The following is a 60,948-nucleotide window of genomic DNA, read 5'->3' as shown; positions in this document are numbered from 1 at the left end:
TAATGAGTTCCTGTGACTTCGCGAGTGCTGGGACTTCAGTTGGACGTTCCAATTTGAAGGCCGCTCCTACGGAGTTTGGGAAAGTGCCTCGATCTATTCACTCACTGCCACTGTGATTGTTCATCTGGAAGGGCCATAAATTAGTGGCTATATCATTTTGTGTGCTGTCCCAAACAACTCCAGTTAAGACAGGGAAAGACTCCTGTCTGAAAACTTAATCGAGAGACACTGCCAGTCTGATTAGACCAAAGATGGGGTACCTTTTTTTTCAGCTCGAGGGCCACATTTCCTGCTGAGCAACCTTTGAGGGGCCATATAGCAGTGGTTGGCAGTGCCAGGGGCAAAAATGGGAAGAGCAATGAATGTAAATTTTACCTTAATATTTAAGATCTCTTTCCACATCCATCCCCCAGCTGGGAAAACCTTACACTGAAGACAGCATAACACCTTTTATATTGTTCAATTACAGACTTGCATTTTAATCATTGTTGTAAGCTGCTCTGAGCAATGCAAATGAAAGGGCAGGTTATAAATCTTTCAAACAAATTATAAGAATCCAGAAGTCAGATGATGCTTTCCTTTCAGAAGCCATTAGCAGAGCACGCAACGCTGCTTTCATGTGCCCAGGTGATTATAAAGCCCACGTATCTGGGAAGGAAGTAGAGTGTAGCGAACTTTGGAAACCAGTATTTCAGTGCACTTAGTGGGAACCCCTGCGAGCAGAAAATAATGGTAATGCTAACAGGGTTTGAAAAGCAGAGAAGAGGCAGTCTGCATTATCCCTTTGACTCTATTGGCCCATCACGCAATTTGTGCATGGAGGTGCCTTCTGCTCTTTTCTGAGCAATCAACCTAAACATGAATATCAGCAAAGCTGTTAGTTAAATGCAAGCCAAGCAATATCTCAATCTGTAGAATGTTTTCCAGTTGACAATAAAATGAAAGTTGCCACTACATTAAAATCTCCTCTATGCACTGCACTCAACACACACTCATCATTTGGCATCATCAGAGGACTTCAGATCATTACAGAAAGAGGGAGGGTGGGCCCAGCCAACTGCATGCCAGGCCAAGGTTTAGGGCGAAATGAATGCTGTTTCCTGAGAGCAGAAATTTTAAAAGCGGCAACCTCAGATAACAATGCATTCATATTCTGGGCTCTGTTCTGCCTTCTACCTTCCAAAGCAGTATACAGTATAGTTTTCAGAACCAGAAGAATTCCTCCATGCTACAACTAGGTGTTAAAGTTAGCTCTACAGTAGTAACAGATGTCATATTGGGTGTGTGGAATGTACAGCCCTTTGGCTGCTGTTAAGACTCCCATCAGCCCCAGTCAGAATAGCCACATCTGGACTACATACTCGGAATCACAAGTCATTACAAAAGCCATACTTATTTCATCAGTTTTATTTTCAAGGTGATGGGGAGCAGGGAGGAGCAAGGAAATGCAGGTGGTCAGCTAAACATTTTTTTCTCCCAACATAAAACCTCAAACCATTTCTGCTTAAAATGTAGAATGTGTTATAAATAAAGGTTAAGTTAATACAGGGTCCGTAGAAATAGAAAAGACAAACAAAATACATGTAAAATAATGACAAGGAAGATGCCACACCCCTTCTCCATCAAGAGGTAAATGTAGAGAGAAAAAGAAAAGAAAAAACCCTAAACTGACACATGTAAGCATTTTAAGACTCGTTTAAGCTACAATATTATATTACAAGCCTTTTCTGAATGGGCAAAAGTGGCTCAGTACTAAGTGTAACTGTTTGAAACTCACTTTATAAAGACTGTTTGCAAGACAAAGGATGTTAACAAACAGGAGTGCCTCCTATAAAAGACTTTCAGGCATGTTCATGAGCAATTCCTAATCATTTCAACACAGCTTTGATTTGAGCTGCGTCCCATCATATTTGTGTGTTAATTTTTTAAAAAAAACTTCTGCAATTCTTAAATACAACTGTACCATCACAAAATGGCTGCAGTCAGATGCGACGACAAATTTCAGACTCGCACATTCCCTTCCTCCATGGGAGGGGAGATTAAAACTTCTCTTGCAAGCTTACAGTAAACCACAGTTCACGGTTTCGTCTGATCCCTGGCAAACTATGATTTCTGCAAACCAGAATCCCCAGACAGGTCCAGACAAAATAGAAGCTATGGTTTTCTGCAAAACATGTAGGAGGAAGGAAGAAGGTGAAGAGGGAGTTAATGAGCCTGAGGCCAAAGGCTGTTGTGCTCATAACTATGTCTGAATGTAGTCAGTAAAATGAGAGGAACTGAAATTCATAGTTGTAATCTTGTTTATACCACATGGGTGTGCATTTGTACAGAAGAAGTTACAAGGTTCTTCTAACCACAAGGTTAAGAAAAGCACTCCTGAAACAAACAAACAACAAGAACAAAGAACAATCTTGCAACTCACTTTGCTTTTTTTTTTTTTAACCACTTCAAGACACAATAAGCCCTTGGAATGGGCAAACCACTCATGGTGAAAAACGACCAGGCTCATTACATTTGAGTCTGATAGGCAGAAAAATTGCAGCATTCTCAGAATGACAGAGAAACTTGGCAGCATCTGGTGGGTATATTGCTTGTCAAGCTATTGTTTTCTTCCTGTGCAGCATGTCGTAGCAACAAGTACGGTGGCACACAACACCCAGCAGTTAGCACTTAGAACAACAGCTCTCAAACTGGCCACGTATTTTCACTTATAGTTATAGATTTGATTCTTTAAAAAATAAAACTAGCAATTAACTCTCTGGAAGATATTTCATAAATCTTAAATCTTTTAAAAATTACTCTCTAAAGGTTATAAAAGGTTAGTCAAAACTTTTTAATATGAATAGCTTGGATAAGTGGATCTAGTTCCCGGCTGGAGAGTTACAGCAACGTATTATGCCGAGGAGGAGAAGAGTCCACAGAGGAATCTGTGAACTACGGTTGGATCCTCAAGGATTCTCATTAAAAAGATTTGACTGCATAGTGACACATCCTTTTTCTCTCTCTCCCAAGTGATGTGTCTCACCTCACTCATTGGCTTTCCACATCACTTGAAGGAACCGTTTTAGTACTTTATTTACATTCAAAAAGTATTCATCTCCCCCTTTTGTTTCTTCTTCAGCACAGTGGAAATGCCAACAAATCAAGTCAATGGGAGACTCCCTAGCAGAGGTGTAAGACAGCTTTATTAATCTCTGGATTTGTCCAATCATTCCGGATGTCATCCAAATGATTATCAAAATCTACTAGTGTTTCATAGGAACGGCTGTCCAGAAGTGAGGCAGAGATCCTCTGGGCTTCTGACCAGTCTTCACAGTAATCACTAGGAAGCAGGGAGAAAAAAGTAAAGAATTAATGGTTCTCAGGAGGAACCAACCTGCCTCCAAGTCTACTGGATTGAAAGCAAAGGAAAAATCTATCAGCAATGCATAATGACAAGCAGAGAACTAAAAAACAACAAAAAGCACTTCAGTCAAAATACTCACCCTGAGGAAACCTGGGAGTTACAAGAGAGGCACACCTGTTTGAAGTACTGTATCTGCTAGACAGCCCTCACAGAGCTACAATTCACACAGAGATCTTATTCAGATGCAGTGCTACATCTATGACTTAGACCTTCCCTTCCCTTCTTCCATCTCAGTCACAAGGAGATTCAAAGCTTATGCTGCTGTTTTTAACTAGGCACAGTACAGCATTATGTTCAAACCTGGACAAATGGTGGCCAGTCTTAGTAATGGTTTATTAAAAGAGGGCACCTTCAAACCGTGGTTTATGAATCTGGCTTGTTTCAGTGAAAGCTTCTGATCGCCTCCTCCCACTCCTCTTGGTGGCATCTTCTCCAGCCTGATGCCCCCCTGACATTTTGGCCTATGACTCCCAAGAGACTTCTGCCTGCATGGCTGTGTTGGCTGAGGGGAGTTGGTAGTAGATCTGGAGAGCACCAGGGGAGTAGAAAGGCACGAGCCTTAAACTGTTTCACACACCACTGACAGGCCCTGTACATTATTTGTTCATGTTAGAAAAGCTCTGGCGAGAGCGGAAAACCTTTCAAAAGCTGACTGTGATTAGTTCCCGATGGATGCTACTCTGGTTGTTTCACATCTGAACCCTCCTTCCTCTCTTCCCCATGCCCCACCTCCATGCCTAACAATTTCCTTTGGTAATACGTTTCATACACTATGTTGCTTTTCTGGGTTTGTTTGCTTTACAGTTTGAAATATTATTCAATTAGGCAGATCTGAAATTTTATTAGGTAAACACTGGATCTAGGTCATTGAAATGTATAATAGCAAAAGACTACTTAATTCAGCTGCCCAAACTGACTCCTCCAGATGTTTCAGAATAGAAGTCCCATCAGTCCCAGACAACCAGCAAAGGTTGAGGGAAGCTGAATTAATTCATTGTTTGGATTTGCTGTGTGTTTGTATTGATTGCACATTATATATTTTTGCACTGACTGTTTCATACTCATAGCCAGCTGCTTATTTTGGAAACACTCCAAACTTAGGCTTAGTTTCAAAGTAAAATATATTAAATATAAAAATGTAAATGCTGCTTAGGAGCAAAGGTCTGTTCTATGAATACTCACAAGTGCGGGTCTTTGCATCTCCATTTGTTTTCGTGATGTTCGTACACATGAACAGTCGGTTCTATGCACTCCATTGTAAATTTACTATTATCCACCTGATGCAGAACAGAGAAAGGGAACAGAAAGCTCAGTGGCAGAATGTCTGCTTTGCATGCAAAAGGTCCTAGCTTCAATCCCTGGCAGCTCCAAGTAGAACTGGGAAATGTTCCCCTGCCCGAATCCCTGAAGAACTACTGCCAGCCAGTGTAGGCCAGGTATAGGTAACACCTGTCCTCTCTACCTGGTGGTTAGGGCTCTCCCAAGTCCACACACCCTCCACCAATCCTGCTCTGCACCCGCCTTGAGAGTGTTTTTGCCTGACTGGAATGCTTCCTTGAATGCTGATCATACTTCTGGATGGAAGATAAAGAAGCTTACTGTACAAAGGTAAAATTCACAACTGTTGCTCCACCAACTTTTGCCTCTGGCTCTTGGAAGGTTACTTAAGAGGGAATGCAGACTTTGAGCCAAAAAAAGATTCCCCACCCTGGTGTAGACAACAGTGAGCTAGATTAACCAATGCTCTGAATCTGTAGACAGGAGCTTCCTATTCAGAAAAGCTTTCTCACCTAGACACACACACTGGAACAACCTTACAATTTATCCACTGGAAATGGACCCCTGAAATTAAGTTGGAAATTGGAAATGTGGAGAATGAACTAGAAATGAACTCCTGTTAAAGTAGTGGTTTTCAAACTTTCCACCTTCAGGGAACTCTTTCCAGCTTGTTTTGTCTGGTGAGGAATCCATGATGGCCAGCCACAGCCACCTAGCAGGTTGCAAAGGATACTTGAGCATGTTTTAAGGGCACACACTTGTTTAATGCAAGCCATAATTTTGGCCTGTTAACCATTCCTCCATGGTGACAGTGCAATCTAGAACACATCCAACAGTTTCCCTGCAGCTGTACACTGCAGGTATAAATCCCGTAGTGATGGGGAAATAAACTTTCAAGGAAATAAGGATTATTATTATTAATTCAGTTTATTATTCAATAAATATGATCAGGATGGCAGCCAATAAAACAGTATCAAAACAATCCACACTAAAACACCTAGTTCTCAAATAGCCGGGGCCTCAAAAAGGGTCTCTGACAGTGATTTCAATACAAAGACAGGTAGCTGTAGAGCAGGGGTGGGGGAACTTTTTCAGTCCTGGGGCCACATTGTCTTCCAAGCAATCTTCTGAGGGCCACCTGCCACAAGTAGGTGGGGCCAGAAGCCAAAGTGGGGCAATTAATGTGAATTTTTACTTTTGTAGAATAGGCTACTTACTTCACTCTCAGGACCCCTCTCTCTAGTCTCCATCCAGGCAAGCAAAGTTCAAGGACATTTTCCAGCTAGGCAAAAACACTTGAGGAGAGTGCAGAGCAGGGCTGGTGAGGGGCATGTCTTGGAAGAGTCCCAAAGGCCAGAGAAACAGACCATATCCCCTACATAGTGGTTCCCAATCTCTTATAGAGAAGGCAGTGATCAGGGTACCCAGGGCTGAAACTGTATAGGGCTTTGTCCACCATTACTTATCTTCTTGTTTTACTTTAAATAAATGGAAGAAACATGAGCAACTGAAGGATTTTCTGGAAAACAGTTTTGAAACACACTGCTTTAGGGTGATGGTGCGACTTCATGGTAGCAAGGGAGTGTTGTATTACAAGACTTGCAAATAACTGAAGCACTTACATTACATTAATGTCATTAGCTATGGCCATGAAGTGCGCACTAAATAAAGAAAAAAGGCAGTGGGAGTGGGGGCAGCAGGGGAAGGATCTTATGTACCATTATGAGGGCTGTGTCGTTGAAGCCTTCTGCAATCCTGGAGGCAACCTTTTCAGCGACCTGGTTTGGACTACAAAAAGAACACAAATTACTTACAATTCTGCTATTCTTCAAATCAATCATAATGAAATTGGAACCAAAGGTGTATTAGCTACGCTTGAATGAAGAGATGACGATACGATGTTCGATGATGTGCTCAAGAGGAAACATTTTATATGGCCTAAAGCAAGAATTGGGAACCTCTGGCCCTACAGATATTGTTGCACAACATCTCCCTTCATCCTGAAAAACACTCACTACACTGGCTGGGACTTACTGGACTAGCAGTCCAACGACACCTGGAGGGCCACAATTTCCTTAAACCTGATCTAAAGCTAAACCAGATTTGAAATAAACTGACGGGAGGCTGGGCATTGCCAGCCCTCTATTCTGTTCACTCATGCTGACCAATCTCCTGTTCTTGTAACAAACCTGTGGGTTTGAGTAAATGGGATATGGTCCTCATTGCATCAGGCATTAAGCAAAGCTTAATAAATTAAAATAAGGCTTCTGCAGCCAATCTGGTGCCTTATGGATAATCTAGACCAGTGGTTCCCAACAGGTGGTCCGGGGACCCCCAGGGGTCCGCGAGCTATGCCAGAGGGGTCCGCAAGATGCTATTAGAATAAAAAATATATTAAATTTATTTCGTATGATAACAGATTTTTTTGTTTTGCATGAGCAGAGTCTAGTGCAAAACTAGAATTAGATAGAGGCAGTAGTTCTGCTGTATGCCGTTAGGTGGCGCTTTACAAACACTACTGTTTTGCAAAGAGGCAGCGTGCGCATTCTAAACGCTCACCTCCCCAAGATGCTTTGCGCGTGTCGGCTTCATTTGTGCGCTACTGCGCAGGTACCCTGTCTTCTCCATTCCTCTCCCTCCCCCCTGGTGCGCGCTGCCTCTTTGCAAAACAGTAGTATTTGTAAACAAAGTGTTGTTTTTCGTGGAAGCTACAGTTCGCGTAGTTAAAAATGGACCGTTGGTTAAAAAGTGGTTCGTTAAAACGATAAAGGCCTACAGATGAAGAGGAAGATAATGCATTTGATGTTCAAGCAAGTAAGTCAATTAATGGGGGTCCTTGTCACAATAGCGGCTCGATGAGGGGTCCTCGAGAAAATTTTGTTGGGAACCCCTGATCTAGACTACAATTCCCATATCACCAGGTCAGGGATAGCTGGCCTACACATTTAACTAAACCAGGTGTCCCCCGACTACGGTCCGGGGGCCGGATATGGCCCAAAGGCCTCATTTATCTGGCTCCACCACCCGCTCTTACTGGCGCAGGGCGGCTGCCCACTTCTGGGTTGAAGGAGGACTGGAAATAGTTTGCGCACATGCGCAATCATCATTTCCGGTGCACTTTCGGGTCGGAGGAGGCCTGTGCACATGCGCACAAGCTATTTCCAGTGCTTCTGCAACCCGGAAGTGCGCTGGAAATAGTGTGTGCGCACTATGGGCGCGTGCTCCCCCGCCCTCTGGCCTGGTGTGCGATCGGCACTTTGGGTACTGGCCCGAAGCGCAGTAAGTTTGAACTAAACCAATGGTAATAGCTGAATAACTGAAGGAGCCCTGGGAATTATTGTTTTGCAAGGCCACAAGCACAGGCTACTAGGTGTTTTGTTAGGGTTAGCCTCTGATTCGGTTCTTTCTTTCTCTCTCTCTCTCTCTCCAAGCCCCTCTCCCTTTATGTGGCTCATGTCCATTTTTGAATGGGTCCCAGTGGCAAGGTGGTTGCAGCAACATACCTGGCATCTTTCACACGTTCATTAGCTTGATAGTACCCAGCTATTACATAGCTATTCTCTTTGCACCATGAATCAATCTGAAAGAGGACATAAATAAAAAAATCTGTAAGCATTCAAAACTCAAAGCATTGGCTAACGTCACACAGACCGGAGGGCAGGGGGTGATAGCTAGTGAATTAGTGGATTGAAATAGCCACTTTATACCTGCAAGGACAAAATGAAAACTTTTGGGCTGCCAGGGTACCAGGTAAATAATCCATTTCTCAAATGAATCATTATTGCTGTTAATCATTTCATAAAGGACTTTAAATCTATCTTCTATACAACATATAATTTGCCGATTATACTCTCCCACCCTAGGTGCAACTGGCCACTATTATGTATATTTATGTTATTTATATTGATAGAATTTCTATAATGCCAAATCATAGAACACAATGGTGGCATTAAAACATGAAACATTGGTTTTTTAAAAATAAATAAATAAAGGGGTTAAGGTGACTGGCTAATAAAATAAAATAAACAGCTGCCAAGGCCTATTGGCATATAAGTCTCCAAGAGATGTTTGAAACTCAAAAGTGACGACGTCTGATGAATCTTTGCTGGAGTGTTCCACAGCACAGAATCAGCAATGCTAAATGCCCGACTTCTAGTTGACATGAGTCGGGCCTCTGTAATACAGGGAACATTTTATTTCCATTGTACAAAATGCGAACTGAAGTTGAACTGGGTGGCCATGGACAATCTGCAGGGGAGGCGAGACAAATTTGGGACTCCTGGATATCAGCCCAACCCTCTCAAAAAGCTGTGGAAAGCCACCTCAATGAGCAGTCTCCAAGGTCTACTCAGTGGCGAAGCACTGAAATTAAATATCCTAATTTAATCATGCCCACTAATTTCAAAGGATCTGTTGAGTAGAACCTAGAAAGATATAAAGGGTTTTATCAAATGATCAGTGCAGTGGATGCAGGAAATCTGGGTTCAAGTTATCACTTCGGTCCTGATTTGTGTGCTTTTCTGTAAGACATTCGCACAGTCTCAGCCTGCCATGGAGACAGTGATCTACTAGTGGCTGCTGAAAGTGGTCAAAGCAAACACCATGAAATGCTTTTACTAACTGTAAGTGCTATATGCCTGCCATAGCAATTTCTTTCATTACAGATAAGTTGGAATTCCTGAAGCCCGACCTGGTTGACAGACACATGGAAAAGACAAGCCAGAGAAGGGATTTTATGGAGAAGTAAAATATGACAGCAGAGGTATGCATAAGTGCCCTTCCTCTGGTCACTTCATTAAGCATGGAAGTGAAGGGGCAGAATGAGTGGAGAGGGGTCTCAGGATGTGTGCAGAAACTTCACACGGGGGGGGGGGGGAAGAGGACAGATGGCACAAGTCAGAGTGGAGGGAACTCCTTGTTCTTTTGCTCCCTACCTGCCGTCATTGCAGCTGTGCAGAATGAAGGGCTGGTGGACTCTGGACTTGCTAGTACTCTCATGGGAGGAGAAGGGGCGAGAAAACTGGTCACCAGCCCCACTCTAAAAGACCCACATTTAAACCGCCCAGCAACCAGGGCTGTGGGCTTTAGCAGGAAGAGCAACATGATCCTCAATTGGTGATAAGGTGCAGATTCTTTAGTGTCTACTCTGCACCTCCACCCCTGCTGCAACAGCCACTTTAATTAGTGAAGATATTTGCATAAAACTCTTATCATTTTATCCTAATGTATCATCTAATCTGCCACAAAGCTTTGTTAAAATACCCAGTGAGAATTAAAGGGGCAAATTCATCTTGGGTGTTATGAGGCAGGATTTAAAGTGCTGCATTTATCCATATCAGATTTTGGCCCAGTTTCAGTGGCTTTTGAATATATCCCCATATTTTCTACTCACAATAAATGTAACTGATTAAGATAATCCAGTGATTTTGGGAGGTCGAAAAATGAGCTAGCAATTGTGCTTTTTGCTGTCAACTACTATCTTTAAAAAATGGGGGAGGGGGAATTAAGTGGATTGCAGAACGTTTTGGATGCTGAATTTCAGCTTCCTGCAAAACACATCAATCTCATGGTTAGCAGAATAATTACAGCCCTGAATTAAACTGTCTAAAAGCAGAACGAAGCTACACAAATAATCTCTTCTAAAAGAATGACATGGATTTATGTGTTTCATTAAATTGTCATTTGCTGGCATTGTTATACTTAAAGAGCCAACTGCTGAAGTAATCATAACCCCCATTTCAAGGGTTTATAGATGCCATTTTAATTGCCAGCAAGTTGAGATCTTTTAACTAAAAACTAAACACCCAGATAAAACATTCTTGCTCACAGCAAATGCTGATCTGAAATTTTCCTTTTGCTATTCTATAGCAAGCTTAGTTTCTATTCAATTTTAGGGAAGCAACAAAGAGAGACAGCTCTGCTCTGGCTTGTTAGCAACAGGTTTTTTTTTTAAAAAAGTAACACTTAATTGGGTTTTATAAACAAGGATCATATGAATAACAAATTACCCGTATATTCCAGCGTATAAGACGACTGGGTGTATAAGACGACTCCCGACTTTTGAGAAGATTTTCCTGGGTTAAAAAGTAGTCTTATATGCAGGAATATACTGTATACAAATAAATAGACCAAGTCTTCTCATGTCATTTGTATATCACAAAAATAGCATAATAAATTTGCAGGAATACCTACAACATATGGTTCATTATTAGTGGTCAATTTTTTTAAGTTCTTGGTTTGTGAATTGGTTTAAACAAAAACAAAGGGGAAACAGGATAGAATAGAGTTAACAGATAACATTCAACATCACATAGCTAAACGCCTAATCAGGAGCCCTTGTGGTTGTGCTTAGATTAAGTATGCGTAATAGTCTTTTCCTCTTATGTTACCAATGAAACAATATAAAGTGTTGTATATTAATGAGCGTGGGAGCACAGTTCAAAGTGAAAATAAAAATGTATGTTTACATTATAATTTTGGTCAACCAGATTAAGCCAAATGCTGGTTCAGGGTGGTGGTGTCATTTTCAGGAACACTGGCATAAATTAAACCATACCAGGGTAAAGTCATCTTTCTTGATCTGTCCACGTGTCAACTGTAATTTATTTCATAATCTCGCAAGGACGGCGGTTTCCCAAACTGAATCTCAAAGTTCAGTTTTTGTCCTACATCTGTTTTTCCATATTTGAATGTAATGGCATTTTCTTAAGTGTAAGGAAAGCCATTTTATACTGGCAATGTGTACACATCACCAAGCATGTGTACCTGCCTTAAAACAAGCAATGCTCTACCAGGCAATAAAGTTTCCTTATGACAGCTCAGTAGATGTGCTTTGCAGATGGCCACGCACGGTTGGGAAGTAGTTCTCAAATTGCTCCTTGCACTTCCCAAGAGTTAACTGGCTCATTTGCCACAAGTGCATTTAGTCATTTGTGGCCTTAACACAAATGCACAGACAGCTTTCGCTGGGTTCTGTACATGGCACCCAGAGACAATTTTTACTCCCAGCAAATCGCCAACTATCAACAAGCTTGGCCTAATGACCCTTGATTGGGCAGAGAAATCAATTTTAGCCTATTCCCATGGCCTATCTGCTTGGCTCATGTGGTTAATTCGTCCTTTGTTGATTGGTTCATTGTGACCTTAACTGTGTAAGCCTATCATTATGCATGGGGCGGTGGGAGGACTGGTATGTGGATCACCTTCCCTTAAAAAAAGGCCTTGTGTGGTTTAAGGTGCTGGTTTTGACCTTTAAAGCCCTATGCGACTTGGGACCCTCGTACCTACGGGACCGCCTCTCCTGGTATGCCCCGCGGAGGACCTTAAGGTCCACAAATAATAATATTCTGGAGATCCCGAGTCATAAGATGGCTAGACTGGCCTCTACTAGAGCCAGGGCCTTTTCAGTACTGGCCCCAACCTGGTGGAACGCTCTTTCCCAGGAGACCAGGGCCCTGCGGGATTTGTCATCTTTCCGCAGGGCCTGCAAGACAGAGCTGTTCCGCCTGGCCTTTGGGTTAGACTCAGCCTGACCCCTGTGTTTTTCTCCCTCATGGCTTGGATTTATGGCCTACTTGAAATGAGGCTGCACTTTAAATTTTAATACTGTATTTTAATCTATATTTTAATTAATTGTTTTTATGTTTTATTGTGGTTCTGTTGGTGTCAGCCACTTATGGCCTACTTGAAATGAGGCTGCACTTTAAATTTTAATACTGTATTTTAATCTGTATTTTAATTAATTGTTTTTATGTTTTATTGTGGTTCTGTTGGTGTCAGCCGCCCTGAGCCCGGTTTTTGACTGGGGAGGGCGGGGTATAAATAAAAATTTATTATTATTATTATTATTATTATTATTTTGAGTTCTCTATTACTACTCTGCAACTCCTTAAGTATTCTTGTACCTTGACAATAACCTTAAAAGGACAGGATGTGAGCAAAGACTCTTGGACAGAATAAATATTTAACTGGGAACTCCTGCTTTCTACACTTTCCCTCAATATCTCCTTCATGCACCTGCTTGGATGCTCTTATCCTTCAGGCCTCAATCTTTCTAGTGATGGTCTCAGCACTGCACTTTGTGGCTTTTGGCAGGACAAATAACCAGGACTGCTGGACCCAAGTTGATATACACATTTCATCTTCTGGCGTTTCTACTATCAATCAGCAAATAGGCTGTTAAATCTGAATGCCACTTACAAAACCACAAGGCAGCACAATAAAAAGTTATGCAAATATGGATAAGCACCTTGGCTTTCTAAGACATCTTGCACTATCCTTGATTATGTTTGTCAAAACTGCCACAAAAAATATTTGCATGCCACATTGATTTGCTAATTGATTAAAGTTTGACAAATCCCAACTCAGCTTAAAATGCGCAAATACAATTTCTTCATAATTAGATTGTTTGAGGACTTGCAGCATTTCATGAATTCTGCAATTATTTCAATTTCCCATTAAAGTCACAAGCTGATTTTGCAAAGATTTCCATTTGGTAAAAGTGAGAGCTGCCACAATGCTCTGTATATGAAAGTGACTCACTGCCCTTAAAATTCAATGTCCATGGTGCTCTTCATTCACCTTTGTACTCAGCAACACAACTTATTCCATTGCTGCCCAGCCTCCTCCAGATGCTTTTGGTTTAAGTACTAATATCAGAGGGGCTGTGAACACACTGGTTATTATCTGAAGAGATATCACAGGCTATGCAATGTCCAGGCGGCCAAAATGTTTATTGTTTTCAATGCTTGATATATAGTGCACCCATCAACAGATTCCCAGGGTGAATTACAAAAAAGTTTTTAAAAACCAGAACAAAAAATTGGAACAGGAACATTAAAACATCATCATGTTAAAAAGCAGTAAAAAAAAAATCAGCCAGCAAAACTCAAATGAACAGCAAGCACTGCAAAAACAATATGAAGAGCACCCTTCCCAGACAAAGCACCCTTCAGATGTTTTGACTACAACTTTCATGCGCCCCAGTCAGCAGAGCCATGCTGCTAGGGGCTGATAAAAGCTACAATAAAAAATATATGGAGGCCACCAAGTTGACTGAGGAATAAAAAGCTGGGGAAAATATATTTGGTGCCAAAACGTCATCCAGGTGGATGCCATGTTAGCATTCCAAAGTTGGGTTCCCATCACTGTGTAGGTCTGTTCTCCTATAGCCACCCACTGCCCTTAGATGGTGGGAGCTCAAAAAGAAAAGCCTCCTTTGAAGATCTTAGTACTATACTAAGCAGACACATGTTGAGACAATAGGTCTTTCAAGGTATTGTGGTGTGATGCTGTGAAATATTTAACACAAGGACCTTTGTACCTTTAGCAGTTGTATTGCCAAGGACCATTGGGCAGGTTCAACCCCCTGCTGTCCTGTAACTGCTGAAAGTTCAACTTCTACAAACCAATGAAAAAAAGTATAGAGGTGCTAACTTTGGAAACAATCTCCTCTGTGCTAGATGATGGTTATTAACAGGTAACATGCTGAAGAGATGTGGCCAGATGCCCCTGGGAAGACCACATATCAGCCCCCGTCTGTTGTTTGTCCTCTGCATGCATGTGATATCCAAAGGTATGCTGTCTAATCATCTGTTAATTTGTGATAGAAGGCAGCCTTCCCCAGCCTGGTGTCCTCCAGATGTTTAGAAATACAGATCCCCCACTCCCCAAATTCTGACCAACTAGAGTTTGAGGGAGTTATACAAAAATCTGGACGACACAGTTAGGGGATGTTATTGTAACGGTTCATCTAGTCCTGTGACCTCAATTTCTCATAGGTGGACATTTAAGGAAAGCCCCAAAGAAGCCCCCCAGCAACTGTTTTTCTATGGCATCCTGCCTCTTCACAGGGAAGTTATATATAGCCCAGCATCCTGTTTCCAACATTGGCCAACCAGAAGTTTTTTGAGAAGCACAGAGGTAGCAGTTGCCTTCCTCATCTGTTCCGTTATCTGGCATATTGAGCTATATTGCCTACAGACAGGGAGGCCCCATTTAGTTCTTATAGCCAACAGCATTCAATGGATGTATCTGCCATGAATTAAGGCAACAGACCCCCTACTTTGCTGTTTACTCTCTCCCCCCAATCTTATATTTAGAAGTATATTACCTCAGTAGTTAAGAAAGGCCGTAAATCAGGGGTCAGCAAACTTTTCCAGCAGGGGGCGGCCCACTGTCCCTCAGATCTTGGGGGGCGGACGCGGACTATATCTTGAAAAAATATGTGAATGAATTCCTATGCCCCACAAATAACCCAGAGATGTATTTGAAATAAAAGGACACATTCTACTCATGTAAAAACATGCTGATTCCCGGACCGTCTGCGGGCCGGATTTAGAAGGCGATTGGGCCACATCCGGCCCCCGGTCTTAGTTTGGGGACCCCTGCCATAAATCAACTGCATCACATGTAGAAGCAAGGCCCCAAGCTTAATTCCTGTTCCCAGCCAGACAATGTCAACAATACTGAGGTGGAGAAACCAATGGAGTGACACAGTACAGTTGACAACTTCGTATGTTAACCCTTCACTCAGAACCATGAGAACTAGAATCTTACTTTAGGGGGAGGCCTGTGGAAGATCCCATGATTTACATACAGAAAGTCCCAGGCTCAATCCCTGGAATCTCCAGGTAAGGCTAGGAATGTCCCCTGCTTGAAACCCTGCCAGACAGATAATACTGAGCTAGATGAAGCGAGGATTTGACGTTCAGTATAAGGCATAGAAGGACCCAGGTGGCGCTGTGGTTAAACCACTGAGCCTAGGGCTTGCTGATCAGAAGGTCGGCGGTTCAAATCCCTGTGACGGGGTGAGCTCCCATTGCTTGGTCCCTGCTCCTGCCAACCTAGCAGTTCGAAAGCACGTCAAAAATGCAAGTAGATAAATAGGGACCGCTACAGCGGGAAGGTAAACGGCGTTTCCATGTGCTGCTCTGGTTTGCCAGAATCGGCTTTGTCATGTTGGCCACATGACCTGGAAGCTATACGCCGGCTCCCTCGGCCAATAATGAGAGATGAGCGCGCAACCCCAGGGGTCCCTTTACCTTTACCTTATAAGGCATAGAAGCACTATACACCCACAGGGAAGCCTTCCCAAAAAGCAGCAAACATGTTAAGGGGGACCAGTTTCCCACTGAGGAGGAAAGAAACACAAGAAGCTGCTTTATATTGAGTCTTAGTACTGCCTGCACTGATTGGCAGCAGGCTCCCCAGGGTTTCAGACTGGCAGGGGTGTATGCTTTCCCAGCCCCTACCTGGAGATGCTGCTGCGGACTGGACCAGAAACCACCTGCATGTAAAGCAGATGCGCTACCTTGGAGTTAAGACGCTTCCCCTAAAAGTAATGTAAGACGCTAGTCCTCATGGTTGTGAATAAAGGGTTTAAATGAGAATATGGGAAGCGGCTTACTTACTGATTGGCAGTGGTTCTCTAAGGTTTTAGACGGGGAGGACTCTTTCCCAGCCCCTACCTGGGAAACTAAACCAATAACTTTCTGCATGGAGAGCAGGTGCTCGACCACGGGGTTAGGGTCCTTCCCCTAAAATCAAAGCAAGATACTAGTCCTCGTGGTTCTGAATGATGACAATATGAGGCCTTTATACCGCGTTAGACCCATTGGTTCATCTGTCTAGCTCAATTTACTGTCGACGCAGGCTTTCTGCCCCCCCCACTGGCAACCCCCCCCCCTGCCCACCCACCAGCGTGAGCGCCACCTCCAGCATGGGCGCCAGGGCGAGGCTGCCGTGGAAGAGCGGGATGCAGTCCACGAAGAGCGCGTGCGCCGGCAGGTGAGGCCCCGTCGGCTCTCTCTCCCGGCCTCGCTGCTGCTGCTGGTGGTGCTGCGGCTGCTTCTCGGCCACCAAGAGCCCGTTGACGGCGCAGTGCGGGTACTTGGCGCCGTGGAGCACCATCTTGCAGTAGGCCTGCGTGCTCAGCTTCATCTTGGCCGGGACCCCGCCTCAGTCAGCACAGCCGTCGCCGCTGCTGTTTCCTCCTCCTCATGGGGCCCCGCTCGGCAGGGGCAACTCCGGCCTCCCTCACGACCACCGCCGCTGCCCGCTTCCGGCTCCACGGGCCCGCCGCCAAGCACCGGCCGTAAAGCTGGGAATGGGGAGGAGGAGGAGGAGGAGCGCAAAAGTGTCGCGAAAGGAACCTCTCCAAGTCCCATAGCTGAAGTACTGTACAAAGGAAGGGTGGAGAGGGCCCTTCTAGACTCATCTCTATGGTCTTTTCTAGTTCCGCCTTCTTTACCTCCCGTCGTCCCCCGGGGCGAATCAGCCAAGCTAAAGTTGTTCCTTTTTTTGGAACGCATAGAGATACGGATCCATTGTCTACAAACAAGATTGCTCGGTTATTTTTGACGGCCCTCTCCCGTTTTTTTCCTGTCTTATGTGGGATAAAACAGGCAAGAGATTCCGAGGAGGAAACAGAGGAGGAAAAGTCTTTGTCTTTTTTTGGGTGGCATCGGTATGAGCTTTCGTGTGCATGCACACTTCTTCAGAAGCGTCTTCAGAAGCACGCACACTTCTTCTAAAAAGCTAACACATTTATTATGGCATAAGCTTGCATCTGATACGGTGGGCTCTAGTCCACGAAAGTTTATTGCACAATTTCTACTAATCTTAAGATGCTACAACACCTTTTGCACTCTCTCTTTTCTTTTTGTTGCAATAGACTTGGGTTGCAATCCTAACGCCACTTACCTGGGAGGAAGACCCACAGAATTCAAGGAGACTTGCTTCTGAGTAGACATTGTTAAGGATTGCTCCTCTGGAAAGTGGAAAGTCACTCCTCTGGAAAGTGGAGAAAAGGATTAAAGGACTTTAGCGTAGCTACTTTACCCTCCCCGTAGAAGCAAAGAGACCAGTTAACATTGCATCTAATTGAGGTCTTATTTATTGTGAACGGTACTTTGGAAACTTACTCTCCCTGCCCCTCCAAAATAGGAAAAATGAAGAGTGACACACACAATTGTCTGAAAAACCACTTTCTAAGTTCCTTTGAATCTCTGTTTTGCCTTTCCTTCTTCCAATAAAAAAACTTTTGAAGTTTTTGGTAGGGAGCATTGCTACCCAATCACAGGTAAACAACAGTTCTATATTTTTCTGTCCTTTTTCTATAGCGGACTTCAGCAGCTCTGTGCCCTACATGCTTTGGACTACTAGTTTAGGGTAGAAAAGACAAGGAGCGACTTCTAGAGGTGTCTAAGGTTATTCAGGGGGCGAAGTAAGTGGATAGAGAGAAGAGTCTCTCTTTTCATTCTGGAAGGTCAATTCAATGAAGCTGGATGTTCTTGATGTTAACGCGGAAATCACCCCATGGAGTAAACGATGCCTGGTTACATTTTCTTATATCTATCGATGTCTTTCGTCTGATCCCGTCATGCTTCGCGGGAGAAGGCTTTAGGCACCGCCTGGGAGGAGGGACTTCCGCCCTCCTGGCAGCTTGGTCCGTCGCTATCCCATGCTGCCTTGCGTTTCCGTTTCCCTCTCCTTTCCTCTTTCTGTCCTCAATCTCCGGGGTTTAGAGGACACGAGCTGCCTCGGGTTTGTGGTGGCAGGTGAGGGAGGAGCTCCGCTTCCTCGGAGAAGATGGAGCGGGAGGGCATGTGGCGGGAGTGGGAGTTGCGAGGAGGAGGGGGAGAAGGAAGGCATCCTGCTTAAATGGGGTTTCCTGGTTGATTGGGGTATCCTGATTGGGGTTGGTGATAGAGAATGGAAAAGATGCTGGTAGTTGCCCTGGGAGAGACGAGGGGGCAGGCAGACAGGTACATGTCTCGCTTTGCACGCTTACCTGGGAGTAAGCCCCATTTCACTCATTGGGGTTTAATGGACCAACCAAGAGATGCCCCGCTGATCTGAATGGGGCTTGCTCCCAGGTAAACATTCAGAAGCATTTTAGCCCCGCCTCATGCACAGGATGCCGGAAAGTAAAAGTGCCGTTGTTTACACCTGTACCCTGCTGAACTTACTAAGCCTCAATAGCCCAGCCTTATGCATGTGTCTAAATCCTGCATTGTGGAGCCTTATTTGTGGAAGTAATCAATGCTGAAAGCTTCTCTGTCCACTAGCCTGTTGAGTACAGTGGGGCTTACATCTGAGTAGTATATATGTTCAGGGTTGAACAGGAGTGGGGAGCTTGTGGCCAGCTAGATGCTGCTAAACTGCAACTCCTGTTATCCCTGACTACTGGCCATGCAGGCTGGAGCAGATGGAGTTGTCCTCCCATAACAACTGGAGGGCTGCATGTTCCCCACCCCTACTCTGGAAAGTAACAAAAAGTTGTTATGAATTTCTGAATAGATTTGTTAATCAATTTTGGAGTACAGTATATTTAATATTTTGGGTTCCTTCCTTTTGGGAAGTTGGGCTGTCAACTCTGGAGCTATTCCATAACCTGTTAGTAACAGCAATTAACAAGTGGTAATGCTTCTCTATGGCATGAAAAGTTTTATTACTGTTATTTAATGTATTTATATCCTGCGTTTCTCCCATATTGGGACTCAAGGCGGCTCACAACATATTAAAAACATCCTTACAAAATACAAAGGAACAGAAACAAACTAATTAAAAACAATAGTTAACAAACTTAAATACAACAAATTTAAAACAGCATTGAAATAACAATTACCCTTATAGCAGCCAAGTGGTCAACATTGTCTGCACCTAGTTTTCAATAACCTGTCTAAATAGGAAGGTCTTAGCCTGCTGGAAGAATGATACCAAGGAAGGAGCCAATCTATCTTCTGTTGGGGGAGAATTCCACAATATGGGAGCAATCACAGAAAATGCTTTCTCTTGTATCACCGCCTCCATGCTTCTGATATTGATGGTACCAAGATCATTATGATTTATTTGTTAGATGAATTGGAACAGAGTTGCATTTCCCCTCCAGGCTACTTGACAACCTATTGGGAAGACACACTGGGCTGCAGCCCTGTGCTTGTTTATCCATTAAATGTGTGGGACACTTATTGCCCTTCTTGCAATGTGTATATGCAATTGCTGCAAATATATTGAAAGCAGAGCATGGAAAATCCCAAGTATCTGTTGTCCCAGATTGTTTTTAAAAGGAGGATGCGGTGCAGAAGCTTACATTCAGTTTTAGCTCTAGCTGTAACCACCCTTCCCCTGATTTTTTTGTTGTCACCTGTGGGTGGAAGATTTTCCCTTCCAGCTCTTTGTTTGTGAAAGGTTGATTAGATTGCAGAAACTGTTGATAGTCCTTTCTTGTGAGTTAGGAGTCTTTTTCTTGTTGGTGCCTTCTATTCTTATGCCCTTAAAACCTAAGTCTGTATCTTCTCCAAATGTTACTCAGTAGGCTACATTTTGGTTTGCTGGGTAGTTATTAGAGTTGTGAGATTCCAGCACTGTATTTTGCAAGAAAGACAATGCTGCAAGAAATGACATGTGGACAGTGTTTTGCAAGAAACTGCCAATGGTACTTGTAACACAGAAGGAAAATTGCATTTTCTGGATTCAGTCTGATATATAACATTGTACTTTTTTCTCTTTCAGGATGTTGGCTTCTCGGGCATTTAGTCTTCTTGGCAAGCGGGCCATTTCCACTTCAGTCTGTGTGAGAGCCCATGGGCATGGTAAAATGATGGCTTATTATTATGTCTTTACCCTACCTCTCTTTGAAGGAGCTTAAGGTGGCATACAGCGGTCTTCCCCTTCCCTGTTTTATCTTCACAAGAATCCTGTGACATAGGCTGAGAGAGCATGACTGGCCCAAGACTATCCAGTGGGCTGTCATGGCTGTGTGGGAATGTAAGCCTGGGTCTTCCTGATCTTAATCCAACACTCTTAACCACTACTCCACCCTGGCTCTCATCTTAACTTAATTATCCTAAAACTGCTGACATAGGTTTAGTACAGGCATTTCCAAACTCCGGCCCTCCAGATGTTTTGGACTACAGTCCCCATCAACTCTGACCACTGGTCCTGTTAGCTAGGGATCATGGGAGTTGTAGGCCAAAACATCTGGAGGGACGCAGTTTGGGGATGCCTGGTTTAGTACATTTCAGCATATATGGTGATATTTAATCACAACAGCTCCTTTAAAATAGATTAGAGTGACAAATAGTGACTTTCCCATACAAGTGAGGAGAGCTGAATGGCTTTAAATCTGCCACATGTCCTATTACAGCCTATAGTCTGTTCCATGAATGAGGAACCTGTGACCTTGATAGGAGATGGAACCCAATAACCCCAGCATGGCCAATGGTCAGGGATTATGAGAGTTGTAGTCCAATAACACCTGGAGGGCCACAGGTTCCCTGCCCCCCATCTATTCCATCATAATGACATAATGCTTCCAGAATTATGTGGGTCCTCTTGTGTGAAGGATGTGTATAAAGTCTCTGCCTTTCTTAAGAGAAATTAAAAGATGAAACTGCCCAGTGCAAATTTTAGTGTGTGCCCTTCTGCTCTGATACCTTTGTTTGGTTTATGCCATTCCAAGCTTCCCGGGATTGTATCTGTGTGAGACTTCTCTCATTTTCCCTGCCAAACAGGTATTGCAAAAACGGAAGATTTCAGCCTGCCAGCTTACACCGATCGTCGGGATGTTCCATTGCCTGAAGTTCAGTTTACACAAAGTCTCTCTTCAGAGCAGAAGGCACTGAAGGAGAAAGAGAAGGCATCATGGACTGCCCTTTCTTCTGCTGAGAAGGTTGGATGTAAGTATTTATGGTTATGGTGGGCTGTGTTGGAACAGGAGAAAGCAGGGTGGCAGGCAAAGGTGGCTTGGCTAACTTTAAGCTTCAGCATCTCAATTGCACCCTCTCTTCTCCCCACCTTTCAGTGTACCGCATCAAGTTCAATGAGACCTTTGCTGAAATGAACAAGGGGTCATCTGAATGGAAGACTATTGTCGGTGGGGCACTCTTCTTTATAGGCCTCACTGCTTTTGTTGTCATTTGGCAAAGGATGTATGGTAAGTAGTTGGCATTTAAGTAGCATCTTAACCATTAAGGTAGCAAGTGAGAAGTGCATGTCTTATGGTCCCAAGAGTAAGGAGAGTGTTGTGTGTGCATGTGGACTGAATAATGTAGAAGAACTAAGCAGTTACACTTGCAGGTGTATTTGCGCCAACATACAGCTCTTTTAAGTCATTGAAGAGCATCATTGCTATGCTCTGGCAATTTAAAGTAACTAAATCCATGTTTTCTCTTGGGAAGCTGCTTTGGCAATTCAGAGTTGTCTTTTTTATAATATGATGGCTGTACTTGAGGCAGTTTAATGTCCAACACAACAGCGTATGGGGCTATTCACTCTTTTTTATGCCACAGGTTCTTTGCTTTGGATCTATGGCAGGATATGGGAGGCCCTGGACAGAAAAACACATTGTGTTCATCTTTGTCATAATAGGGACAGGCAAATCTCAGGTGTCTGTCTATCTTCAGGTAGATCTGTAGCTGATCCCCATCTCCAGTAAGCTTATAGGGGCAAGAGTGCCTCAGATGGCTTATTTTCCAGACTTCCTTTTAAAAGATGGGGTGTGTATAACTTCACAAAAGTCGTTCGCTTAGCTGCTCGCATTTCAGCTACATAAATTCTTGCTGTCTCAAGCAACAATAGATCCAAACATTTGTTAAGCTTTCTTGCCTTAATTATCTGGAGAGTTGCCTTAATTATCTGATTTGCCATTAAGAGTTGGGCAACTGACTGCTCAGAAAAAAAGATTTGATCAAATAATAGTCAGGTACTACATAGCACAAATTTTTAGAACAGCAAAATATTTAAATATGAAGCCTAATGATGATATAATTACAAGTTTTTTTGTAGTATCTTAAACTGTGAAATTGACTCTAAAACAAATACAGTGGTACCTTGGTTTAAGAACAGCTTAGTTTATGAACAACTTGGATTAAGAACGCTGCAAACCTGGAAGTTGGTGTTTTGGTTTGTGAACTTTGCCTTGGAAGCAGAACATGTTCCGCTTCCTGTTGAGTGTGTTCCGTTTGTAAATTGAGTCCCCTCCTGCTATGGGAAAGCAGGCCTTGGGTTAAGAACACTTTGGTTTAAGAACGGGACTTCTGGAACGGATTAAGTTCGTAAACCAAGGTACCACTGTAAATGAATTGCAGGTATCCCCAAACTTTGGCCCTCCAAATGTTTTGGACTACAATTCCCATCTTCCCCGACCACTGGTCCTGTTAGTTAGTGATCATGGGAGTTTAAGGCCAAAACATCTGGAGGGCCGCAGTTTGGGGATGCCTGAATAAGAGTAACTGCTTGGTACTGTGCACAATTCATTAATATTTCTGTAGGTTTTCATCCTTTTTACACCCAGGGCTAGTCTACAGTTTCCTTCCTTTGGGAGGAAGGGTGGAATATAAGCTCAGTAAATAAAATAACATTAAATTAGTGATTAAGAAGGCAGGCATGGTACTGCATCAGACTAATTCTCCAAGTAGGATTACCTTCAACTGTTTTTTGCCTCAATCTGTGTTGTCAAAATACGCTCCTGGCTAAGGCAGGGCAGAGGAGCAAGCTGCATTTGCTCCTGCCATTCTGACAAAATTTGCCCTAACCAGATTTTAAGAATTTAAAACTGCTACCCACATCATAATATTATTGGTTTCATGGGATATTTACCACAGTCATTTGACAGGTGTGTCATTCATACACACCATGGACGGCCTGGGTGAGTGATTGAATTTACGGAAAGTAATTCCCTTCTGTTTTTGTGTGCAGTCTTCACTAGCTGCTACTGGGGCCAGCCCTATCAATGGCCAAAGAGATAACTTCCTCAGGCAGCAGATACTGAGGGGGGCAGTAATGGTATCTCTGCCTGTTGCTTCTGGATCCACCAGCCACTGCCTCTGTTGGAGGAGAGAGCCATGAGTGCCACACAACATGCCCTGTGCCTTTTAAGCTAGCCTGCTTCCCTGAGGTGTGGAGGACACTGCTCCATTGCCAGTGTTGGAAGTAAGATTCAGTGGCTAGTCTAGTTAGCTTTGGTACTTGGAATGGGGGTGAGCGAGGGAGTGCCATATTGTCAGTGGAAGCACAGCCCAACCAACCTTAGTTTGCCTGCTTTCTTAGAACCAGTTGAGGGGTGGCCTACCTATCATTAGCTCTGGCTCCACCTAGTGTTGGTTCTACTACACCTTGCCCTTTGCTTTGGGCAGCAAAAGGCCTTGGGTGGACCCTATCTGCCATGCAGTAAATTGAGTGTGAACTGGGAACAAATATCTGTTAACATAAAACTAGATTTGATATCTGGCCGAAAGATGGTTGTGAGATGTTTTCATGTTTTAGTTCTGAAGGCAGAGCAGAGGTGGCTTTCAAATGTACCTGGGCCAGATAATGCTGCGAGAGCATCGAGCTTTTGACTCACACAGAGCGTTGCGTCTCTGTTCAGAGGTCTTAAGCCAGATAGGGGTAGTTGGATGCTAAAAGATAAAGTCTCTAAACAACTTGCAGTCATCAGATGTGCAGATACTTGTTATTTATGATTATGAATCTCCTTTCACATAAGCCACAAAACAATTTACAAACATACAATAAAAACAACTAAGGTAGTTTTCAAAACAGTACAAAAAAAAGCTGAAGAGAGACTTAAAAACATCCTGCCAGAAAAAGCTTGTTGAAACAAAAAAAATAGTCAGTTGCTTGCAGAAAATATAGAGGGTGCCTGTTGTATCTCTACTAGGATGCTGTTCCACAAAACATTGAGGCACACTTGAAACCCCTGCTATGAGTTAACTGTGGAGTGGGCTTTCATCTCTGCATCCTTTTGGGAAACAAATAAGTTCTATTGTTTCTAGGCTTGGGGAAAGTTTGGATGGAATGTACTTCTTACTGTTGGCAAATTGGAGATGTCATGAGCTTACTGTAATTTGCTTTTCAATTTACAGTTTTTGGGCCAATCCCTCACACTTTCACAGATGAGTGGAAGGCCAAGCAGACCAAAAGAATGTTAGATATGAGAGTGAACCCAATTGACGGCTTCTCGAACAAGTGGGACTACGAAAAGAATGAATGGAAAAAATAAATGCACTCCAGGGATCGCCACTCCTGTTCTGGCTTGAAATGTTGAAACCATTCCTTCATCTCAATGTGACCTCGCTGCTTCTGTGTATGGGGAAGAAAATACCCCTCTATTGAAAGAGAAACCTTTAATAAATGTTTGGTTTGCTTGACAAGTTTATTCTGCTTTGTCCTAGGGTCCAAGGAAGTATAAATTGTACCTCTTGCTATATTTTTAGATGTAAAATCTACACTACAAATATTACAAGTTGAAGTTTTTTTTAAAAAAAGGACATTGTGTCCATCTCTTGGAGATTATCTTTTTAAAAAATATCTCTGGGGGATTCTGGCTGCTGAAATACCAAATGCATCTTATTTGATCCAATAACTCTGGAAGCATCTAGTGTGCTGATGCATTTTTAAGAAGCACTTAGTGCTTGGAGTTGTCAAACCACAACAGCAGAAATGGCCTGGCAAAAAAAAAGATTCTGTGTTCTTTTGAGTGCATGCTGAAAGGCAGGACCGCTGCATGACACGTCAACATGCACTGTGCCACAGATTGTAATCAGCAGGGAAACCACACCTCTCATTCTGCATAAAACTTGAGAGTGTGCAGAACACAATGTAGGCACACATTGAAGCCAAAGGTTTGGGTGCTGCTGCCAAGTTCTGCACCAAGTTCTCAGCAGCTTCTACTGCAATGCAGCAAAGGTGTTGCCTGAGGACTGACCTTCTGGAAGCCTTCCCAAAGGTTGGCACCACCTTGCCTTTGGCTTCCCACAGGGTATGTGTGTGGCTGAGCTGGCAAAGGGAGCTGCTTGATGGCATGATAAGTCTCAATGTTGGCAGAAACAAATATGACTGCAGAATATCATTAACTTGAAATCTACATTGCACTAGATCTGATCTATGTTGCAATCTGCCTCTACAGGCAGCTTTAGATGTCATGACACCACTTTGAGAAATCCATCTGTGAATGCTAATTCCTAATACCTTGGTGCTCTTTAGTGTAACTCGGAAACAATCCAAGGTAGGAGCAGGCCTAGTAACAGATAATCTCTAGTGCTGCTGATGGAATGCTCATACCTGTTTTTTTTTTGTGTGGAGGTGGTTCATGCAGTCAGTTGGGAGTGTCTCTCCCCCCCCCCCCCGAAATTCCATGGAGAATCAATGCACGGAGAAGAGGAAAGAGTGGGAGGGCTCACTCCTGCTGTTTTTTCCTTGACCTGCATATTGAGCTGAAAGTGAACATGACTGATGCTTGTTCATAAAGGTAAAGGGACCCCTGTCCATTAGGTCCAGTCGTGACTGACTCTGGGGTTGCGCCGCTCATCTCGCTCTATTAGCCGAGGGAGCCGGAGTACAGCTTCAAGGTCATGTGGCTAGCATGACAACACCGCTTCTGGCGAACCAGACCAGCACACGGAAACGCTGTTTACCTTCCCACCGGAGCGGTACCTATTTATCTACTTGCACTTTGATGTGCCTTTGAACTGCTAGGTGGGCAGGAGCAGGGACCAAGCAATGGGAGCTCACCCCGTGGCAGGGATTTGAACCGCCGACCTTCTGATCGGCAAGCCCTAGGCTCTGGTTTAACCCACAGCACTAACCACATTGTTCATACACAGCAACAAAAGCCATAAGCTACTATAGATCGTTTGCATAGCTGTAAAGGTTCACATCTGCAGGATACAAGCTGCGGGACCATGAATGATCCTGTCACTATTACTGCATGAGAAGGACTAAAATTTTGTAGCATTCAGGGGATGTACTGGCATATGTGTGAATCAGCCCTATTGGCTCTTGTCAACCCCCTTTGTACTATTACATCTATGCCCCACCTTTCGTCCAAGGAGCTCCAGGTTGTGTACATGGTTCCCCTCCTATTTTCTCCTCACAACAGTCCTGTGAGGTAGGTTAGGCTAAGAGGCCATGGCTGGCCCAAGGATAGCCAGTGAGCATGACTGAGAAGGGGCAGGATTTCAGCCCTAGGCACTTACAGGTAGCTCTTAAGTCTGATGCTCTTAACCACCACACCACACAGCCTCTCGTGAATAGCGTTTTGCAGATCATTCCCTGGTGCTAGGGATTTACAGGTCAGCTAATAAGCCAGCTGCGTCCTGCATCCCTTGCAGCCTAGCAATATAAGGATCGCTTGGGTGGGGGAGGTTATCCTCTGAGCTGAAGTGCTTTGCCCAGTGGCTTGTGCCTGAAAATAGCACTAGCTGCCTTCACTGACTCTACAGTTGCTGACCTGCTTTCGGAATCCCTGTGAGGGAGGCCGGCTGGCCTCTGCAACAGCTCCCTCTTTAGGTGAATCCTGCTAATGTACCAAAACAGAGGTCCCTTTCCCGCTTCCTTTCTTTGGAGGCTGGCATTGGAAAGAGGCAAGCAAGGAATGAATGAACGAATGAACGAACGTATCTTGGCCAAAGAAAGCATGACTGCAGCAGAAAGGAGCTGATGCCTCTGCTGGCGGATGACGCTTTGCAGCTGTCTCCGAAGGAAGCTCCTAGCACGACCCCAGAGCAGCCCGAACTGGAGTCTTTACCTGAGAGGTAGGAATGGGCAAATGACAATTTTGCTTTCTCATTTTTCCAAACCTAAGTTCAGTTTTTCACATTTCTGCATCAGTTTGCAATTTTTAAAAAAGATATTTTTTTTAAAAAAACATGAAATTCCAGCCTATTCCCCCTAACACATTTTTATATGCAAAGTATACACATTTTTGCAAAAAACCAAACAAACCAAAACCCAATACAATGCATTTTTTGTACATGACGTTTCTTCCTTTATACATAAAAATGTAAGGGAGGTTAAATGGAAGCAGGAGGTGCTTCACACAGTGGTTTAGCAAGTCACTCTGTGAAGCGCCTCTTCCCTCGTTTAAAAGTGAATGGGGCTGGGAGCAAACTGGTGGGGGGGAGGGAGGCAAGGGGATGGGTGAGGGGTAAAGGGAGCAGTGTTTGGTCAGGGGTGGGGGAAGGGCTGACAGGCAAATCGGTAAGCAGAGTTGGCGGGCAGAGCAAGCAGGGGGGGGGGGGAAAAGCCCCTAATATCAATATATACATAGACTCTAGTCTGCACACAATGCAATGTCTGCAACACATTACTTGGCTGGGAAGCTGTGCTGCAAAATCCAGAGAAGTGTGGATTTCGAAGGGTTTCTGTGATAAGCAAAGTCTGGGGGATAGCTGTTTCCATGAGCCCCACTCTTCCCCAAGTTTGTTGATTTCCCCTCTTTTTGTCTTCTTCAGTAAGGCAGAACCTCTGCATTGCAACATTATGTTAGACATTTCACTTGGCAGCAGCAGCTGTAGCACAGTGACTCATGAAGCAGAGATGGGAGGGGAGTGTGTGCATTTGTGTGGCAAGTATTGATGCCCCACACAGGAGTCTGCCAGCAACTGACCAAGGATCCCATGTCACAGCTGGTGACGTAAGATCCGCAGATCTGGATGAGAATCCCAAGTCCCCATTCCTCCGTGTCCTGTTGTGACCCTTAATATTAACGCCGCTGCCTCTCTCTCTCTCTCTCTCTCTCTCTCTCTCTCTCTCTCTCTCTCTCTCTCTCTCTGTGTGTGTGTGTGTGTCAGTTCCTGCCTGGTACTCTGTCCTCCTGCTTCAGATGCGGCAGAGCTGGTAAGTGTACGGAGATTTCCTGCAAGTCCCCACCCCATAATAACCAGCGCATGCTCTTCCTGGCCCATAACACTTCTCAGCAGATAAACACACCTTTCGGAATGAGTCAGAGGAGGGAAGAGAGTCTCAGTTATAAGGGTGTTTCCCTCCCTTTTCTCTCCTTATGTTTTGCAGTGCCCTGGTGACAAACAGGGAAACTGGAATGAGCAACTGTGGGTTTTGTGTGTGAGCCTGCCTGCTGAGGAACTCCAAAGTGGCATGGGGACCGGTATGAGTAAGGTACAATCCTTGGGGTTCATTGCAATTTAGCAAAAAGTGGTGGGATTGGGGGTGGTAAGGTAGTAAATTTATTTATTTATTTATTTATTTACCATATTTATTTAGCATTTATACCCCACTGTTTCCTCCAAGGAGCTCAAGCTGGCTTACATGGTTCTCCCCCGTTCATTAAATCCCCACCACAACCCTGTGGTGTAGGTTAGGCTGAGAGGCACAGCGAATGGTTTTCAAGGTCACCCAATGAGTTTCATGGCTGAGTGGGATTTGAACCCTGGTCTCCCGGGTCGTGGCTGGACACTTGACCAGCTAGACCGCACTAGCACGACTGGGGCTGATGGGACTTCGTAGTCCCCCAAAATCGAGAAGGGACCAGGTTGGCGAAGGCTGCAGTGAAGCAATTTATGTCAAAGAAATAAGGCTCGGTTTGAGCGGTTGTGAAGCAGCTGGTGGCGCAGCAGGGCCACACCCCAGGGCCAAAGTCCAGTTTCCTGGCCCCCAGCACCACCCATGATGAGGATGGAAGCAGCACAAACAGGCACAGTATGCTGGGGCTGAACAGGCTTGATGCTGGCCATCCCAGTGTCCTCCCTTCCTTTCCTTTTTAAAAACACTTTATAATCTTGGGCAGTCAGGTACGCATGCAAACATTATTATTATTTTTACCTTAAAAATTAGCTCATTGCCACATATGTGTTAGCAGTGCAGCAGCAGCAAATTATAATTTTCAATTATTGTGGCTGAGCATGCACACTTTCGTATTTTTAATCAGGGGTGGCAAACCTGACTTTTTTTGGTGGCTTTTTGCTTAAACACAGGGGTTCTCAAACTGTGGACCACCAGTGGTCCAGAAACTTCACTCAGGTGGTCTTTCAAAGCATGCCTGCATTCAGTAGTCATATTGATTTTCAGCTGTATGTTTATTGCTTCTTTCATTAGAAATTCAGTTTGATTGATTGCAAATTGTAATACGATAGTATACAATGTAAAAAAGTAAACACTGAGCCAATGTGGTCAGAATGTCCGACCAGGACCTGAAAGACCAGGGTTCAAATTCCTGATCAGTCACTGCCTAACCTACCTCACAGGATTGTTGTAAGAATTTAAAAAAAATGGAGAGGGGAGGACCATGTTAGCCACCTTGAGTTTTCTGGAGAAAAAGAAAGTGGGATATAAATGCAATAATAAATAAATAAATAAATAAATAAATAAATAAATAAATAAATAAATAAAGGAAGCAATAAAAATACAATACAAAAACCATATAGTATCTAGCACAGTGCACTGGAACTGCTACAACAGGCAGAAAAAAACACTCAGCAGTAAACCATCAGCAATTTTCACGTGGTCCTTGGCGAGCATGGCTCTAACATATCAGGGATGCAGAGGTACCGGTAGTTGTAAGCCATGGAATGGCAGGGTAGAGGGGAGAGAAGCATTGATTGTCAGCTCCACGATGGAAGCAGCACACCTGTAAGGCCATTAAGTCCATTGTGTAAATTTATCCAGCTGCTCCACTGAAGAGCATTGGATGGAAGGATGAGCTGAGAAGCTGCTAGTTCAAATTTTCATGACATAAGAAGACCCCCGTTAGATCAGGCCAAGGGCCCACCAAGTCCAACACTCTGTCTTCACAGTGGCCAACCAGATACCCCAGTTGGGAAGCCAGCAAGTAGGATCTGAGCACAACAGCACTCTCCCCCTTTGAGATTCACAGCAACTGGTAATTCAGAGGAATACTTGTCTATTGCGAAGAATTCACAGTGGCCTCAAGCCAGCTGTATTTCCTCAGCCTTCCCTGTCTGCAGTATGAGCGATAACAACAATGGCCTACCTTGCAGGGATGTTAGAAGGATTTCTAAACTATTGGTCTGTGTCTCCAGAGAGCTCCCAACTCCCTACAGTTTACTTTTCCCACTTTGTGAGCCTTCCACCCCACTTACACTTGCTGCAGCCTCCTGTTTATATCAGAAGACATTCAGCAATATTGGTTGGTATTCTTTTTTAAAAAACAACAACAATAACTCACAGAAGAACTGTGCGTTTAACATGCAGCTGGGTGCCTGGCAGTGCGATCAGTTTACTGCCTGCATACTTAAATAACAGGGAAAGTCACAGCTTTACTGAATTAAAATTAGATCCTCTGACCCAGATAAAAATGCCTGCTCAAATCAGAGACGGCCGACCTCCCTGTTTCTGGATTGAAATAATTGCGGTCAGGAGGTTTTCTCAGCTGGCTGGCTCACTTTCCTGCAAAGGTAGGCAGGATATTCAGCGAGGCAGGTCTCTTAGGGCAAATGGGACACTGTCCCACCAAACTCAGCCTGCCCCTACTTGCCTGCATTCCTACTTCCAACCAATCCAAGGAGGGTGGTCCTTCTTGTCAGCTTCCTCCTTCTTAGTCATAATGTTGCCCTTGTAGAACACAGCAGGGAGGAGAATGGGGGCAAAACTAGAATGAGTTGGCTCAGCTGGTATAGTACTGTAATTCTCTGCGTCTGCCACTAGCTCTGGCTCCACCTACTGTTGGGCTCCCTGTCTTACACCCTACCACAGGGGTCAGCAAACTTTTTCAGCAGGCAGATGGTCCACTGTCCTTCAGACCATTATATACGGTATATATATTTGGGGGGTGAACAAATTCCTATGCCCCACAAATAACCCAGAGATGCATTTTAAATAAAAGCACACATTCTACTCATGTAAAAACACACTGATTCCCGAACCATCTGCAGGCCGGATTTAGAAGGCGATTGGGCCGCATCTGGCCCCCGGGCCTTAGTTTGCCTACCCATGCCATACCAGGTCCAATAAGCACCACCCACCGTGGAGGATAGTTCATTGTCAGAATGCTTTCTACAAAATCTGACTCCTGAAAAGTTCAGGTCCTAGTCTGACACTCTAACCACTCTACCACACTGCCCAAGTTCGTTTTGTTAGGAGGCGGGGGGGCACAGCATGTTGTAACTGTTCTTTGCTCTTCAGAGCAGGAGGAAGGAATGAGAGGGGGGGGGGCCCTGTTTTGTTTTGAAGCATTTGTTCAGATGTCTTGAGCTAAGCATTTAAAAATAGCACCTTCGTGTGTGCCTGCCCTGGATGCCGTCTCTCATAGTGGAGTTGTTTGGAAGATCTGCGCTGGCTGCTATAGAAACGCAAAACAGAGCCTTGGCGTCTCTGGGCCACAGTAGACCCTTGCTGCTGGTGTGAAGCCAAGCCGTGTCTGTTTGAAAGGTCACGCCGGGAAGGGCTGATGTTTAGGTTGCCTGGCACTTCACGTGCTACCTGTGAGGCTGGCAGTGGGCGAAGGATTCAGAATGCTGCTTTTTAAAAGGCACCAAATCTATGCCCCTGTCCTAGAACTGAGCTCACAGTCCTCTAATAGGAAGCTGGCATAGATCAATCGATCGATCGATCGATCGATAGATAGATATGCAATTGGATCATGTGTGCATCTAGTTCTGGCTAATCTACACTGACTGGCAGAAGGTTCCCATGGTTTCAGGCAAGGAGCTTTTCCCTGACCTACCTGGAAACATGGGCGTATCCAGGGGGGCAGCTGTCCCCCTTCATAGAATCATAGAGTTGGAAGAGACCACAAGGGCCACCCCCCTGCCAAGCAGGAAACACCATCAAAGCATTCCTGACAGACGGCTGTCAAGCTTCCGCTTAAAGACCTCCAAAGAAGGAGACTCCACCACACTCCTTGGCAGCAATTTCCACTGTCAAACAGCTCTTACTGTCAGGAAGTTCTTCCTAATGTTTAGGTGGAATCTTCTTTCTTGTAGCTTGAATCCATTGCTCTGTGTCCGCTTCTCTGGAGCAGCAGAAAACAACCTTTCACCATCTTCTATATGACATCCTTTTATATATTTGAACATGGCTATCATATCACCCCTTAACCTTCTCTTCTCCAGGCTAAACATACCCAGCTCCCTAAGCCGTTCCTCATAAGGCATTGTTTCCAGGCCTTTGACCAACCAAATTGTTTCAAGCCCTTAGATCAACCAAAACAATATAAATACTGAACTGACCAATCACATCAGTTCTGCCCCCACTAATAAAAGTCCTGCCCCCCAAAGTCCACCCCACCAACAAAAATCCTGGCTATGCCCGTGCCTGGAGATGCTGAGGATTGTATCTGCGACCTTCTGCATGCAAAGCAGATGCTCTGCCACTGAGCTACAGCCCTGCCCCCACAATCTGTTCAGAATCCCCTCCTCTCATGCTTTCTTCATTTCAGAAGCCGAGTTTGGGAATTGGGAAGTTACTGCAATGGTTAAGGTGGGGAGGAGAGGAGAAATCCATGTTGATCTACTACTGCAAATCATTCAGTGATTTACCAGTAGATACTGGTTGTCATTCTGTCCACCCTTAGTCAGCTCAAGCTCTGCGAGAAGGGTTTGGGGAGGAATTTATTTCCATTCACATTTAAAGCTGAACTTATCAAATTCACACTTCCTGAAACAATATGAGAACAATATAAAAATGAATACATTAATGGACATATACCAAAATGCATTATGAGCAATTGCATGCAAAAACATGTATGTGACTCAAAACTGGGTGCAAAAATGTGCCAAGAGAAATTCTTCCCCAAATGTGGAAGAATTTCCATGAGATTTTTTTTAATGAGACCATTCTTGCAGAAATGTGGAGAATTGAATTTAAGATTGGAAAAATGACAAATGGAGAGAACAGAAATAGGCAGATACTTCCATCTTTTTCCTCGAAAAAAGCATTACTGTTAAGCCTACTCAGATGCATAGAAAGCGTGAATTTTAATTATTATTTTTAGTAGTTTAACTTTCTGTATGTTTTAAAACATACATGTTTTAAATCCTAAGGCCCGGGGGCCAGATGTGGCCCAATCGCCTTCTCAATCCGGCCCCCGGACAGTCTGGGAATCAGCATGTTTTTACATGAGTAGAATGTGTCCTTTTATTTCAAATGCATCTCTGGGTTATTTGTGGGGCATAGGAATTCATTCATTTCCCCCCCCCTCAAAATATAGTCCGGCCTCCTACAAGGTCTGAGGGACAGTGGACTGGCCCCCTGCTAAAAAAGTTTGCTGACCCCTGTTTTAAAATATTGTATTTTTTTCTTGTTTTCTTGTTTTATCTTTTTGTAAACCACTATGAGGTTTGCTTGGTTTTTTGTTTTGTTTTTCCCCAATCAATTTTAGGAAATAAATAAAATAAGCCAAGGAGGATCTTGTTCAGAAGGGGCAGTGCCTGCAGCACTAATTATTTTTCTTGGCTTATTTTCAGGTTGTGGGGGGGCTGTACCTTGGAAACATCAGGGGTAAGTGTTTTTCAAACTGTGCCTGTCTCCTAGCAGATGTTGATTATGAACAGTGTATGTGGCCTCTGTTCCCCCCTCCTCCTTGAATCTAGTTAGTACAACTGTGGAATGATGAGCTGGTTTCAGCTTTGCATGGTGTATGTATTGTTATAGATTTAGGAGTATTATTACTTATCCCCACCAAGATCAGGAAGTGTCCTACTAACACAGATTGATATAATGCAAGGGAACAATGTGTTTCACAAGGCATATGTGCCATTTAACATACAGGTAGGTTCTGTGCCATTTTGAAAAACAAAATTTCATTTTATGGTTTAGCATTGCTTTTATTTTGAGTTACATAAGGGGGGAGGGCACAACAATATTTTCAGTGCTTCTAAAGGTCTTAATCTGGGGCTGGATCCATCCACATGATTTAATGTTATAAAGCAAGAGTGCGTGTTCATAATTTCTTCATACTTAGTTTAATCTGTAGTTGTTTATTTGCATTATTTATACCCCGCTTATCAAGTGCTTTTCCCAAAGAGAGATATTCGAAAAGAGAGAAAACAAGAACAAAAATGCAAAATAAATACCACACAACAAATTAACTCAACAGCATTAAAAGCCAACCAATCCCCTTGCAAACACATACACACTAGAAAAAAAATTAAATCAGCCCACATATTAGAACCAACAGATTAGAAGGAGGGGACAATCACAAAACAGAATGCCCCCTGTTGTGAATGGGGAAGACTGAAGTTGCTCCTAATATATGTGTGGGTGGACTGCTGTAGTTTAATTCAACAGGAGGTGGAGAAGTGGATGAACAGCTAAATAATGTCCAAATGTGGGCAAATCCTTGCTTAAGAACACAAGGACCAAAGTAGATGCTACACATAAGTACCATAATCTTTACTTGAGGGAGATTATGGATTGGCTCGAAGGGAAAGGGTCAAGTCCTCCATAGCACTCTTCTGGTGATAAATCTGCAGCTTCTATAGGCTGCTTTTCCCTTAAAGAAATGGGAGAAAGTTTACACACATCTTTCGAAGTATCTGCAGAAGTGTGCATGCACACGAAGGCTCATACCTATGATAAACTTAGTTGGTCTCTAAGGTGCTACTGGAAGGATTTTTATTTTTATTTTGACTGCGTCAGACCAACACGGCTACCTACCTATAATCTTTCGAAGTAACATCTTGTTTCGGTCTTTGCTGGATTAAAGCAAGGGTTATGAACTAATACGCCTATTTATTCATCTTGGATCTTAGAAGTCTCTCTTTCTTTGCAGATTCTGAGGACAAAGAGAACTTAGTGAAGAATGGGATCACACACATCTTGTCGGTGCATAACAATGCTAAGCCTGTGCTGGAAGTGAGTAGGAGAGGAAATCTGGAGCATCTTGGATCATAGCAATAAGGAGAAATCCGATTACTTAAAACATGGCAGCTGAAAAATATGTAAAATGCTTTAGGTACCCCAGCTACTGGCCATTTCCCACCCCATTCATTCATATTTCTTTGGCTTCCCCAGCTAAAATGTGAATGCGTGAAGGTACTGTAATTATTTCTGTGGTGAAGTTATGAAATGTCACAAGCCAGTAGAGGGCAGTGCAATTACAGAAATGATTATGCTAGGTTTCCCAACCCTCCATCCCTCCATACTGTGCATTAACAGATCTTGCTTTCAGTTGTCTTGTAATGCCAGATTTGCCTAGTGTAAGGATGGGGAATCTGCATCCCTCCAGATGTTGCTGGACCACAGCTTCCATCATCCTCGATCCCTGGTCATTCTGGGGTGCTGTAGAAAGAATGCAGTTGGTCAAGGGAGCTGTGGACTCAAAAAGGTTGAAAACCTCTGGACTAGATGATCCTCAGGGTCCCTTCCAACCCCGTGATTCTATGATTGGCTAGCATGTCTCCAATTTAAATGATAATAATAGTATTTTTTGTTGCCTCTAGGGCTAAAAGCAGCTTACAACATTATAAAATATGGCACAGTACAAACTGCTTTATATACCGCCCCCTCAGCTCCTCAGTTTGGGTTATGGTTTTGCTGTAGGCCCTCCCTCTCCAGCATCTTACAAATAATAATAATATTAATAATATTATTAATAATAATAATGTGTATCCCACCCATCTGGCTGGGTTTCCCCAGCCACTCTGGGCAGCTTCCAACAAAAAAATAAAATACCATACATTAAAATGTCACACATTAAAAACTTCCCTGAACAGGGCTGCCTTCAGATGTCTTCTGAATGTCAGGTAGTTATTTATCTCTTTGACATCTGATGGGAGGGTGTTCCACAGGGTGGGCGCCACTACCGATAAGGCCCTCTGCCTGGTTCCCTGTAACTTTGCTTCTCACAGTGAGGGAACCACCAGAAGGCCCTTGGTGCTGGACCTCAGTGTCCGGGCAGAACGATGGGGGAAGAGACACTCCTTCGGGTATACTTGGCCAAGGCCGTTTAGGGCTTTAAAGGTCAACACCAACACTTTGAATTGTGCTCGGAAACGTACTGGGAGCCAATGTAGGTCTTTCAGGACCGGTGTTATATTGTCTCAGTGGCCGCTCCCAGTCACCAATCTGGCTGACACATTCTGGATTAGTTGTAGTTTCCGGGTCACCTTCAAAGGTAGCCCCACGTAGAGCGCATTGCAGTAGTCCAAGTGGGAGATAACTAGAGCATGCACTACTCTGGCGAGACAGTCTGCGGGCAGGTAGGGTTTCATCCTGCGTACCAGATGGAGCTGGTAAACAGCTGCCCTGGATACAGAGTTGACCTGCACCTCCATGGACAGCTGTGAATCCAAAAGGACTCCCAGGCTGCTCACCTGGTCCTTCAGCGGCACAGTTACCCCATTCAGGACCAGGGAGTCCTCCACACCAGCCCACCCTGTCAAGTACTTTTGTCTTGTCAGGATTCAACCTCAGACCATTTACCGCCATCCATCCTCCAACCGCCTCCAGGCACTCACACAGGACCTTCACTGCCTTCACTGGTTCGGATTTAAAAGAGAGGTAGAGAAGATACATTGGGATTTTTTTTGTTCAGAGAAAATGGAATTAAGCATGGCCAACAACCATGGGATGATGGGAGTTGTAGTGAAGCAACATCTGGAGGGCCAGAGGTTTCCTGTATCTGGTGTAGGCAATACTGAGCTAGATGCACCAATTATCTGACTTGATACAACGCACCTTCCAATGTTCTGATGCAGCTGCTGCTAATACGGTAGCAGTTTATTCTGCTTCCCTGATGTTTCCTTACCTGATAATTTTCACACTTTATGTGATTCTTCACACAGCCGAAGAACCACTTCTGGAAATCTAGCAGCTGTTTAGTGCTCATTTCTGTGTTAGCTGTTTCCAGGGCCACACAGTCATAGTTCCACCAAAGAAATCTGGGGTGGTTTACTAATCAATTCCTCTTCACAAGGAACTCTGAGAACTGTATCTCTGTGAGGGGAATCAGGCTTCCCCTAACAGCTCTCAGCACTTGAATGAAGTACACCTCCCAGAATTCCTTAGGGCAAGCCATGACTGTTTCAAGTGGCATGATAGCACTTTAAATTTTTAGAGTAAATGTAGCCTAAAAGACATGTTAGAAATCAGGATAGAGGCACTAGCATTGTAACCAGTAAAACTAATGCAATAAACCACATGACTGAATGCAGCTGTAGAGGGGTGTGTGTGTGTGTGTGTGTGTGTGTGTGTGTGTGTACTGATGGTGTTGTTTTGGATGGGTGAATTTGCCCAGGCGATACATGCTGGTTTGCTTCCCAAGAAAATACAGTATGTATTTATTTTGAAAATGGACTCTGTGAAAACCATTTTCTTGGTAAGAGATACTGACTAATGTCATCGTGGGGGGGGGGGGAATCAAATGCAGGGATCAAAAACCGCTCACCAAAGCCGCAGCTGCTTGGACCGCATCTCTGCAGACTTGCCAGACAGATGGCAAATGGGCGCAGAGGTCTTACAACATGATGGAGTGAATGAGGCCAGGGAGAAAAGGGGAACTGGAAACACACGGGTGCATTGAGCAATTTGTCACTCTGGCAAAAAGAATTGCAGAGTCAAGCTCCTTTCCCATGCCTAGCCCTCCAGCAAATGCTGAGAGAGTGTACATGGGGTGGTGTGTGTGGGGTGGGGGTGGGGGGTCCCATCTCTGGTAGTGAGCAGGGGTGGGAGGAAGTTTCAGAGGAGAGTAGTAATTAATCCTGATGTGTATTGTTGTGTGATTGCCTGGGAAGGATGGGGTGGGGTGAGGAGAGGAGAGGGAGAGGTTAGCAACTGCCTGGAAGATTTTACTGTTGCAAACGAGTTGCAACACTGTCCGCAAAAAGTATTTTCGATACTAGTGGTGTTGTGTCCCCCCTCCCCCCCTTTAAAAAAAGCAGCAACCTACGTATAGATGAACCAAGTTGGGCCCAGAGGGAATGACTTGGTCCAATAGAAAACAATCTGAAAATTGTGCAGCAGCAGCAGGTAGACTCAAGTTGGATGAAGTCTGCTCCGTGGTGTACTTAGCTTGATGCTTAATTTGGACTATATCAGTGGCCTCTCTCTTTTTCTGCCTCTGAACATAGGAAGCTGTGATGTGCCAGCTCAAATCATGGGCCTCTCCATCCCTGTATTGTCTAGTTAGGCTGGTGGAAACTATCCAAGGTTTGGGAAGAGAGAGAGCTTTCTCCCCAATCACCTGCCACCTGAGGTCCTTTCAGCTGGAGATACAGTGGTACCTTGGAAATCAAAAGGAATCCATTCTGGAAGTCCGTACAACTTCCAAAACATTTGGAAACCAAGGCATGGCTTCCAATTGGCTGCAGGAAGCTCCTGCAGTCAATCAGAAGCCGAGGTAGACCAACTGGACGTTCGGGTTCCAAAGAACGTCCGCAAACCGGAGCACTCACTTCCAGGTTTGCGGCGTTCGGGGGCCAAAATGTTTGACTCGCAAGACGTTCAGGATCCAAGGTACGACTGTATTCGCGTTTCACATTTAAGCTGATTTGGTGCTCTTGCACTGCAACCCGTTCCACCATAGCATTAGGCTTATGGGGATAAGAAAAGTGATGGGAAGATGCAATGGAACAACATTTAACTGTGATTCCTGCATTGCAGGGGGGTTGGACTAGATGACCCCTGGGATCCCTTCCAAATGTACAATTCTATGATTCTAACCTCCCTGAAAACAAATTGGAATGAACGCTCAGCAAGCAGTTGATGTTGCTTAGCATCCTCGCTGACCTAGTGCAAACAGATCAGGGTCAATGCTCAACTATCAGGTCATCTGACAACAACCATTTTCATTAGGGCTTATTAAAGCATCACAAAACAGTGAGCAAGGTTTTATGTTTCCTAGAACCCAGGCTGGCTGCATCAGATCAGAACTCTTCCATCAATCTGGTGCAGAGGGTATAGTGCAGATTTGGGGCATAATTACCTGTTATGCTGGGGCTCTGTAAAGAGAAAGCATCATAGGGGCACAGTATGAAGCAGGGAGCCCTGGAGCACCTTGATGATCCAAACATAAAAAGAATGCTGTTTTCCATAGTGCCACAATTACTGTAATTTTTCAAATGACAACATTTTAGAGTTGTCCAACAGAAGTGCCCCTGAACCTAGATGAGTTACTATGTCTGCAAATTTTACCCACTTCTGCGGGTAGTAGTAGTAGTAGTAGTAGTAATGATGATGATGATGATGATGATAATATGCCACTCATCTGAATGGGTTACCCGAGTCACTCTGGCCGGCTTTCAAAAGGGGGAAAAAGTTTTGATTGATTCCCCAATCGTGCCTGGCGGTGGATGGAATGAAGCAGAATCTGACCCCAGAGCTGGACCAGGTAGTCTCCAATTTAGTCTAAGCCAAAGCAAGCTTATTTTACAATGCTGTGGTCTGAACTGAATATCGTGGTCAGTACACATTTCTAAAATGGAGCTCCAAGATAATGAGTCATTTGGCTCTTAATTAGATGAGGTTGTGCTAAATGCAAATAACAAATCTGAGGTTACACTCTTACAGAACAATAGCAGATGTTCCCCCGTTTGTTTAATGTGCTGTGCCTCCAGCATGAGGTGGAATGCATAAGTCCTTTGTAAAGTTGGCCTCTTTTTTCACAGGACATGACCTACCTCTGCATATCAGCCTCAGACTCTTCGAATCAAAACCTGTAAGTTCTCTCAGGGTTTTCAGCCTGTATACAATGCAAACATGCTAGCTTTCTTAAGAGAGCAATCCAGTTTCCCTCACCTGTTGTTCATCAGAGAAACCAGTTTTGTATACAACACACTGATCCATATTATGTTAGTACATGGGGCAGAGATGGAAAACCTCAGGCTGGGCCCTGAATGTGGTCCTCCAAGCCTCTCCCTGGCCATGCCCTCATTTCCTCTTAGACCACATCATATACTCATTGACCATGCTTGAGTGCTTTTACTAAGCTCGAATTTGTCCTTGAACTCCGACACTGCCCTTCGTTTCACTGAATGAAAGACAGTGTGAAAGTGTGTAGAAACTAGCTATTTGTACAAAAGGAAAATGGACATTTGTTGCTCCACCCACTTTTGCTTCCAGCCCTGCCCATCACTGGCATGTGGCCCCCAGAAGGTTGCTTAGAAGGGAATGTGGCCCTCAGGCTGAAAATGGTTCTTTATCCCCAACACAAAGTATGACCTGATTTCTTTTATGGGCACAGGATTCAGTGTCTCAGTGTCAACTGAAAAGCTACCCCCTCAGATGAAACGGCCCCTTCCCTGAGCTAAAGGTTCCCTCTGAGGGGACTAAGAAGCTTGACAAAAACGTCCTGCTCCAGCAAGTTGGGGGGGGTTGTTTATTCCCTTCCCTTCTTATTTCTTTTTCTTTCAATCATAACATGCCTCTAAGCAATGGGCCACAGGAAGGAAGTTTTGCTCTTAAGGGGTTATTTTCTGCACATTGCATGAGACGCTGAATTTCACAATCCTTGTGAACTTAGAAAGGTCCCCCCCCCCAGAGTCCAGATGAGACTGGGTGACTTGGAATGACCCTTAGTTAGTGGGCTGAAGGTCCACCCACTCTTGCTTTCCAAGAGGGTTTTAATGCCACACCTGCAAGATCACAGCCTTGGTGATCTTAACCACAGCCTTAACCACAGCCAGCGTGGTGTTGTGGTTAAGAGCGGTGGACTCGTAATCTGGTGAACTGGGTTCAATTCCCTGCTTCTTCACATGCAGCTGCTGGGTGACCTTGGACTAGTCACACTTCTCTGAAAAAAAATGTTATCATAACCTAATTTTACATGATAGTTTCTGAGATTGAAGAGTGGGTTTTTGTCTATGTTGAGATACAATTGGGTGCCATTTGGAATCAAGATGGTGGACTTGAACCTTTCAAAACTGCACTGATTGTAACCACTGATTTCAAAACTGCACTGATTTTAACCAAGGATTTCAAAACTGCACTGGTTTTTTTTTGGTTTCTTAGAATTCCTGAGCAACAATCGGTATGAGGTTGCTAGTATATCTTAAGATCGGTTAAAACTAGCCATCTCATCAGAAAAACTCACTTAAAATGCCTGAAATAAAAAGTGTGTGTATCCTGCAGAGAAGAAAATTAATTATTATTACAACAAGAACAGCAGCAACTTGTGGTGTAGCATGGGTAGCCAGCTCCCAAGGCTGTGTTCAGAGGGTGGGTAGGAGGGAGGGAAATGGACCCATGCGCATTCAACTGCCTAATGGTGTCGACGTCACCCAGGATATTGTAGCCTCAGAGATAAGAAAAGAAGAGTCACTCTGTTGTCTGGAGAGGTCACTTTCTGGTTCTCATGGAGAAGCCGTTTTCAATGGAGCCCAGGGACGGAAGTGGGCAGCTGTAATGAGGCAGCAATGGGTACTGAAATTTTGCACCCCTAACAATGTTGTGTGTGGGACAACTGCCCCATGGCTCTCCCACACTATGCCACTGGCAGCAGCAACTCAGGCCAGGAAGGAGATTAATTATGAATTCTTCAAACTGTTTTTTGCTTAGGGTAATGAGACAAATTCCAGTTGAAATTATTTTCAAATCCAGGACAAGGCCCTGTTTTGTTTATTCTCCATCAGCTATAGTTTCATGGTCAAAGTGGCAAAGTGGCCTCTGGCGAACACAATTGGTACACTTTGACCATGAAACTATAGCTGATGAAGAATAAATGAAACAGGGCCTTGTCCTGGATTTGAAAATCATTTCAACTGGAATTTGTCTCATTACCCTAAGCAAAAAACAGTTTGAAGAATTCATAATTAATCTCCTTCCTGGCCCGAGTTCTTGGAACCTTTCCATTTGATTTCCTGATTTCACCAAGAACTCCAATTTTTACAGTACTGGCAGCAGCAGCAACAGTTCCATTTTGACTTTTAAATAAACAACAATTCTGCACTCAGGTTCTAAAAATAGATTACCAAATTGAGAGGTTTCATTACCTCATCAGCCACTTGTCATCAAGCCAGAGTGAAGAAATCGAGAAGGGGATTTTACAGTACCTGAGTGTTATTTCTGTGAATGGAAACACCTTTTGCTGAGGTGCCAAGGACCTGGGATAACTTTCCTTTTTCTCAGCATGCCTCAAGTTTACCTGGCTTATCATCAAGCAGGAAATCTGACTGCCACGTACACTGTTAAGTGCCTCTTTACTGGCATTGCTTCTGGCACTGCCCACACCTTTGTTTGGTTTCATTTTTCTTTCATTTCCTTTTGGTAAGTGAAGGTCAAAGGAGGTGCTGTCAGTCAGGGCCGGCTCTTCATAGACCCCTGGTGGTGCAGTGCACCATGGCGCGGGGCCGGTAAGCTGGGCGCCGGCCTGGCAAGGAGCGCCCTGCGAGGGCGGGGCGGGCGGCGGAGCGATCTCCGCCCCTCAGCACCAGGGCGCGCGATCTGCTCAAGACGGCCCTGCTGTCAGTTCCTTTGCCAGCATCAAAGGAGTGGCACCAAAGGGTGAAAGGGAAGGGGCAGGAACCTGCACAGATCTGACTGCAGGTGTGGATAACTCTCAGTGATATGATGCAGTGATCTTGTGCCCCTTGTGTGCAGACTTAGAAGGGTGCAGGCTTGCACAGATGCCTTATACTTGTTGGCATTGTCTCGGTAGACAATGGAGGAGTGCGCCGCCTGCTGTGGCTGTAGAGACTGATATAGGACAGACATGTTTTGTTGCAGCTGGGGCAGATGAAGGCATTTAGTTGTGCTGCTGCAGGTGCACCATGGCGTTTCTTCTCCCTGAGCTTCTCGCAGCAGTCATTCCTCCTCTGGTCACTGCTATGGATACACGACCTGTCTTGTCTGTCTGTCTCCAGGCACTGCAGTTGTCTGCAAGGCATTCCCACAGGGCGGGGTTGATGTTGCCAGCCTTCATGTCACATTTGCAGACATCTTTGTAACTCAGAGTTGGTCTGTCAACATGCCTGGAGCCTGAAGTCAGTTCCTTATAGAGCACGTCCTTGGGGATTGAGTCTTCTACTGCCTCATTCTGTCTTATACTGAGTCAGACTGGCAGTGGCTCTGCAAGGTTTTAGACAGGGGTCTAAAACCTGGAGATGCTGGGATTAACCATGGGATCTTCTGCAGGCTGCTCATGTGCTCTGCTACTGAGCTACAGCACTTCCTTTCTCCATCAGACCAACAATCCATCTATTCCAGCAGCCACCTTTTCACCAACCAGATGCCCCTGGGAAGCCTACAAGCCTCTCCTGCTATTGCATTTGGCATTCAGAGCTATACTGCCTTTGGACACAGGTTCTATTTAGCTACCAGCACACCTATGAGCCACTGATAAACTCATCTTCTCCATGAAATTGTCTATTCCCATTTGAAAGCCATCTAAGTTCTCCAGATGACCAATTTATTCAGCATTCTTCCTGACTGGCTTGCACATAGACTTGGTCTGGTTTTTATTGAGCATTCATTTTGATATGTTTGCAGGGCAGTTATACGGCAATGAACGTTCATCTTGATTTGTTTGAGGGGTGTTGTTGCACCTTCCCATTAGTCATTCATCCATCCATTCATTCATTCCACACTTTCCAATGCACTTCCTTGTCACTTTTCTAACTTCCAATCTGTCCTGCAACATACTGACAATATGAAGTCAGTTGCCACATCAAGTGGTAGTGAGTTCGTGAATTAATAATAATGCATTGTGTGATGAAGGACTTCATTTAATTTGTTTAAGATCTACAGTACTCAGTTGGATGACCCTGAGTCCTAGACCAAATCTACACCATACATTTAAAGAAGTACCATATCACTTTAAACGCAACACTTTAAACGCTCACAGTTTCCTCCAAAGTATCCCGGGAACTGTTGTTTGTTAGGGTGTTGACAGTTTATTTATTTATATTTAATTTATTAAATTTCTATGCTGCCCTTCATCTGAAGATCACAGGGCAGTTTACAAGATAAAACACCAAAATACAGAACAGAGTAACAACCAATAACAATATCTCAGCAGTTTCATGTAGAATGTAGATGTTAAATAGCATGGGGGTAAAAATTGAGCTCTGAGGAGCCCCACATTGAAGGCTCCACAGGGCCAAACAGCACTCCACCGGCATCACCCTCTGGAAATGACCATCCAAGTTGGACCGGAACCACTGCAAAGCAGTGCCACCCACTCCTATTTCTCTCAAAGAGCTACAGTCCCAGCATTCCCTGAATGGATTCAGGTTTTGGATAAAAAAGCAATGCTTATGATGGTGATGTTGCATTTCCCACCTGCCTTTGGTAGAAAAAAAAAAGACATGTTAAGAAAATTATTAATTAGGAGAGATATGCCAAGAGTAGACAGCAATAAATTATTCACTCTGTTCAGGGTAGGAATGGCTCTCTCAGTTTCCAGTTTTTCCAGTCTTAAATTTAATTTGCAATTTGCATCAAACAAACAAACAAACAAACAAACAAACAAACAAACAAACAAACCACCCATGAAAATTTTCAGCACGTCAAAGCAAATTTCTGCTAATAAACACATTTTTACATGCAGCTTTTACTCATGTCCACATTTTTGTGAGCAATTTCCTCTAATTTAATGCATCTTTGTATGGTATTTTTTTAAATTAATACCTTCATTTATTTGCACCCTTTCCCCTAATATATGCATTTTTGTAAACTTTGTTCCATTGGAGAACTGCATCACAAAATTTTGGATGAGTAACAATTTTTGAAGGATAGCTGTGTTTTGATTCATCTCTAGCTCAGGGCAAACAATTCTTAATTTTTCTTCTTTGCTCTCAGGATACAACACTTCAAGGAGTGCATCAGGTTTATTCATGAATGTCGGCTACATGGAGGAGGATGTCTCATTCATTGGTGAGCTGCTTTTCTCTGTCTTTCCTTTTCAGGATGGGGAGCACACTATAATATATGTATACAAACATTTATATCTCTCTGGAAACCTACTGGCAATCATTCCTAAAAGATACATGATCTGACTCCCTTAACCTTGCAGGATGCTTTTCACTCAGGCTGGAAACAATTGTTGACTGAAAAGTGGCAGCGTTTTGGGTTTTTCCATGGGTTATCTTATCTTTATGGGAAATGAAATGGCCTGAACAATACTCAGGCAACACATTGCAGATGCTGAATGCCAAAATGATCTACCATAGGTTCAACCTCAAATAACATGCTAATTGACAGAGCACGTCAAACCAGCCAGCCAGCTTTATCTGCTCTCTGTTCCAAAACACCACAGAGCCTTCGCTCTGGTGCATTTAAATGCTGTTACACCAGCTGTTCTGGAGGGGAAGATTCAACAACTCATGCTCTTATGTATTGCTCTCCTCCTCCTGATATACCTAACATTTTTGCTGGAAATTCCCAGGGCATTTGGATGCATTTTATGCTTCCAGATCACAAGGCACCCACCTCTTCCAGGTTGGCTAAATACCTATCAGGGACTAATTTGAGCAAACTCACAATTCGGTTCTTTGTGTCTGGTATTCTACAGTACAGTACATTTACTAGTAATTTTATTGTTATGGTTCTCTATTTTGTATGGTTTTATTTTATTTTATGAATTTGTACAAAGTTTCTTTTTTGAATACTGGTCATTGATCATTATAAATAGATTGATTGATATGCATACATTTAAGTCATGCAAATTTGCTAGAGTTTACTATAGGCTGAGATAGGAGAAAAAAAATAAAGGCTGCAATCCTATCTATGTATACTCGGGAGGAAGCCAAATTGAATGTAGCCGGAATTTGACCACTTCCAAGTGACAAATTTATTGAGCATTCAGCTTGATTTGTTTGTACAAAGTTGTTGCATCAAGGAAGCATTATCCCACACTTTTCTGCGCATCTTCCCATTACTTTCTTTATTGCAAAGAGTCAATTTTTTTTAAGTGGGGCTGATTTGTTGTGCAGAAGCTCCAAATAAACTTCCCTTGCACAACCTGAATTAGCTGATATGTGATTGAATCCCACCTGAAAATAGCAACAGCCTGGAAGCATCCCTGGGCTGTGTTCATATTCCTGTTTGCTGTGCACTTACGGGATTCCAGTGCCGGGTTTTTAATCCATGCTCACACAACATTATCCAAAATGCATAAGTATCTCTTGTTCTATGGTACTACCGTTTGGCACTATAGTTTCTCAAAGGAGCGACACACTGACTGCAGTCCTTAAGCTGTTCCTAGTTCATTTCTTGCTATGGGGTAAAGACATCTTTGCTCTGTCAATGCTCCCTGGTGTGCACACAAACAGAGATGAATTGAAGCTGGTGCTGATGTGAACAGTTGTAAGGGGGGGGGAGGGAAGAGGTGTGAAATGCCTGGGGGACAGAGAACAACATTGTTGAGCTCTAAGATGGTAAAGTGAGCATACTTTTATTTTAAGTGGACATGGATAGGTTTGCACGGTCAACCTTTTGCTTTCCCCTAAAGCTGGATGTAATCGTTGGAATTCTGAAAGCACCAACGGCTTGAGCTAAAGAAGCAGGTCTTGCTTTTCTTCCGTTCAGCTAACACTGAAGGATTAGTTTGGCATGTTGTCGCAGCTTTTAGCTACTCCCCCCCCCAAAGGATTCCTTATGCAAGCTGCAGCAAATTTATTTAGATTTTATGAACTAGTCAATGTATCATGTGGGTTGTGCAGAAACCATTTGCAGAGGGTGGGGCTGGAGCATGAAGATACCCGCTGCCAACTAGACACACTCCTCTATTCTGCCTCCTTCGTTTTGCCCGTTCTCTGGATCCTAGCCAATGGCTTCATTAGCCAAGTAGAGGCTTCAAGAGGGCGATGAGCCACTCCACTCTCACTGTCAAATCCACTCCCAGCATCTGTCACCAACCATGTCCATCATCTCAAAGCCTTTTCTCCCTGCTTGTCTCTCATTTTGATAGCCAAGATCATGTCAAGTTTATATATATGTAATGGTTTTTTGTTTTTTCTTTCTCCCCCCCTTTTTTTTTAAAAAAAATTGCCCTTGTTTTAACAATACGCGTAATTGCTTTATATGCTTTTATTGTAGCTTGCCTGCTTTTATTGCATCTCTTTACCCAGGCCTTTGACACCTGAGACATGTGTTTTCAGGACCCACCCTGTGACTGCCCTTTGTTTTAACTGTTTTTAATGCTGATTTTTAAATTGTTGCAACCTGCCCTGGCACCTGAAAGTGAAGGGCGAGTAGTGAATTTAATACCACTATTACTAATTCTGAACTTGCTTTGATATGCTCCATGGGAAGTGAGTCATAAAATTAATCAAATAGAAAAAAATCATGTTTAATCTGTGACCTCTGCCTTTATGGGATTGTAAATCTATGTTGTTGATGCTGTGGGTACTGCCACATGGCAGTTCACGGTGGAGTCCGTTTTTTGCAGCATCAACACAACAGCGCCCCCATCATAAGGCCATCCCATATCCTTCCCTTCCATTTCATCTGGTTTTACCCTTTCCAACTTTTCCAGTTAAAATATAGAGTTTGGGATATACTCGCCGTATAAGAAATACGACCCAGCGTATAGGACGACCCCCGACTTTTGAGAAGATTTTCCTGGGTTAAAAAGTAGGAATATACAGTAAATGAAGAAATACTATTGCTTGGCATTTTGATGAGGATGATGTCATATGGACACTGCAAAAAGCTTGCAGGCCTGAGTAGCACAGAGTCCACAATAAACTGCCATTAGACGTACCCTGTGAGAATAGGCCTTTTAAGTGGTGGCCCCTTGTCTGGGCAATGGTCTCTTGAGGGAGATGTACCTGGCACCATTTTTGCCAGTCTTTAGGCACCAGGCTAAGCCCTAACTGTTTACCCAGCCCTTAGATTAATTAATTTTGCCTGTTACAGGGGTGCTCATCTTTTAGGGTGGATAGGACTTGTCCTTAGTAATACATTGCTGAATGAGCATTTTATATATTTTGTATTGTTGGTGGTTTTAATGTTTCCTAGTTTTACATTGCTGTTATCTGCAATACATTGCTGTTATCTGCAATACATTGCTGTTATCTGCAATATGTTAGCTAGTCAAGTCACTTTGAAACTTTTAATGGTATAAAGTTATTGGTAAATGCAATAAACAGCAACAACAAAACACAATAACTTTAAACTGTTGTAAGCGACTCTGCATATTACACAGGCAGGCATTGGAAGGATGGGCTAGAAATCTCTAAATAAATAAATGAGGACTCAAGGATTTTGAAAGCTAATAATAAAGTCAAGTGTTGTCAACAAAATATGCCCTTATTCCCTCATGGGGTATACAAGAGCCCTTATAGAGTCCTTTGTAGGTTCTCCATTGGTAGGAGAAAATAACAGAGGCAAACCAAAGAATATTGAGAAGCAAAGCAGCTAGTAAGCCTGATCTTTATTGAACTGTTGCAACAGGGTGCTCCCCTCACATGGAGGAGAGAGGAGGAGGACCCAGAACAAAGGTGTGCCTGCCCTTATATAGACATTTTGAAATTCCCTGCCCTGGAGCTCAAGACCACCCCTCCATACATCATACATTCATCACAGAAGGGGTGTAGCCCAAGACCACCTCCCAGATACATTATACCTACATCATAGAAAAGGTGGTCTGCAACAGAAATTTGAATGTTGTTTTTTTTTCCTGTTTGCCAGGTTATGTGATAATGCCTTATCTGATTCCCTTTCCTAGTAGTCTGGCCATTTCTTTGAGATGGTAATTACTTAATTCTTGAGACAATGGGAAGGTTCCCTCACCCCCTTCCTCCTTGCAGAGAAACATTTGGTCAGTTTGGGAGTCAAAATGGTTTCAGGACTGTCTTCCTGTGCTGCTCCAGACATGTGGCCTATATCTTTATGTACGTGTTTGCTTGGTACAACCATGAACATCTATTTTATATATACAGTATATATAAAAGATTAATCTTTTTTTTTCCACAAGAAAATAAGAAAAGCCCTGCTGGATTAGGCCAGTAGTCCATTGAGTCCAGCATCTTGTTGTCATAGTGGTCTACCAGGTGCCTATGGGAAGGCCACATACAGGACCTGAATACATGCAGAATCTCACCACTTCTGATCCTCAGCAACTGGTATTCAGCAGCGTACTGAAAAAGGAGGTAGAATAGAGCCATGGTATTTAGTAGTTGTTGGTAGCCTTATCCTCCATAACATTTAGGTGACAAAATGCAAAACGGTGCTTGACAAAAGGGCGTCCATCTTGAATTCTATGATGCATTATTGGTGTAGTGCATGTACAAACTTGGGAATATGGCCAAGAGTGGAGGGAGCAAGACTTGGGGATCTTGCACAATCCTAACATGGGTTTTCTTCACTCCTGTTCCTAACTGGGAAAAAAACTTTGCTCCTTTATTTCCCCTCAACAGCTTAGCTGGAGTGTCTCGCAGCACCACCATCCTGGTGGCCTATCTCATGACGGTCACTAACTTTGGCTGGGAAGAGTGCCTGACAGCCACCAAAGCTGTCCGTTCTTACGTGAGCCCCAACTTTGGCTTCCAGGAACAGCTTCAGGAGTATGAAGTCACTCTGCTCAAGGAGGTAAGGCTTCATGCTTCTGGTCTACTAACCCAGTTGGCACTTCAGAGCAACATTTACAGGCTTATGTCTTCAAAGATTGCTGAAAGTTACCGTAGCTCTTTCCTTGCTCCTCTCTCACACAGTGATGGGAGAGGAATAAGATTCAGTTTGCACTGATAGGCAAATCTCCCTAATTCACACTTTCTGAACAATACTTGTACCAAAATACAGCCATCCTTTGAAGGTGTCCTGGACCTAAGCTGATTGTTGAAGAACAGTGAGACAGCAAGTGAAAGTGCTTTTTCTTTGCAACAAATGTCCCCCCACCCAGTGCCCTAAGGAAACCCAGTGTGAGCATGTCACAGTCAGCAGGTTCCTCCTGACTCCCGACAGTTATGGGTCCAGTGCCCTATGCTTTAACTTTCCTTCTCAGGAAGTTGTTGCTTTCTTTTAAAATAAAGAACCGCCAGGATATTCTGAGAATACCCCATGCTGAGGAGTGAGCTGAAGGAGGGTGGAAAGAGGATGAGGTGGTGTCGCACAAGAAGGCTTTCGGAGAAAAATATACCACAGTTTGCAAAAATCATTTGAGCCAGGGATTCCCCCAAAGGGAACAAATTCAGCTGATTTGGGCATCCCCCATGAATTCAGCTGATTTGGGCATCAGGCATGCCGCCTTGCAGACAGAACATTTCCCCAGGGAAGGATGTTTGGTTGCTGAAGATGTGAACCGGCCCTTTTCACTCTACTACTGTCTGTTTTAGGGCATAATGCAGATCTGTTCTATGTGAAAGGGCAGGGCTGGGAAACCTTGGGCCAGGGGGCCTAATGTCACCTCTCTATCTGGACCTCGGAACTCTCCCCAGACTATATCCCTTCCTATGTAGTGGCAAGGGGTGTAGTGGCAAATTGTGCAGGGTCCGTTCATGATGGTCATAAACATTATACAACCTTTAAGTTTATACAGGACACAGGTGGCGCTGTGGTCTAAACCACAGAGCCTAGGACTTGCTGATCAGAAGGTCGGCAGTTCAAATCCCTGTGACGGGGTGAGCTCGCGTTGCTCGGTTCCAGATCCTGCCAACCTAGCAGTTTGAAAGCACACCAAAAAGTGCAAGTAGATAAATAGGTACCGCTCTGGCGGGAAGGTAAACAGCGTTTCCTTGCACTGCTCTGGTTTCGCCAGAAGTGGCTTAGTCATGCTGGCCACATGACCCGGAAGCTGTCTGCGGACAAACACCGGCTCCCTCAGCCAGTAAAGCGAGATGAGCGCCGCAAGCCCAGAGTCGTCTGCGACTGGAACTAACGGTCAGGGGTCCTTTACCTTTAAGTTTATACAACAATCTTATAATCTTATATGCAAGTGTCTCTGCGTCCATTCCATGTGTCCGTGGGATTGCGCTACTGCGCATGTGCCCCACGGACAGCCATTGGGACTTGGAGCACAGAGACTTCGGACGGGATAAACCAGGAACGTGAGAGAGATTACATGCTTGCATATACACAACCATACCCCCCAAAAGTGTGCGGCTTCCCCTTGCCTCTGCTGCGCTACGGAAGGATCTCTCTCTTTCCTCCTGGTTTCTTCTCCGTTAGAGGGGAAGGAGAGGAGGCAGGCGTGTGCTGGCGAAAGGGAAAGGGAGGGTAGGTGGGTGTGGATAGAGAGAGAGCGCGAGCCACGAGTGATGTGACTGCTGGGCTGAAGGATTGTTTAGCCATTACTGAGGGGCGAAAGCAGGAGAGCGGGCGGGTGGGCGCACCCGCGGGGGAAGGGGGAATTAGTCCCTGGAAGTGTGTGTGGATTTTTTTTTGGGGGGGGGGGGGTTGGAAGGACTGCTGCAACTGGGACCAGTGAGGGGAGAGAGAGAGAGAAGAGGAGTAGAAAAAAAGAGGGTGGGAAATGGGGAGGGAGAGAGGAATCTGAGGAGGCAGCTGGGGCGGGGAAGGGACTGAGTGAGGGGCTGAGGTGGTGGAGGTGGGTGAGTCACTGGGGGGGGGGAAACCCCGCTAATTAATTCTAGCACCCATTAATTTAACGGGCTTCATGATACTAGTTATACAATAATACTAATAAGGGATGCATTATCAATGCAGATCCCTGTGTTGTATTTTAGCTAGATCTTCCTGCCAACCTAGCAGTTCGAAAGCACGTCAAAATGCAAGTAGATAAATAGGAACCGCTACAGTGGGAAGGTAAACGGCATTTCCATGTGCTGCTCTGGTTTGCCAGAAGCGGCTTTGTCATGCTGGCCACATGACCTGGAAGCTATACGCCGGCTCCCTCGGCCAATAATGCGAGATGAGCGCGCAACCCCAGAGTCGGTCACGACTGGACCTAATGGTCAGGGGTCCCTTTACCTTTACCTACTATTTTCTGTGCACGTGTGTGAGTAAATGATTTGGACCTCGTGGTTTCTGTGCTCCTAAATGCTTAAGCTTTGGAACATACAGAAGAACTCATTGTTCTTCCTGAGCGCCATCTCCAGAATGACCCTAGGAGCCAATCCTCAGTGGCTGACTCACCTCCTTTCACTGTGGCTCCAATCAGCATAAAGGATGAGAATACTTCTTCTCAGTAGCTAAAAAGCTCCCCTTTTATGCTGATTTGGTAGCTGTAGGATGCTGGAGACAGGGACCCTGCCTGCTGCAGAAATAGTAACGGTTCCCTCCCTGATTGCCTTTGTAGTCAGCTTGTGGGCTTCCAGGAGGCAGAGGGTGGGTTGCAGAGAGCAAGAGAGGGGGTCTGCAGTGCACAGCTCTGCTACAGTGCAGTCTAGGGTTTTGTGTGGGCAGGGGAGCAGTGGTGGGTTGGAGAGCAAGAGAAGTGGTTTACAGGGGCCTGGTCCAGTGGAGGAGAGAGAGGAAAGCCCATATGCCATTGTAATGGATTGTTTTGAAGTCACTTCTGCACCAGGTAATTTTTAGCCCCCCAATTCCCCCCCCCGATGTGTCCCTTATGTTGCCTGACCAAAGGTGGCAACCTTTGATATGATTGAACAGGGCTCCTGTGTCTCTAGATAGCGGCAAGAACTGCTTCCACTTTCAGTTCTAAATGAAAGTCACTCTGTGCTGCAGCTATATCTGTGGGCAGAGACTGCGAGACTTGTGTGTGGAGGACTGAGTTCTGCTCCACAGGGCAAAGCCAAACAGCTTATCTCTGCAGGACATACTGGCACCGTGACCTTTGCCAATCAAGTTCTTGATAGCAGTATGGTGTGCCACACCCAAGTCTTCGCTTCTCTCATCCCATTTCTTGCCTAGCTTAACTCCAACACCCTGCCAAGGCACTGCACCTGTGCGTACAGCCATGACTTCTTTATCCAATGACCAATTTGGCAGTTTATGTATTTTAATTTTTTTTTTGAGGCTGGCTTCCAACTGACAAGCATGTCCAAAGCAGCTGATAAGAGAAATAAAAATAGCAATATCATTGTGCTTACCCTTACTGTGAGGATTTCCAGGGACAGGTGCTTCCCTTTGTTTGGTTTTCTTGGGAAGGAGGCTACTGGTGACTCCCCCCCCCTTGCTATGTTTGCAGTATATTTACAGGTACACAGGTAGCATGTAGGTGGAGACACAGCTTAACCATTCCAGCAGAGAGCCACTGTTTCCACCACTCCCTTATCAGATATCCAGGAAGAGAGCCAGAAGCCTAAGCTACTTGCAGAGCCCTCTTGTCTATATGACTTTCTTAGGGTTGTCTCCATTGAAATTAATAGCCATGGCTTTCAGTGGGTAACTGACTATGGGTATGCTGCCCACAACCTATTTTGCAGAGAAAGCAGAGAGTTTAACATACAGAGGCCCTCAAACATTTTTGGGCTCAGGGGCACATTTGAAAATCTAAGGAATTGTTGTGGTTGCACCACAAAATACCCATTTCATGGAAGAAAAACTAGCAAAGCTCAGAACCTACCAAAAAGCAGGCAAAACATCACCCATTCAAGAAACAAACAAACAAATATTACACATTAAAAGTATCTCTAGAAAACCGGCAACTTCCCTGAAAGTCAGAATTAGTAAAACAAAAAAACCAAGTCTCACGCAGGGTGCAAGCCAAACAGAATCCCCCACCCACCCACCCAAGCAGAATGACGCTTGACTTTTGCCATGAATGCAGGATTGGTTACTTTGTGGCAGTTTGGGGGTATGGATCACATTGTTTACTTGCAAGTCCTTAATAGGAAATAAACCAAGTTTCCTTTTTACTGTGTGACTAGCTAGCAGCATTGTATCTCCACCTTGAAACAAAACATTGCATGCTTTCCTGATTAAAAGAATAAAAGTCGTGCATTAGATTTCCATGGCCCAGAGGGCAGATATGTTATTACATGGAATCTTAAAAAAAAAATCCCACTGGAAGTCCCCTGATAGGCTGGGGGTAGCCCACTTAAGGACATGAATGATCAGGGGACCATTAGCACGGCTGTGTGTGGGAGGTGGAGCTCACAAGGGATCCTCCCTGTGTGGGGAATCAGCTGTAAGGGTTATGTATTCATTATTTCTTAATTCTTTACTCACATGGCTTTAGGTAAGTTCCTGCAACTTTTATTCTGAGTTGAATTGAACACACAGGGTGTGATTTCCCTGTTTAACTAGCTCAAATGTCTTGCTCAAAACCAAATAGCAATGACTCTGCATTTAAAATGCAGCTGCTTCTTTTTTAAAAAAAAGTTTTTAAATTGTCATATTTTTGCACAGCAAGCTGACAAAAGAAGAGGGGAGAAAGGGGAGATATTGAGTAGGATACTAATAATAACATAAGGCAGGGGATACAAACCAGAGAAACTGCTGTGGGCAATCACATCTTCCCCACTTAGGTGGCTATTTGCACAATGTAGTGAGAATCCATTTGCAAAACAGACTACTGCATTCACTTGCCATTTCATAATAATTTTATAAGGCCAGGTGCTTCTGACATACACCTGTTAGGCCAGTCTTCCTCATCCTGGTGCCCACTGGATGCTTAAGACTACAACTCCCACTGTCCCTCAGCCAGTAGAAGCTGATGGAAGTTGTAGTCTGAATCATCTGGAGAGCACCAACTTGGGAAAGGCTTCACTGTGCCAATTGGTTTTTACCTGCATTGCCCTACCAGGTATACTCTGTGTCTTTGCTCATCCTTCATATCTTATGCAGCTTCTCTGGGATTTTGTCTTGACAGTACAGGGTCTGGATCCAGCAGGAGTATGGCAAGAACCCACTCAGTGACCAAGAGGACTTGCAGTACTTACTTTCCCAGCAAGAAGAGAAATTAAACCAGCAGCAAGGTGGACTCAGAGAAACTAACTGGATCAATGCCCCAAGCCGATCCAGCTCTCAGTCACACACTACCTATGACAGCAGCTGCAGCCACAGCCGGTGGATGAATAGATAGCAAAAGCTCATTAAAGACTTGGAAGAACTCTGCCCGTTATCTCTTTAAGGAGAACACAGCTTAGTTATTCTGACCCACGGTGAGGAGTGAACAGATCAGCTGCATCTTGGACATGCTGCGGGTGCAATTGGCATTGCTCAGTGGTTCAGAGTCAAACTCACTCTATTTCCCATCCCCGCCTTGTTGTATGGCCTTGTTAGGTAGCATCTGCTGTCTCTCTTTGCACTGCGCCCTTGGTAGTTGGGATTAGCACAGCCATTGGGGGCTTTCTGAAGTCAATAAGAGAAAGTGAGATGATGGTTTAGAGCCAAAAATGAGGTTTCCAGGAAGAGAAATTTGAGACACAACAACATTGGCATTAGCATGATGAGCAGATGGAAGTTGACTGGCTCATTTGTATTGGGGGTCGTTTCCCAAATGACGTGGAGGGCTTTTGGCTTGAGACCAGGCATTTTCATTTTTGAGGTCCTCCAGACATTCTGTTTATTGAGCGTTCAATCTGATTACACAGAGCTTAGGTTATATCCAATCTTTATTGAGTATTCATTCTGAGTTCTTTGCAGGGAGGTAGAATAAACATTCTTCCTTATTTGCTTGCAGGGCGTTTTCAAATCTCCCTGTTAATAGTTCATTAACCACACACTTTTCAAAGCATTTCCCATCACTTTCCTAACAGCAAAAAAAATCAGTTTTGTTTTCTTTTTTTTAAGTGGATTTGTTGCACTAGGGTGGCAAGAGGGCTTTAATCCACAGGGCTTTAATTGCACAGAACTAAATTTCCAGGACATGCATGAATGCTGAAGTGCTTTTCATACAGAGTCAGCAAAACATCAACAGTTTGGTGTTAGCTATTGTGCATTTTGTTGCTGAAAGCCATATCCCAAAATACCAATAAATATCTAAAATACACTGGAAGCAATTCTCTTTCTTTCTTTCTTTCTTTCTTTCTTTCTTTCTTTCTTTCTTTCTTTCTTTCTTTCTTTCTTTCCTATTTCCATACTGCTTAATATATTTAAAAATACCCCTAAGTGGTGTACAGAAAACTAAAGCAACAACAGACAATTTAAACAGCAAGTTATAGAATCAGAATTGTAGAGTTGGAAGGGGTCACAAGAATCATCTAGTCCAACCCCTTGCAATGTTGAAATCTTTCATCAAATGTGAGGCTCAAACCCACGACCCTGAAATTAAGAGTTCCATATTACAAAAATATAGTTATTGTATGAGAAGTTATATTAATACAAACTACTAATAAATATAAACTGGTATCATTTCTTTCACATTTGGACCTACCCTCCCTCTCAGCCTTCTGGCTGTCACCTGGAATGCCACCCATTCACCTTGGCTCCCACCAAGTGCCCAGACAAACTCAGCTCTCCTGGAAAAGTCTCATGCAGAGAAGGGTTGCTGATGACATCACCCTAGGCTTGTTTTTTTTATGGGCAGGCCCATAAATGTGGATGGAGATTCCTCAGGCTGGCCACTGTTGTGTCCCATTAAATAGCCAGCTACACTCTTCATGTGCAATTCCATGTACAATAGGTTTGTTGAGTTTCCCAGGTGTTCCCAAGAATGGGGGAAAAATATTATTTATGATTCAAGTTTATTTCAGATTCAAAGGTTGGGGAAAGAATATTGGCGGTGGCGTCCCCCGTCCCTAAAATGGTTTCTATATCACTTAAATGGAAACCTCAGTTTATTTGTTATTTATTCCAACAATTTCCATACTGCTTAACACTGTAGTTTTTAAGTGGCGTGCAATGAAATATAACAGTGATCAAATCATTAAAAAAATTACCCAGGTCAACCTTACTTTCTGTGCATTTGTGCCAGGCACAAAGCTTGATTCTGTTTTGGCTGATAATTAAAGGTCTTCCCAACTTTGCACATATATTCCTGGTAAACGTTTCTACCAGTAGAAGTCAAGTCACATAGGAAATCATATCTTCTATCTTATGCTTTGTGTGCTGAAAGCTACAAATTATCAGTTGAACAAATGTTTCAAAACTTTTTACTTTTATTCTTCCCTGGTGTAATTGTAACAACTGACCTTTGGTTCAGGACTAACTTTTAATGCTAAGACAGGAGGAGATCCTTACCAGTTTCACTTGGGAGCATCAATCATTAAAATGGCAAAGAAATGCATGCATGCTGGGAGGAATGCTGTTAAATTCAGCTTTACATTCACCTATTTGCATTATTCCTTGGCCTACATCTCCTCGGCCTTTAAAAATGGCAGCAAACTAAAGCTAAACAAACAAACAAAAGCTGCTGGAAGACACTGCCAGTAACCTTCACTCCCTGTGAGAGTGACCTGCCAGAGCCAATTTGCGAAGCAATTGCAAATTCTGCTGTTAATCAAAGTGGCTTGGGGAGGAAGTTAGGCAAAAGCCCAGACAGTGTGTCTGGTTGCTCTGTAAATGGTGCAGGAAGCCACCAGTAAAACATGTGCATTGGAAAGAGAAGAGAGGTTGATTTTGGTAGGAATAGGAAGTTATAATAGATATGTGATAAACTAAGTTATAATAGATATGTGATAAACTGAGATTACATTTACAATAGGTGTTACCACGTGATAGAGGCTGTTTAAGGATGCACTGGTCAAACAGGAGCATTTTATATTAAGATTTAAAATCCACCACAGCTTTTGCCAACATGATGCCCACTAGATGGTCTGAATTACTGCCCCCATCATCCTGATGCCCACCAGATGTTCTGGATTACAACTCCCATCAACCTACAACCTGATGCTATGCTGGCTAGGGCTGATGGGAGTTGTAGTTCAAAACATCTGCAAGGTTGCTCGATCTGCATTAGGTGTAATTTTCACACAGTACATATTCGGTCTTTTGATGGTAAATCCCCAAACTGGAAAGTCAGAGATGAAAACTAAACAGATGCAATGTAAGTTTCTTTTGTTATAAGAAAAAATACTGCACCCTTTCCCTTATGGGGTATCTAAGAGCCTGTATGTAGGTTCTCTATCGGTAGGAGAAAAAAACAGAGGCCAACCAGAGAATATTGAGAAGCAAAGCAGCTAGTAAGCATGATCTTTATTAAATTGTTGCAACAGGGTCTCCCACTCCCCCCACACATGGAGGGAAGAGAGGAACCTAGAACATTGGTGTGGAAGATCTTATATTTGTTGTTGTTTAGTCGTTTAGTCGTGTCTGACTCTTCGTGACCCCAAGGACCAAAGCACGCCAGGCACTTCTGTCTTCCACTGTCTCCCACAGCTTGGTCAAGGTCATGTTCGTAGCTTCGAGAACACTGTCCAACCATCTCGTCCTCTGTTGTCCCCTTCTCCTAGTGCCCTCAATCTTTCCCAACATCAGGGTCTTTTCCAAGGATTCTTCTCTTCTCATGAGGTGGCCAAAGTATTGGAGCCTCAGCTTCAGGATCTGTCGTTCCAGTGAGCACTCAGGGCTGATTTCCTTCTTGCAGTTTGATCTTCTTGCAGTCCATGGGACTCTCAAGAGTCTCCTCCAGCACCATAATTCAAAAGCATTAATTCTTCGACGATCAGCCTTCTTTATGGTCCAGCTCTCACTTCCATACATCACTACTGGAAAAACCATAGCTTTAACTATACGGACCTTTGTCGGCAAGGTGATGTCTCTGCTTTTTAAGATGCTGTCTAGGTTTGCCATTGCTTTCCCCCCAAGAAGCAGGCATCTTTTAATTTTGTGACTGCTGTCACCATCTGCAGTGATCATGGAACTGTTATAAGCAAAAATCTTCCCTTATTCCCTTATGGGGTACACAAGAGCCACAGAACCCAATAAAGTAAAATCTCTCAGTGCCTTCATTTCTTCCCCTTTAATTGCCAGGAGGTGATAGGACCAGTGGCCATGATCTTAGTTTTTTTTGACGTTGAGCTTCAGACCATATTTTGCACTTTTCCCCTTTCACCCCCATTAAAAGGTTCTTTAATTCCTCCTCACTTTCTGCCATCAAGGTTGTGTCATCAGCATATCTGAGGTTGTTGATATTTCTTCCAGCAATCTTAATTCCAGTTTGGGATTCATCCAGTCCAGCCTTTTGCATGATGACTTCTGCATATAAGTTAAATAAGCAGGGAGACAATATACAACCTTGTCGTACTCCTTTCCCAATATATATACATGACCTTAGAATTCCTATAACATTTGAATAAATCAAAAATCAAACCTGAGTGTGTTCCTCTTTTCCACAGAAAACCAACGAGCATGGGCATGGTGTAACTACAGCTTTCCTGTTACAAAACAATGCAAAATGCTGTCTTGCTCCAAGGTTGTAATAGTAATCTTTCTAAGGACATGATCCTAAAAACATTTGTTTGGACAGTCTCTACTGAAATCAGCAAGACAGGAATGTGGAACTGATGGATCTCTAGATGTTGTTGGACTCCAGCTCCCATGATTTCTGGCCACTGACCATGTTGGCTTGGTCTGATGGGAGATACAGTCCAATAACATCTATAGGGGACCACATTACTTACCCTTGCCATTAGGACTTTATAATCATTGGTGTGTCAATGATCACAGTAACCCAGCCTTTTGGTTTCCAGGTACTGGGAGGAAAACATGTTGTGATGAATCAACTTCCAGGAAAAAAGGAGAGAGTTTTGCTGAAGCCACAGTGACTTGGACTAACTTCACTTCCTTGTGAAGATTTGTTTCCCCCAGCAACATAGTTTGGAATAACCCTCTTATCTGCTTGCAGACAGTAGGTGTCACCATTCTTTGGGGAAGGGGTAGGCACCACAGACAGGGCTTAGCGTGCGTGTCCACAATGATGATTAAAGAGTCAAGACTACACATGGACGAGCTTTCTCAGATCCTTATGAAGATATTCCTGTGCCTCTGAATATAAAGGTGGCCCTATTATTAGATATCCTGTTACTCAACAGATGCTGAGGCACTTCATTAGTGTTCCAAATGTCAACTCCTGTACTAAGCACATAGAAAGCAGCCTTATACTGAGGCAGACCATTGGTTTGTTGAGCTCAGTTTTGTCCACACTGACAGGCACTGGATGTCTAGAGCTTCAGGGAGGAGACATTCCCAGTCCAGCCTAGAGATGCTGAGGATTGAACCTGGAACCTTCTGCATGCAAAGCCTGTGTTCTACCACTGAACTACTGTCCTTCCCTTGGCATTGTCAGGGTTAGTTTCTCCTATATGCCTTTAGAAGGCATATTATATGAATTCACATAGTAAGAGATCCATCAGTGACTATTAGTCAAGATGGTCATACAAAAACTCCAGAGTCAGAGGCTTCAGAGCACCAGTTGCTGGAGAGCAACAACCTTCATGCCACCTGGTTATGGATGGGTTGGCAATTGTTGGAAGTGGGATGCTGGATGGACTTTGATCAGAGGACCCGCCTGGGGGATGCGGGTGGCACTGTGGGTTAATCCACAGAGCCTAGGGCTTGCTGATCAGAAGGTCGGCGGTTCGAATCCCCGTGACGGGGTGAGCTCCCGTTGCTCGGTCCCAGATCCTGCCAACCTAGTAGTTCGAAAGTACGTCAAAGTGCAAGTAGATAAATAGGTACTGCTCCAGCGGGAAGGTAAACGGCATTTCCGTGCGCTGCTCTACTTTGCCAGAAAGCAGTTTAGTCATGCCGGCGACATGACCTGGAAGCAGTATGCCGGCTCCCTCGGCCAGTAAAGCGAGATGAGTGCTGCAACCCCAGAGTCGTCCACGACTGGACCTAATGGTCAGGGGCAGGGGCGTAGCCAGGATCAAAACTAGGGG

At 44.0% G+C, this 60,948-nt stretch overlaps 3 protein-coding genes across 6 annotated transcripts; 2 read left to right on the top strand and 1 right to left on the bottom strand.

Annotated features, from left to right (window-relative positions):
- Positions 1–1,391: 1,391 nt before the first annotated feature.
- On the bottom strand, positions 1,392–16,753 carry EMC8 (ER membrane protein complex subunit 8). Its single transcript, XM_035119859.3, has 5 exons — positions 16,382–16,753; positions 8,188–8,264; positions 6,403–6,472; positions 4,589–4,683; positions 1,392–3,322 (listed from the first exon to the last, which is right to left on the bottom strand). Exons 1-5 carry the CDS (start codon positions 16,622–16,624, stop codon positions 3,163–3,165), a joined length of 645 nt encoding a protein of 214 aa, XP_034975750.1. The 5' UTR covers positions 16,625–16,753; the 3' UTR covers positions 1,392–3,162.
- Positions 16,754–18,189: 1,436 nt separating this feature from the next.
- On the top strand, positions 18,190–24,840 carry COX4I1 (cytochrome c oxidase subunit 4I1). Its single transcript, XM_035119526.2, has 5 exons — positions 18,190–18,243; positions 20,201–20,280; positions 21,202–21,366; positions 21,492–21,623; positions 24,553–24,840. The coding sequence occupies exons 2-5, from the start codon at positions 20,202–20,204 to the stop codon at positions 24,687–24,689; spliced, it is 513 nt and encodes a 170-aa protein (XP_034975417.1). The 5' UTR covers positions 18,190–18,243; position 20,201; the 3' UTR covers positions 24,690–24,840.
- A 2,185-nt stretch (positions 24,841–27,025) lies between these two features.
- On the top strand, positions 27,026–56,117 carry LOC118087145 (dual specificity protein phosphatase 22-A). 4 transcript variants are annotated; one of them, XM_035119525.3, is made up of 9 exons: positions 27,026–27,222; positions 28,261–28,306; positions 28,481–28,585; positions 33,850–33,883; positions 35,157–35,239; positions 39,991–40,040; positions 45,119–45,193; positions 49,681–49,852; positions 55,001–56,117. In XM_035119525.3, exons 1-9 carry the CDS (start codon positions 27,128–27,130, stop codon positions 55,040–55,042), a joined length of 702 nt encoding a protein of 233 aa, XP_034975416.2. In that variant the 5' UTR covers positions 27,026–27,127; the 3' UTR covers positions 55,043–56,117. The 4 variants fall into 4 exon arrangements, with proteins under 4 accessions (XP_034975416.2, XP_034975414.2, XP_088528077.1 ...); XM_035119523.3 differs by having other exon boundaries at positions 54,996–56,117; XM_088671951.1 differs by having other exon boundaries at positions 27,053–27,222; positions 28,293–28,306; positions 54,996–56,117.
- The last annotated feature ends 4,831 nt before the right edge of the window (positions 56,118–60,948 follow it).

Source organism: Zootoca vivipara, chromosome 6, assembly GCF_965207765.1.
Source record: "Zootoca vivipara chromosome 6, rZooViv2.hap1.1, whole genome shotgun sequence".
Taxonomy (NCBI): Eukaryota; Metazoa; Chordata; class Lepidosauria; order Squamata; family Lacertidae; genus Zootoca; species Zootoca vivipara.
Note: the sequence above shows the minus strand (reverse complement) of the source record. Positions and strands in the feature narration are given on the sequence as shown.

What these genes read in the sequence shown, in the direction of transcription:
- EMC8 (XM_035119859.3), bottom strand. Translation starts at nt 16,624, where the DNA reads ATGAAGCTGAGCACGCAGGCCTACTGCAAGATGGTGCTCCACGGCGCC. An exon ending in TGGAGGTGGCGCTCACGCTG is followed by an intron (nt 8,265 to 16,381) that starts GTGGGTGGGCAG and finishes GTCCTCTTTCAG; the next exon opens with ATTGATTCATGGTGCAAAGA. An exon ending in AGATGCAAAGACCCGCACTT is followed by an intron (nt 3,323 to 4,588) that starts GTGAGTATTCAT and finishes CCTGCTTCCTAG; the next exon opens with TGATTACTGTGAAGACTGGT.
- COX4I1 (XM_035119526.2), top strand. Translation starts at nt 20,202, where the DNA reads ATGTTGGCTTCTCGGGCATTTAGTCTTCTTGGCAAGCGGGCCATTTCC. An exon ending in TGTGAGAGCCCATGGGCATG is followed by an intron (nt 20,281 to 21,201) that starts GTAAAATGATGG and finishes CCTGCCAAACAG; the next exon opens with GTATTGCAAAAACGGAAGAT. An exon ending in CATTTGGCAAAGGATGTATG is followed by an intron (nt 21,624 to 24,552) that starts GTAAGTAGTTGG and finishes TTCAATTTACAG; the next exon opens with TTTTTGGGCCAATCCCTCAC.
- LOC118087145 (XM_035119523.3), top strand. Translation starts at nt 27,128, where the DNA reads ATGCCTCTGCTGGCGGATGACGCTTTGCAGCTGTCTCCGAAGGAAGCT. An exon ending in CTTCAGATGCGGCAGAGCTG is followed by an intron (nt 28,307 to 28,480) that starts GTAAGTGTACGG and finishes TATGTTTTGCAG; the next exon opens with TGCCCTGGTGACAAACAGGG. An exon ending in GTACCTTGGAAACATCAGGG is followed by an intron (nt 33,884 to 35,156) that starts GTAAGTGTTTTT and finishes CTTTCTTTGCAG; the next exon opens with ATTCTGAGGACAAAGAGAAC.